The 72,089-nt window shown below is 39.0% G+C and overlaps 5 protein-coding genes across 10 annotated transcripts in view; 3 read left to right on the forward strand and 2 right to left on the reverse strand.

Moving 5' to 3' along the window:
- LOC123758264 (uncharacterized) overlaps window positions 1-1,067 on the forward strand; it is a 13,004-nt gene extending 11,937 nt beyond the window's left edge. Inside the window, exon 5 of the mRNA XM_045742434.2 lies at window positions 1-1,067. This exon is cut by the window's left edge and continues 4,266 nt beyond it. The gene's annotated coding sequence lies outside the window, so the exon portion shown is untranslated.
- A 5,888-nt stretch (window positions 1,068-6,955) lies between these two features.
- On the forward strand, window positions 6,956-17,702 carry LOC123758263 (uncharacterized). Of its 2 annotated transcripts, XM_045742433.2 has the most exons (10): window positions 6,956-7,048; window positions 7,224-7,345; window positions 8,251-8,318; window positions 8,833-9,453; window positions 9,924-10,152; window positions 12,363-12,559; window positions 13,186-13,297; window positions 13,798-13,872; window positions 15,404-15,513; window positions 16,860-17,702. In XM_045742433.2, exons 1-10 carry the CDS (start codon window positions 6,997-6,999, stop codon window positions 16,996-16,998), a joined length of 1,725 nt encoding a protein of 574 aa, XP_045598389.2. In that variant the 5' UTR covers window positions 6,956-6,996; the 3' UTR covers window positions 16,999-17,702. The 2 variants fall into 2 exon arrangements, with proteins under 2 accessions (XP_045598389.2, XP_069178667.1); XM_069322566.1 differs by lacking the exon at window positions 16,860-17,702 and having other exon boundaries at window positions 13,767-13,872.
- LOC123758262 (coiled-coil domain-containing protein 93) lies at window positions 13,901-43,455 on the reverse strand. Of its 3 annotated transcripts, none has more exons than XM_045742431.2 (15): window positions 43,235-43,455; window positions 41,511-41,624; window positions 39,223-39,317; window positions 37,545-37,656; window positions 33,578-33,733; window positions 33,185-33,310; window positions 31,933-31,968; window positions 31,050-31,106; window positions 29,779-29,880; window positions 29,192-29,421; window positions 27,993-28,106; window positions 27,225-27,433; window positions 26,180-26,300; window positions 23,861-23,945; window positions 13,901-21,945 (listed from the first exon to the last, which is right to left on the reverse strand). In XM_045742431.2, exons 1-15 carry the CDS (start codon window positions 43,283-43,285, stop codon window positions 21,775-21,777), a joined length of 1,779 nt encoding a protein of 592 aa, XP_045598387.2. In that variant the 5' UTR covers window positions 43,286-43,455; the 3' UTR covers window positions 13,901-21,774. The 3 variants fall into 3 exon arrangements, with proteins under 3 accessions (XP_045598387.2, XP_045598388.2, XP_069178666.1); XM_045742432.2 differs by having other exon boundaries at window positions 31,050-31,103; window positions 43,235-43,454; XM_069322565.1 differs by lacking the exons at window positions 37,545-37,656; window positions 39,223-39,317; window positions 41,511-41,624; window positions 43,235-43,455 and adding an exon at window positions 33,937-34,084.
- Window positions 43,456-45,274: 1,819 nt separating this feature from the next.
- LOC123758261 (extracellular matrix protein A) lies at window positions 45,275-50,607 on the forward strand. The gene is made up of 2 exons (XM_045742430.2): window positions 45,275-45,432; window positions 45,968-50,607. The coding sequence occupies exons 1-2, from the start codon at window positions 45,351-45,353 to the stop codon at window positions 50,290-50,292; spliced, it is 4,407 nt and encodes a 1,468-aa protein (XP_045598386.2). The 5' UTR covers window positions 45,275-45,350; the 3' UTR covers window positions 50,293-50,607.
- Window positions 50,608-61,703: 11,096 nt separating this feature from the next.
- Window positions 61,704-72,089, reverse strand: part of LOC123758258 (uncharacterized) — a 22,346-nt gene continuing 11,960 nt past the window's right edge. The window contains exons 6-11 of one of the 3 annotated variants that reach the window (XM_069322567.1): window positions 70,304-70,488; window positions 69,066-69,202; window positions 66,191-66,335; window positions 64,665-64,877; window positions 63,844-64,023; window positions 61,704-62,295 (exon numbers count right to left, since the gene is read on the reverse strand). In XM_069322567.1, coding sequence (XP_069178668.1) covers window positions 62,185-62,295; window positions 63,844-64,023; window positions 64,665-64,877; window positions 66,191-66,335; window positions 69,066-69,202; window positions 70,304-70,488 — 971 coding nt within the window. In that variant the 3' untranslated portion in view covers window positions 61,704-62,184. Of the gene's footprint in view, window positions 62,296-63,843; window positions 64,024-64,664; window positions 64,878-66,190; window positions 66,336-69,065; window positions 69,203-70,303; window positions 70,503-72,089 lie in introns of those variants that run through there. The other 2 variants (XM_069322569.1, XM_069322568.1) reach the window with 2 other exon arrangements.

Genomic DNA, 72,089 nt, shown 5'->3' on the forward strand with positions numbered 1-72,089 from the left:
TAGATGTGTTAAGGTAGAAATCTCTGTGAAGACTTTTAACACATGTTTTTTATTGGTGCTAGGCATATAGTTCACTGTTGAAATGAAATCTTTGATGTGAATGAAAGCTCAAATGACTCACATTGACTAGATTTTTCACTTTGACTAAAATATATATATACAGTATACAGATAAAGTATCCATATATGCATTTATAAATAGCTACTAAAGATTTACACTGTAGATGAAAGATTTTTTTTTAATACATTTAATCATATTTACACAATTTGATTGTCTTACTATGTAAACAATATGTATGTAGTTAGGTTACTTTAAGCAAAAGTATGTACATGTGCTTGAGATGACTGATTTCTTATTTTTGTAATTTTTTGCCAATTTATGAATTATTTGCAATTACTATTATTTTGTTACTTTATCCCGCTTTTAATTTTTCTCCTTCCATTTTATTTTATCTCTGGCTTCTCTCTCTTGTTCTTATTTCAGCTTCCTCCTGTTCCTGATTACCTACCTACCTACTTACCTACCTCCTCCTCCTCCCTTTACCTACCTCCTCCTCTTCCTCCCTTAGCCTACCACCACCACCTCCTCCCTTTGCCTACCTCCTGTTCCTCCTCCTTTTTCCCTTTGCCTACCTCCTGTTCCTTCTCCCTTTTCCCTTTGCCTACCTCCTGTTCCTCCTCCCTTTTCCCTTTGTCTACCTCCTGTTCCTCCTCTCTTTGCCTACGTCCTCCCTTTGCCTTGTATTGTTGTACAAGAGTGTGTGTGTGTGTGTGTTCCAGCAAGATGTGCAAGTGATCCATTTTTGCCACGTCACATACATGCAGTCGGGATGTGAGCACACACATCCAAGTTTAATTTGACTAAGAAAGTGTCAGTTTGTTTTATTCGACAAGCACTCTTGTTAGTTTTTTCCCTTATTGTTATGATTTTATATATTTTGCTTGAATATATTATACAATCACAATAAACTCCAGGAATTAATTTATTCCATTAAACCCAAACTTGAGCTATAATTAGTTGCTTGATATAAAAATTGAAGTACTTGATATTAAACTTGTGTTTTATGAGCCTGTTGAACTTTTATTTATACTGTATTTTTCTTTGTTTAAAGTATCCTGAAGAAGGAGATTAATACTCTCTCCAACTAGTCTATTGCCAGGTCCTTACAGAAAGCACATTGTATGCTGGATACAGTTTATAACCATAGAAAGATGGGCATTTTTAGATTTTCTCCAATGGTATACAGTATTTAGATGATTTTAATTATTGCCCTCATGGGAAGGGGTTGCTTTGATGAGGCGAAGTGGCTCTTGTGTGCCGTTTTCAGGCAGTTATGCTCTCTGCTCCCTGCTCTTCTCTGGTGTGTTGGTGTGTAACTAAACACACTTGCTGATTACCTGCTTGATGGGGTTCTGGGAGTTCTTCTACTCCCCAAGCCCGGCCCGAGGCCAGACTTGACTTGTGAGAGTTTGGTCCACCAGGCTGTTGCTTGGAGCGGCCCGCAGGCCCACATATACCTGGTTGATGGGGTTCTGGGAGTTCTTCTACTCCCCAAGCCCGGCCCGAGGCCAGACTTGACTTGTGAGAGTTTGGTCCACCAGGCTGTTGCTTGGAGCGGCCCGCAGGCCCACATATACCTGGTTGATGGGGTTCTGGGAGTTCTTCTACTCCCCAAGCCCGGCCCGAGGCCAGACTTGACTTGTGAGAGTTTGGTCCATCAGCCTGTTGCTTGGAGCGGCCCGCAGGCCCACATATACCTGGTTGATGGGGTTCTGGGAGTTCTTCTACTCCCCAAGCCCGGCCCGAGGCCAGACTTGACTTGTGAGAGTTTGGTCCATCAGCCTGTTGCTTGGAGCGGCCCGCAGGCCCACATATACCTGGTTGATGGGGTTCTGGGAGTTCTTCTACTCCCCAAGCCCGGCCCGAGGCCAGACTTGACTTGTGAGAGTTTGGTCCATCAGCCTGTTGCTTGGAGCGGCCCGCAGACCCACATACCCACCACAGCCCGGTTGGTCTGGCACTCCTTGAAGAAAACAATCTAGTTTCCTTATGTATGAATCCCCACCCAGATGGGGTGCAAGATAGGAATTAATAAAGGGATCTTTGAATCAGCATGGGTGAACTATTCAAAATAGTGGTCTTCTCGGTTGAAAATGGGAAAGTGGTACTTTTGATGAGGTCCTGTCCGGGTCAACTTGCATGTTTCAGTTTCCCTCGTCACCCTCTGAACTGCATGACTGGCAAGCCATAATAGGGAAGAATCCTTGAGACCTGGAACTTAAGAACAAGAGGTTGTAGATTTAAATTAACTAAACATAGCTGCCGAAGAAATATAAGAATTTACTTCTGCAAACGGTGGTAGACAGTTGGAACAAGTTGGGTGAGGTGGTGGTGGAGGCCAAAACCGTCAGTAGTTTCAAAGCATTATATGACAGAGTGCTGGGTAGACAGGACACCACGAGCGTAGTTCTCATCCAGTAACTACACTTCGGTAATTACAATGCAGGACTGAAAAAGGAGATGCTTTTACACCCACAGGGTTGTCAACCCACGGAACTTCCTACCCACTGAAGCCATACATGCCAAGACTTAAATTTTAGAATCTGGCTGGAAAAAATCAGGTCAAATGGGGGGTGCCTTTGACAAGCCGCCGGCTTCTTGTCCTCATTGAGGCCACTAGTGTGTTAGTGGCCCTTCAAATAGAATAAGATCCATCATATCTGCATCTGAAACTATGTATGAAGTGTGTCTCCACCACATCACTTACCAATGAATTGACTACTTTATAATCTTAATCCATATACAGTATTAATCTTAATACATAGATTAATACATCACTTCTTAATCTTAGTCCATGTTTTACCTGTGTTTATCTGAGAGTCACTAACACTAGTGGCCTTGATGAGGACAGGAAGTATTAACTACTGACTGACTACTAATTTTGTATAAACTACTGACACTGAAAAAGTTCTTTCTAATATCTCTGGCTCATATGTACAAAGGTAACATATGTTATCTTTGGGCATACATTTTGATCAATGAGCTTGTGAGTTGGCAGCATACCCAGGAAGGCAATGTGAGGAAGTATGAGGGAGGAGCCAGGGAGGAGGAGGAGGAGGAGGTAGGAGCCAGGGAGGAGGAGGAGGAGGTAGGAGCCAGGGAGGAGGAGGAGGAGGTAGGAGCCAGGGAGGAGGAGGAGGTAGGAGGTAGGAGCCAGGGAGGAGGAGGTAGGAGCCAGGGAGGAGGAGGTGGGAGCCAGGGAGGAGGAGGTGGGAGCCAGGGAGGAGGAGGTAGGAGCCAGGGAGGAGGAGTAGGAGGTAGGAGCCAGGGAGGAGGAGTAGGAGGTAGGAGCCAGGGAGGAGGAGGAGGAGTAGGAGGTAGGAGCCAGGGAGGAGGAGGTAGGAGCCAGGGAGGAGGAGGTAGGAGCCAGGGAGGAGGAGGAGGAGGTAGGAGCCAGGGAGGAGGAGGTAGGAGCCAGGGGGGAGGAGGTGGGAGCCAGGGAGGAGGAGGTAGGAGCCAGGGAGGAGGAGGTAGGAGCCAGGGAGGAGGAGGAAGGAGCCAGGGGGGAGGAGGTGGGAGCCAGGGAGGAGGAGGTAGGAGCCAGGGAGGAGGAGGAGGAGGTAGGAGCCAGGGAGGAGGAGGAAGGAGCCAGGGGGGAGGAGGTGGGAGCCAGGGAGGAGGAGGTAGGAGCCAGGGAGGAGGAGGAGGAGGTAGGAGCCAGGGGGGAGGAGGTGGGAGCCAGGGGGGAGGAGGTGGGAGCCAGGGGGGAGGAGGTAGGAGCCAGGGAGGAGGAGGAGGAGGTAGGAGCCAGGGAGGAGGAGGAAGGAGCCAAGCAGGAGGAGGTAGGAGTCAGGGAGGAGGAGGTAGGAGCCAGGGAGGAGGAGGAGGAGGAGGAGGTAGGAGCCAGGGAGGAGGAGGAGGAGGAGGTAGGAGCCAGGGAGGAGGAGGAGGAGGTAGGAGCCAGGGAGGAGGAGGAAGGAGCCAGGGAGGAGGAGGAGGAGGTAGGAGCCAGAGAGGAGGAGGAGGAGGTAGGAGCCAGGGAGGAGGAGGAGGAGGTAGGAGCCAGGGGGGGAGGAGGAGGCTGCCCAACATGGCGGCCGCCACGTGGGGCCGCCGCCGCCGGCACTCTTCCACGCACCAGGTAAATTATTTGGTTTATTCCCTTATTACTCTCACCATTATTGCATAATGTTTTCATAGGGAAAATTATTTCCTTTTTGTGGTATGCAAATATGAAGCGTGTGTGTGTTGCGTCCTAAATTTGTGAATGGTTAGATGTATAATATTTTCAGTTATCAGTTAATGGTATTTATAAATTATATTGTAAATTAATTAAGTTTATTGCCGTAATGAAGGCAAGAATTTGATGAGTGTAGACAGAACGGGGTGAGTGTGTAGAGGAGAGACAGAGACAGAGAGAGACAGAGACTGACAGAGAGTGAGAGTGAGAGAGTGGAGGAGTCAGTGAAGACTGTGGTGGCGGTGTGAGAGGTCAGTCTAGTCACTGCTCTTAGTCTCCTCTTGTATCCACCATATACTGCTATAGCAAGCTTTATATATATATACCCTATATCCAGCCGTGGGCGGTGGTGCTGGAGGGACTCGGAAGCTGTAGCTATATATTGATCAACGTACTATACATTTCACATGTTCAATTCAATGCAGTTTCCATAACTGCATTATCCGGTTTACAGTCGTGCATCTCTATGTAGAAGATGTCCCGATTTACAGGACGATCGTGTTTTGTTTGTCTAATGTCCCTCGAGGTCACTTGACCCTCGACACAAGCCTCGGTGAATCTGAACAAATCCACAAAGGCCGTGACGAGGATTCGAACCTACGTCCGAGATCATCCCAGAGGATGATCTATCACACTATTGTGATTTCTGTGTGTCTCGGTGAATCTGATAATGATGATAATGATAATTATTACCTCTGATACCACTAGCCTTGAGCCCTTGTTCTCATAGTAACATCCTCAGTGATTGAAGGAGATTAAGCCACCCAAGAGATGGCACGGGCATGAATAGCCCCGTAAATATCCTCAGTTATTTTTTAGCACCTTTTGAGCTCCCCCAGTGGCACTGTTGGTGCCACATTGTCTGGATTTATGGGAATTTAGTTGTTTATGTAAATATTGCTTGCCACTTGTAATGTACGTCCACAGGAAGACTTTCAACCTGCTTCCTGGGACGAGCTTCAAGGGCCAGCCTCAAGGACGAGCCTCAAGGACGAGCTTCAAGGAGCAGCCTCAAGGACGAGCTTCAAGGAGCAGCCTCAAGGACGAGCTTCAAGGAGCAGCCTCAAGGACGAGCTTCAAGGAGCAGCCTCAAGGACGAGCTTCAAGGAGCAGCCTCAAGGACGAGCTTCAAGGAGCAGCCTCAAGGACGAGCTTCAAGGACCAGCCTCAAGGACGAGCTTCAAGGAGCAGCCTCAAGGACGAGCTTCAAGGAGCAGCCTCAAGGACGAGCTTCAAGGACCAGCCTCAAGGACGAGCTTCAAGGAGCAGCCTCAAGGACGAGCTTCAAGGACCAGCCTCAAGGACGAGCTTCAAGGAGCAGCCTCAAGGACCAGCTTCAAGGACCAGCCTCAAGGACGAGCTTCAAGGAGCACCTTGACCCCGTCGCCATGTACAGGCACACACGGGAGGGCTCGAGGCTGTCCTCTCGCTGCACACTTATACTGGTATGTTTATTACTGTTCTGTTAATTATTCACTAATCACTGCTCATTATCTGTTTATTGGGCTGTAATGTTGTTACTCAATATTTTGAAACAGCATTATTAGTGAGCAACTTTGTGCTGTTTTGATCTGTTTTTGATCGATATATATTTATTAGTTGGTGTGTTTAATATATGTTTTATTGATATTAAGCTAATATAATATTTAGCATTTATACATTATTTATAAATTATTTTTATTATTATAAATTATTTTAGATGGCAAATTCCTTGGCGTTCTCATCGACCACAAGCTGAATTTCCAGGGTCACATTCTAAATATATCAAAAAAAGTTTCAAAAACTGTTGGCATCCTTTCTAAGATCAGATATTATGTACCCCGCCCTGCCCTGGTTACTCTCTATTACTCCCTCATCTATCCATACCTCAACTATGGTATTTGTGCTTGGGGTTCTACTACCCAAAATCATTTACGTCCTCTCATTACCCAACACAAAGCTGCTATTAGGACAATAACCAACTCTGGCCCCAGACATCACTCGGTACCCTTACTCAAATCTCTGAATATGTTAGATATTAAGTCACTGCACATTCTCTCTTGTGTATTATACATATATAAAACGCTGAACTGTAATGCCAATCCTGACCTCAAAAGCTTCATTGAAGGTTGTAACAGAACCCATGAGCACCACACCAGGAATAAATACAGTTTTGATATTCCTAGAGTACGACTTAATCAAACTAGAAATGCTCTACAAATCAAGGGACCCAGAATGTGGAATGACCTTCCCAACCATGTTAAAGACTGTACCTCTCTCAACCAGTTTAAGATAAAAACTAAACAATACCTAATAAATTCCCTGTAACCCTCCTCACTCCTTTATTGTCAACCCATGTCTGTTATTTTATATTATTATTATTATTTTTTTTTTTTTTTAATCAACACTGTTTGTCAACCTATTGTATTTGTGCTGCTTTTTCAGTCATGTTCCCCCTTTTTTTTATCTTTATTTGAATTTGTTTTCAACACTTTTTATTCTTTATGCTCAATTAGTATTAAGTTCTAGATATTAATGTTTTTCTTGCCCGAAACGCATTGCGTAATAGTGGCTTTAGGCATTGTATGTACTAGCTCTATCTATATATCAATCCATTAATGTAACATCACTTGTATGTATGTACCTTACCTGAATAAACATATTTATTTATTTATTTATTTAAATTACAGTGTTTGTATCTCTGTTTGGGATTGGAAACAAGATGTTTAGGGCTACCCCTTACCCAATTTTTATTCTTTTCGCCATGATAGGTAGTAATGGTGGCTGGTACTGTGGTTCTGGTGACGTTGCGTCCCAAGACTAATGCAGGTGAGAATTGTCTTGAAAGTTGTCTGTCTGTCTTTCCATATTAAGTGGTATCAACATTTTTAACAATCTGAGCAGTTTAACCTAATTCACGGGGAAAGATAAGCCTTCTCCATTTTTAAAATTCACTTTTGTGAGTACTGTACTGTGTTACACAATGAATTTAACCTTATTGCAGGGGATTCCTATTTATTGGAAGATGACAGTATGCCAGTGTTAAGGCGTCATTACTCTTCTCACGGCCACCACCACGCTCCCCGTCACCCGCCTCCCATATGGGGTCAGTCGCACCTCAATCAGGTACTGAGTCTGCTCTCAAACACTATAATAATAATAATAATTAATAATAATAACTCATGGCCTAGTTGACTAGGGCGTGAGTGGTGGGTATTCGTGGGAACGCCCACCACATAAGTTCGAACCCTCATCACGGCTCTTACGGATTTTCTCAATAATAATAATATGAAATATACATAATATTTGAACCTATTATAGATGAATTCAGTATTTGAATGTTTAGGGATTGCGTATTAAAAATTGCCACTAATGTGCAAAGCATTGCAGGCAAAAGCTTAAAATAATTGTCTTATGCTCCTTATGATTAGAAACTTTAAAACTTGTTCCTCTATACTGTATAAAGTATGGTTGTATAATCCAACTTCAACACCTAATGTATACATGTAGACATTTCTATATTGATGTTCATCAGATTTTTGTTTCAATAGCATTTAAACAAGTAAAAAATTATGGAGGTTGATTTCACTTTATAAAGTAAATATTTGTATTTTTGAAAGTTAAGAGAAATTTGTGTTCCAAATTCACTAAGGCCACTTCTTAAATGTCATCCTATAGTTATCAGTTTTAGTGAAATATACAACATATTACAAAGTTATATAAACAGTTATTGTGTGTGTAGTGGTTATTAGACAAATAAATCCTTGATATTTTGTTCTATAGCTCTGAATGAGTTGTATGATGCCGCCCTCGTCAGAGAGAAGGAGTCCAGCCACTTGGGCTGGACGGTAGAGCAAAGGTCTCACTTCATGCAGGTCGGCGTTCAATCCCCGACTGTCCAAGTGGTTGGGCATCATTCCTTTCTTCCCCGTCCCATCCCAAATCCTTATCCTGAGCCCTTCCAAGTGCTTATATTGTCGTGATGGCTTGGCACTTCCCCTGATATTTCTCTTCCCTTCCCTCCTAATTAGTCAGGTCCCCTGGCAGGAGTCCCCATGCTGGTCCTCGTCACCACACGTGACATCTCCATAATAAGCAGGTCAGTGTATGTTACATTTACGTATATGATTGGAGTGCTTTTAGCATAAAGGTAAGTACAGTAGTCTCATTATTCTGCTTAGAGCTTGAAATTGTATATGCCGCGTATATATACTGTATATATAATTATCATTTTTATTTTTTATTTTAGTGAGCATCCTGGTATGGTTGCAAGAGTGACAATCTCCAATTTTTATTTTTTTTTGTTAGTCTTGAATCCTTGAGGTTCCAGTTGGATGGCACACTGGTAAAATGTCATAAAAACTTACATAAAACAAGGATGAAACCCTGAATATTTTGGTCTCTAGCTGAAATGGAGTGTTAGAAAGAGTTGGAAAATTATTTACTTAATTTCTGCTAAATTCAACACCTGTGTTTATCTGCATTTGTTCTCAATATCTATTATAAGTAGTAAGTGAGAGGATATCATAGTCTTATCACGCAAGAATATTCAAGACCTAGAATGGGATGCAACCAGTATTTTCCTGTATTTATATAATGATTGCTTATTGCAGATCTATTGAAAGTGTTCTGCAAGAAACTGCAGGGAGTGGAATTCACCTCGTTGTATCAGTCCCCAACCCATCTCAAGAAGTATTGGATCTTTTACAGGGGTATCCACTGAAGATTCATATTGCTAATAATCCTCAGAAGCTTTCTGACAGAAATGGTGGTGATCATTTCTGGAGCAAACTCATTCCCAGCTTTTCAGCTGTGAATAATTTCAAGAATATTATCGAGGCATTTTCTGGCACTAATGTATGTATGAGAGACATATTAAATCCATTAATTAATATTTTAAGCACTGGAGAGAACATCACAGAGACATCAACGTATGCCCTAACTCTAGAGGAGTTACGAGGAAAAGGAGTTCCATATGAGCAACATCCATATAATCCTTTATATCGAAAAGCTGTAAGTAACTCAAGAGATGAAATTTGGAAAGACACCTTAGGTGAAGGTGTAAGTAAAGACAGACTGTTACAGGCTGGAAAGAGAATGCACAGAGAAAGTTCACAATGTCAACATAGCAAATATTTCAAAGAAGCTCTTCAATTTGTCAAGACTGCCTTCACAAAGTTTGAGTACCTTATGCTCCTGGAGACTGGCTATGCTCTTTCCCCAAACTTTGTCAGGTAAATATCATGGATTTGAGTTCTATTTATTTATTTTATTTAGTTATATACAAGAAGGTACATTGGGTTTATGAGAGTACAAAGATTTGACATTTTACAAAGCCACTAGCATGCATAGCGTTTCGAGCAGATTACTTTTAATCACTTTTATCACTTTCATTTTATATCACTTTTTAATCACTTTTATATTTACAGTACTGTTACAGGGAGCAGTTGTATACATAATAAAGACCATCATCTTTCTAAAAAACTAATAATAATAGTAAATCTTCATTAGTATTCCCAATGACATTTACTATCATGAAGTGTAACATTTGGCACTGTGTTTTATTTCCTGTATTCATTTGGAAGTGTTTGCAGGCAGCACTATATCAAAATATGATGAGCTCTTGCAAAAATGATGACATTAAATTAGGTATTGTACAGTACTTAAGTAATATGAATACATTGTACTCTCTTTTGGTTCTCAGTTACTTCAGTCAAACACTTGCAGCCATGAAGGAAGATCCATCCATCTATTGTATTTCTGCTCACAATCCTCTCGCTTCACCTTTGACCTCTGGCAACATTACGAGTGTTTATCGTTTTGATCACTTTGTTGCTAAAGCAACTTTAATTCCTTCAAAACTAGTGACTGAAATTTTGGAAGACTTTGTGATCTATGAAGAAACTAAATCACTGGAAGACAAATCTGCCTTGGTAAGTGTGAAGAACTGGACTTTTTTTTTTTTATTATTATTTTCTACCACAGACGTGGCCACACATTTACAATGCTAACCAGCATATATACATTTTCTTCTGTCCTCCATGGACAGGGTTAGAGATGTGTTAAACATATAGTTCAGGGGTTTATTGAACAATCAACCACAGAAGGTGATTCGGTGCTGCGTGACACCTACATTACCGACAACATCTATGTACACCAAACCACAAACCCTCAGAAATATTTACCACTTTCTCCAGCATACAATAAATGGATGGTTGGAGTGACATAAATAACAGAGTAATTATTTTCTAAGATCATAGTTAATTCTTCTGGCGCATCAGAGTGAATGAGGATCTCTGAAGAAAATTGAATAACAAAACTTTGGAGAACATTAAACTATTTTGGAAAGAGAGAAATTATATGCTATTGTTATTTATAAAAAATAAGCGTGGTTATGGTTACAGAGTTTGCATATTACATACTGACGTGTTATTTTTGTAAAGTCACTAAGTATGGAAAGTCATTGGAAATATTCTATATATGTGGGAGAATTAAATGTAGAAATTCAAAGTAGGTGGAAAATCTATCATAATGGGCATTGTTGCAAGACTACAAGATAGGATGTCAGAAGTTATTGCCATGGAATAATAATAATAATAATAATGTTGTTCAGGAAATATGCATACATAAGAATATAATACAGAGATATACAGTATTTGAAGATTCAGGGGGTTACATATTAAATAAAGCCACTAATACTCAGTGTTTCAGGTAAAACTTTGAATAATTCAGTTAAATTTGTTTATATACAGTATAATGGGGTAAACTAAATAAAAAGTTAGTTAACACATGTAAGATGTTAAAGAAATTTAGTAATGATATACAATATAAAGGTGATACCTAGTGATGATAGGTAGAGACTACTACATTATAGAATCTGTAGTTTTAGCAACAGCACAGATAGTGTTGAATTGTTCATTACATTAGTAATGACAGAAAAATATACAAAGGTGCATTTTTGGTAAAGCACTAGAACGCTAAGCGTTTCGGCCATAACAGAATATACGTACCAGTATCGGCAAAAATTGAATGGTTTAATGGGGGTAAACTTAATAAACAGGAAGTAAGCTAACATACGACTCGAATAAATAATTTAGCAAATGATATAAAATGATTAGGTGACTGATAAAAGCAAAGGACTACTGTGTATCAATTCTGAAATGCAATAATAGCAAATTACAAAAATATATTTTATTGGATAAGGAAAGGAGTTAAATTTGTTATATGATGTTAAGTAAATATTTCTTAGTTTCTTAGTTTTTATTTTTTTAAACTGGTTAAGAGATGTAGAGCTTTTGATCACATTTGGGAGGTCATTCTACAATATGGGTCCCTTGATTTGCATGGCATTTCTGCTTTGGTTGAGTCTCACTCTAGTAATATCAAAAAGATACTTGTTTCTAGTGTGGCTACCATGAGTTCTGTTACAGCACTCTAGGAAGTGCTTAAGGTCAGAATTGCAGTTCAGTTTTATAGATATAGAGGACACTTTAAAGGATGTGCAGACTTGATATTTAACATAGTCAAAGATTTCAGTAAGGGAACAAAATGCTGTCTGGGGCTGGATTTGTTGTTATTCAAATTGCTGATTTATGTTGAGTAATTAGTGGTTGTAGATAATATTTATGGTTGTAGATCGCCAGGCACAGAGACCATGGGTAAGATATGGATAGATGAGCAAATAATAGTGTTACAAGGTATGGCAAGGTATGTCGTATCTGATTCTGAAGAGAATATCCTCTGTTTTAGAAACTTTTTTTGTTATTATTTTGTATATGGCAGTGGAAATTCAGCTTCTTTATGTGAACACCAAGGAATTTCCCATCTACTCTGCTCATAACTTAGGTATTGTTAATTCTTAGGTTTATGTGATTGCTGGACTTGTTACCAAACAATATGTAAAATATTTTGTCAATGTTTAGGGTACATTTGTTAGCAGATAGCTACAGATGGATTTTTTTTTTAGTTCGGTATTCATCATGTCAATTAGAATAAGTGAGTTAGCATGGGAGAAAATGAAGGTGATGTCATCAGCAAATAATTTGCAGAAATATTGACAACCAGAGTGAAAATTTGGTCTAAATAGGGAAATTTTAGTTACTAAGTGATGCTGAAGAATGTTTTAAATGCCTTCAACCTACAGGAGTCTTTGGAAATCTGGCTGTCCTGGTGGAGCAGACGGAGAAGACGTGGCTGTGTTGTGCCAGATGTACCAAGGATATGTCGCCTGCAGGAGCCAGGTGTTACTGACAAGTTTGAAGAGATTAAGGCAACATACAAGGATAACCATAACCTCAAATGTCTTCAGGAAGCTCAAGTAATTCTCACCAACACTTCTAGGTTAGTTTATAATTAATATTAAATATTCAAAACATTTAGGATTAAAATATCAACCAAATTTTCTGTTTAGCAGATTTGTTTTTATAAAGGTAGTATCTGCATCTATTCATTCCTTTGATAATGAATAATAAGAGGACCCTTAACAAAGTTTTATGGCCCAATCGAGGCAACTAGAAATGTTACCAAAGTTTACCTAAAGGTAAATCATGCTACGTATCTCACGTGGCCTTGAAGGGGGACAAAAAGCCAACAGTTTATTATATCTGGGATTTTTTTACAGCAGAATTTTAACCTTAAGTACTGTCTTGGCATTTACAGCTAAAGCACGTAGGTGAGTTAATGGGTTTGTTATACGGTATTACCCTATAGGTGAAAAAGCATCTGTTGTATATCCGTGCAGGCTTGTTGAGTGTGCACGGCTGCTTCTTGTATGAGCTAAATAGATATTTTTAATGAAGTAGTCTAGATTAATATAATTAATAACTCATTGTGTCGGGCCAAAATTTACTGTACATAATTTTGTTTGAGGCCCCTATTAAGCTCCACATTTCAGGCAACAATAAAGCTAGTAGATTAAACACATTTTTGTCTGCTATAAGAATTAAATTAATGTACTCTATCACCAGACTTCTCCACTACCAGTATAGTCAAGATCTCTATGAAAGCATCACTGCTGCGGAACCCCTTGGTGGGAGCGTTGTCAACTGCAACGATGCACAGTTCTTTCCACATATAATGGTATTCTCTAATGTTTTATAATATCCAGTTATATTACTTTCACCCTTGTAATAATAGGAATGTAGTTTGTATTCACAAATACATCTAGTTTAAGTTTAGTATTAAAAATAAATTTCTATTACACGGCTGCAAATTAAAAAAAGCATTGCAAACAATAATAGTGAAGTTATTAGTCATTATAGTACTGTACAATATAAAATGAGAAAAAATATTTAGAATAAAGACTATAATTAAAGTTAGTGTAATGATGATCCCACCAGTGACATCTCGCTCCAACACAAGTACTCTAAGCAATTACCAAAAAGTGCCAAGTCCAGAAAGCTATGCAGGTTTCTGGACTTGGTTGTAATGTAACTGGTATTTCACACTTTAAATGAATCCATAATAAAAGAAAATTGGATATTTTTTAAATTCTTAACTTTAATGTTACAGTAATTTGTATGTAATATTTCTTCGTGAACATTCTCAGACTGCTTTGCTGTCATCCTTGTTCATTCTAGAATGCTTCAGCCTACATCATCTACATGAAGATGGAAAACTATGATGATGATTTCACCTTTCATCATGTAATGAAGGTTAGTATGCAAGTGAAAAGTACTGAAGTACTAGTAGCTTTTATTTTATTCATTGATTGGTTTAATCACATGTATAGTATTACAGTACAGTATTAATTAATGAATAATATCCTGAATCATATCATATAGAGCTTTAGTAGGTCTTTGATGACAGCCAAAACATATTGGTAAGAAAAGCACACATTAATCCAATTAAACTCTGAACTCGTTAAACTCATACTCTGAATGGCTTAAAGCTGGTAAAAGAAAGTGAGTAACTGTAGCCAGATGTAAGACTGGGGTGAGAGGTGAGGTAGTGTGGTAGCACAGGGTCCAAATATTGGCAAAAATCAGTGTCAGCTGGGTATGGTAGTGGCTCTAGTAGGTGGGGACCCCTGTGCCGCTGATGACAATCAGGTCCAGGCACAGGGTACGAGCTATGGGGTGACAACAAAAGCAGACAGCAGTTTCTGGTTTGATAAACAGGGTTTTGAAACAGTACTCAGACATACAGGGAAATCCTGTTTAGCAAGATGTGATTAATAGCCATTGCAGGCTTCACTGGAAGGGTTTTCCAACCATGAACATGGTAGGTGACAGTTCCTGGCCTGAGTACTGTAATGCCTGCGGTAGAAACAGAGTTCCCGTCTAGTGTGTATTTATTTAGAAGTTGGTGTGATAGTACCAGATAGCACAAAGTTAGGGAACTCTGGTGCTCATGAACTGGCAAAAGTAGCAACCTATAATTCATTAGGGATCGGATAAATTTTATCAGCCTTTTCAGCCAGGTCATCTAGTATCATGTTTGGGAGTACTGCCAAGAGGCCCTGGTGAGTATAGAGAGGCAGGTACTGATAGAAACAGTGCCTGGATCATGTTGTATGTACTGAAGGGGCAAAGTCGGTATCTATTCATTGCAAAAAAAACAAAAAAACAAAACAAAAAAAAGTGAACACATTCCATTGTAGAAAAGGGCAGCCTTGAGAGCATTGTACTTCCTACTAATCAGTGGATTTCTGAAAACAATGTTGACTCTGTGGATTCTATTTTTCTCTTACAGGTGGATACAGGAGTTCACAATAGCCAACTCCTGCTAGTAGGCTTAGAGCTTTCCCTTCCCATAGCTCATGTTAAACCTCACCTTACTAGTTTACCCTGGAACATGACCCACCAATTGGTTAACAACCCGGTCACAATTATTGCCGGATTAACGGGTGAACAATTAAGGATTGGTACCCCAGTCAATCCTCCCTAGCCAAGATTCAAATTCGCACAAAATCGCTAATAGGAAAGTCGTTACCATGTTCAAGTATTATTCCTCTTGTTACTGTGTGCTTTACTTATCCTTCCATCTGGCTATTAATGGTGACATACTGTTAAAGAATAATGGTATTGATCTATTAAATGTGTTGTAGTGGTTACTAGAACCATTAAGGGAAACTGGGTATCCCACAATGCAATTTCAATATTGTGATTGAAAGAAATGCATATTATTATGTACCTTATTCTTAAATAATCTGGATATGTGATCAATCATTGTACACATTTCTAGTGTTTTGGACTCGACTTGCCATTAGCAGTGGGATACTTTGAAGGCATCTTTCAGTTCACATTCCGCCACTCAAGATTACTGCTAATGGGCATCCCATATTCGCGATTCTCGTGAGCATAATTTATTTGTTTTGTTGCATGCTAAAATACATGATTAAATCATATAAGTATCACAAATTAAAAATTATTATAGCTTCACTAATCAAGATGTAGGACTTACCAGTTTTTGGAGGATATACTGTATAGCACATGAGAAATTTTAATTATGAGTTGATAGTGATCTTTGATCAAGTATAGTAATTACGACAAATACAACTTCAGTGACATGTGGGATACAGCCTAATGTAAGGAGTGTCTGTGTAAGAATACCAAACAAGTTTGTGTTGTTGCACAAACTGATAGTACTATGAGAATTCCTTTGGCAGATGAGAAAATAGCAATGATTAAAAAGTGGTCACAGAATGAGAGGAAGGCAGTAAAAGAAAATAGTATGATAGTCAAAAGTATATTTAACAATAACAGAAAAAACGAAAATGAGCATCAAGGAAAAGTCATTGGAAAGAGATTGTATCGCTGCATAAGAGTAAGGTAAACATTACAAGTAAAAATTATAAAGGACTTGGTAGATTTAAGTGATATAGGCAGCGTGGTCGGATAATGGTTGAAAAAGTACTGCATGGGAAATTGGTCAGTGATGGACAAGGTAGGGGTGAAACAGGTTATGTGGATGAGATATAATAGTTGCATGGAGATGAAGATATGTGAGGAAGATTGCAATGTACATAACCTGTATGTAATTGGAGAGAGATTGTATGTTGATAGAAGACCAGAGAGTGACGAGCATATGTGGAGATAAAAATTCATAGTATTGAATATGTGAGAAAGTGTGTTAAGAGTTAATACATCATAGAGCAACTAGTTTGATTAATATTAATGTAGATGACTGCTAGGATTTTTGTATTTACAGTGAATAGTGTGTAGAAGGAGCAAGCAACAAACATGGTACTGAGATGGTTGTACGAAATGATAGTGTCTTTGTGATAATGATAGTGATCCCTTATGTCTGAGATTGGTGTGGCATGAAGATGAAAAATCAAGAATTAGAGCAGTACAAACTGAAAATCTGAAAAGCTGTGTGATCAGTTTTTACTCTTCTTCCAACACAATGTTATAGAAATATATGGAGGGGAATAGGTAGTTTGTAAACAGCAGTTTCTCCATGAGGATGTCATCGAACTAACTTTTCATTCATTCTCCTAACAAATATTGTTTTCTTTCTTATTAGCATTTCACCCTTGTTGTTGTTTAAGATTTGCTACTTGGAACAAAAAGTTCCAAGTAGCACAGGCTATGGTGAGCCCGTAGTTTTCCATTTCACCCATTTTGTTCTTAGTTATGAGTAAATACACTATAATGCATGTTTATCTGTAATTAAAATTCTGTACTTTATATTTCAGGCCGTCTATAAAGAATGCAGATGCCTTAATTGTAGCAGATATTCCCCAGCTGTTTGTTAAGGGTATCAAAAACTATCTTGTATATAAGAATCATAACTTCACTTTTAACACAGTTTTGGTGAAACAAAATATTTTATAAAGATAGTGCTACAAAATTCACCAAAATGAGATATATATATATATATATATATATATATATATATATATATATATATATATATATATATATATATATATATATAAAAATTTGTTCATGAGAAATGGATGATGGAACAATTTACGTGAAAGCACAGATGCCCGAGCTATGCAGTGTAGAATAAATCTCTGGCAAATGTGATTGTTGAACTTGGAAAAATAAAAAATGCACGGTTTTTATAGACAATCATCAAAGTTTATTTGATCTGTTCAAAATTAGTTTAATTGTAGACATCTTGGAAGACAACAGTATCTTTTGACAATTACAGTACTCTACTACTATAACTATCAAGTGTAAAAATCAAATATGAATTTAACTTTCTGAACTTTTATTCTATTAGCTGTGAACTAAAAACAGACCTGTGCAATTAAGGTATACACGAGTGTTTTATATTTAAAGACCTAGTTTTATACTTTGTTACATCACACAAGTGCTTTATATACCTGTAACTTGGGAATGTCACGTACAGTGGTTGTTTATATTGCACAGTAATTCAAGACCAATGAGGTCAAATCTGGATTTTTAACACAGGCAAAAATTACAATTAAGAGCGTGTGCAAATAGGGTTATTGTTCACCTCTTGGTGAATTTGCCAAATAGTAAACTCTGGTAAACCATGTTATGACCTCTTGATTACACTTGTCCATCACTTTCTAAAAATTGCATTGCATAGACAGGTTCTGGATAACCCTCGAGTTTTGTTCATCGATTATTAAAATCTGGTATTATTTAACCGAGGTATAAGTACAGAATTCAATTGATACTGTCTTGAGTATTTAATTTACATGATTCTGTACAGGCATCAAGTTCCATACTCTTGTAGCCTTAATTAAAATGTTTTCATATATAAATGGAATTAGAGTATTTATTGATTTATGGGTCATTAATGGGGTGAGAGATGTTCAAACATGACTTGTGTCAGAGGCAGGCAAACAGGAATTTGATGGGTATGATTTCCTGCCATTTCTTGTGTAGCTGGCTGGTCAGTATTGCCAGTCATAGATGTCACTATGTAAGGATATTCTTGATACATGTGTAATTGACTAGTTTGGAGTATTTAGATCCGATTCCTGTATTTAGTGAATTACTTTGTCTATGGGGTAATTGTTTGACCACTTATGTATTGTGTAAATAATCAGTCTTGTTTGCTGATTATGTAGTGTAAACTGGTGTAAACTAGAGGCAGCTGCCTCCACTTTTTTGTTCAATGGGCTCGTGGACATAGAGAAAAAGAGGAAGGCTGCTCTGTTAAGTTTTAGTTGTGGATTTTTGTTAGGTCATTGTAGGTAATTCTTGTCTGGCATTTAGTAGTATTATATAATTAAATATATATATATTATATATATACTGTGTATATATATATATATTATATATATACTGTGTATATATATATATATATATATATATTATATATATATATATATATATATATATATATATATATTATATATATATATATATATATATATATATATATATATATATATATATATAGTAAAGGAATGTGCTGAGCTATTGATGTTACTTATGAGCAAGTATAAAGAATTAAAGTGCACTGTACCTAGGCTCATAGCCTGTTCAAGATTTATTGATGCAAGGTTCTTCACAATATACTGAACCTTTTTCATTACCTGCAGTGTGTTAGGTGTTTATAGTTATTACTTTTGTTTAATACAGTATACTGTACTGAGACAATTAGCTGTCATGAAGAGGATTTAAGTCTGCACACTGGGTACCCCTAAGCACATACTGTAAACCACAAGACTATAATATGCAAAAGTAATCTAATCTGGGATTTAAACAAATCATCTAGGGGGGGGGGGGGGGGGTGCCGAGGCATCCATCAATACAAGTAAAGGTTCACACATTACCCGCATACACACTAGTGTGGTATAGGAGTTCCGTCCCCACAATGCTTTTTAAATGCACAAAGAAATCACATTAATGTGATGTATCAAGTGACAAAACCAGTAACAACCATGAAGATTCAAACCTGTAAACTAAGTACTCCCAAGCACATGCCTTAACAACCCGTTCTCGCAAATTTAATAAGTCAATATTGACTTATTTAATATGTGCATAGGTGACATACTTAAAAGAATAGATACCCTTAAAAAGATTCATAGAAAACACCGACCTTACCTTACTTAGCATGTTAAGATAAGCATCTTATTGCTTCGTAATTACAATTATTACCTAACTTATAATAGGTATAGGTTAAGTAATAATTGTAATTACGAAGCAATAAGATGCTTATCTTAAGATACTAACAAGGTTAGGTAAGGTCGGTGTTTTCTATGAATATTTTAAAGGGTATCTATTATGTTAAGTATATCACCTATGCACGTAGTTAACACTTTCGCGCTTTCCGCAAAGGTCACTCAGCCAACCGAATGTGCGCGCAGCGTTTTTATCGCTTAAGCGTAAAAACAAAAATGTGTATACTCTTTTTACTCTTCTGACCTTAGTTCTCATGCTACGTATTTCATTTTGGTACCAACGTGTTCGCAATAAAATTCTCTAGAAGAACATCAGTAAAAAAAGTCACGAAACGTATAGGGATACCAGCACCAAATAAATAACTACGAAGATGACTCGCCGTGAGCGCCCATCAGCAACAAAATGTTTTTACTCTTGGGATTGTAATCACCTCCACACTTATTCTACAGCGTTAATTTTGGTATCAATGGACTCGCAATGAAATTCCCAACACGGTGATATGAATATAAGCGTAGAATAATGATGCGGCCCGCCCGCAAGAGTGTGGGAAGTGGTGAAATTGTTACCCGGTATCGGTGACGGGACGACGCACGGCGCTTTGAAAGATTATACTTATTTCACTCTCATGACATTAATTTTCTATGTACGTCATTCATTTTTGTGTCAATGTGTTCGCAATAGAATGTTCTATGTGCCCATAGGTAAAAAATATCAACAAAGCGTAAGTTAGAATAGCGCCAAATATAAAACAACGCTGGAACATATCAGTGAGCGTCAAACACACACGAAATGTTTTTACTTTTGTTATGTTTGTCAAGTTTATACTTGTTGCACACAGTTATTTTTGGTTGTATATTGATCGGAATAAAATTCCCTAAACAGACATATGCATATAATACATGATATGGGGGAAGCATTACCAGTATAAACGGCTAAAGTCACCCACCTGCAACCCGTTTGGGACAAAATACCATTTGATCGAAGTTATCCACACCTTTCATGAACTTATTGTACCATGCAGCCTAGTGGTGAGAAAGAGAGCCTCATAGCGCGCAGTTTGAAACAAACCCAAAGTAAATCGGATAAAAATTGAATTTTATACAAATATTTTAAAAGAGGACTCAACTTTATGTCCACTATGCGTTAGCGTTAGACGAAACGGGACGCGCCGGCGCGTCCAGATAGCGCGAAAGTGTAAGTCAATATTGACTTTACGAATTTGCGAGAACGGGTTGTGCCTTAAACACCTAGACTACAGTTACATTAATGTGATCTTTGTGCTTTTGAAAAGGAGCATTGGGCCACACCAGTGTATGCAGATGATGCATGAAACCCTGATTTGTTATCGGTGGATGCCTTGTGACACTAAGAGGATTTGGTTGAAACCCAGGTTGCATTACTTTTCCATATCGTGGTTCAATGCTATAAGGAGAGTGCGGGTTCAAATTCTCATGGCTCTTATCGATTTTCTCAATAATCACAGCTGTGTAGATCCAGGAAGCTTAGTGGACACCTGACATGTACCTGGTGCACACTCTTGTCTCAAATATTTCACACACAACTCTTCTTTGTCACGAGCCAGGAGAGGCTCACTTTTGACGAGTACTGTATGTGGGTAGCTTGTTAAAACTCTGATTTGTTATCAATGGATGCCACATGACCTGAATAAAATTCAGTAGAATCCAAGGTCCCATTGTGGTTCAGTGGTTTACGGCATGTGCTTGGGAGTACCCAGTGTGCAGGTTCGAATCTTCATGGCTCTTTATTTTCTTATTTGATACATCACAATGTGATTTCCTTGTTCAATAATTATACTGGCATTTTTTTTAATTATTGCACAAAAAATCACATTGTGATGTATCAATGAGAAAATCAGTTAGGAGCCATGAGGATTCGAACATGCACACTGGATGCACCTAAGCCCATGCCTTAAAGCACTGGGCCACTATATGCAAAAGTAATGTAACCTGTGGTTCCAATGGATCTAGGGGTCCTGACACATCCACTGATAACAAATCAGGGTTTCACTTGTCACCCCGCATACACTCTATGGGGTAGAACTACACCACACTAATGCTTCTATTTAAATACATGATACAACTAATGAAGCATCTGGTTTATGTGTAACACACCCCAGTAGCTAACAAATGTGTCATTCATTTTCACTCACTAATTGGTGGCCATGGTTGGTCGTCACTAAATAACATTAGGTCAACCAGACAGTGATCTACACAATGTCCTGTTGCATAACCTGTGTACACCAAAACTGTTCCAAAATATACCACAGCATTTTATTCAACATGTGTTTTAATCAAATGATTTTCACCATAATATGTAACCTATTTGACTCTTATCAAATGATGAAAATTAACAAGAATTTAGTAAATATTATGTTACTGAATAATCTTATATACAAGATGAAAACATTGTACTGTACTTGTATGGTTATCAATAGTTCAAGCAGTGGTTGCACCTTGGTCCCAAGGCATAATATTTGACCTACTTAGAACCACGAGCAGTAACTTTCTGATGCAGGAGTTCATTCTTATTAATTTCCTGCCCAAGTAAATGCACAATCTTGGCATACTGTCGGTTTAGTTCCTGTAAGCGACTCAGTTCATCGCTAAGAGCATTCCGGTGAGCTCTCTCTTCTGCATGTCTACGCTCAAGCTGAAAATAAGAATTACATAGGTAAACCAAATGGTCTAGGGCAGGGGTGGCAAACCATTTTGAGAGCATTTGGCCAAAATGGCAATAATCTTAAAAAAAAAAAAAAAGGGAACTTGTGTCCATGGAAATTATAATTTGTGGCATAAAATTTATTATTTTTATATTATCTTAAATCGTATTAGATACTGAATTGTCTTGAAATTTCACTAGTAACAGGAATACCTGGCCATGCCCGGGTCTCCCTCCTCCCCCTTTCCCCTCTCCTAATCTCCCTTATGTCTGTGTATCCCTCTGTCTGTTTTTCAGTATGTACCATATTCCTCTCTCTACCCTGGTCAACCTGGTCTCTCTGCAGGCCTAGCTCTGTCTCTGATACAGAGACAGCATATATATACACTGGTGTATATCCTCTGGTCATTCATAGTAAAAGCCCTGGGGCCAGATTCACAAAAGCACTTACGAACCTGTACATCTTTTCTAAATCTTTGGCAGCTTTGTTTCCAATTATTAAACAGTTAATGAGCTCCGAAGCACCAGGAGGCTGTTTATAACAATACCAACAGTTAAATGGGAAGTTTTCATGCTCGTAAACTATTTAATAAATGTAACCAAAGCCGTCAAAGATTGAGGAAAGACATAAACGTTCATAAGTGCTTGCGTAAGTGCTTTCGTGAATCTGGCCCCTGGACAGCTGCACATGGAGCTACTATTTGCCCACATCCGAGTGAAGCACAAGAAGTGCCACAAAAGACCACCAGAAAGACACAACACCTCTCCCACCAATCAAGTGTGAGGGTCCAACAGAACCCTTGCCCAGCCTCCAAGGAAAAAGAGGGAGATAGCCAACCAGGAGGAATCTCATCGCAGATAATAAGCCCAAAAAATAATAAATTAAGTGTTTAGAAGTGGCTAATAGTAATGCTGAGGATGGAAGTTCTAGTAGATCGAATAAGCCCCTTTGTTACGAGGTAAGGCTGGGATAACTGAAAGAATTTAATAAAAAATGTATAATTGTATTATCAAATATAAATTTGGCAGTTTTGTATTTGTTGTTGGCAGAATTGGAATTTGATTTATTTTGGGAACCTCCCAAGCATGAAGTGAATAATTAGCATCTTGATAAATTACTTTATATAATGAATGTGGTAATCTTTCAATGAATAATGACAGCACCATCATCAAAAGAAAAATTTAATCCCTGCATGGCACATAGGACCTTAAAGCACTCAACTGGTGGTACACACACAACACCAAATGCCGTTTTTAGGTATGAAGAACAATTCAAACTCCCGTGGGGGTATATAGGGGCTTACATCCTGTGCCCCAGGACTCCAATAAACTGATGCCCTCTTGAAAAAAATAATCTGCATCCCTCATGGTTGTGAGAGCTTCAGTATTGAGTGAGCAACCAAGGCTGGTGCACGCAGCAGGAGCTCACAACACAGCTGTGCAGGTTGGGGCCACACCACCACCACTTTATAATGAAAATAAGTAACTGCAATTATTTTATGATGACAGTGTCACAGATGATAAAGGTTACAATAAAAAACTATGTACAAGGTTCAGATACTGGTGAACACAATGCTAGTTATGATGTTCACAGCAGGAGGCAGATAGACCTTTCAGAGACAATGAAATAATTATGTAAAAATATCATTGCGGCAACTCCCGCCACACGGCAGGGATGGAGCAGACTGATTGTAACAACTGTTCTGTCAACACCTATTTATTGCCAGACTTCCTTGGCCCATCACTGCCAAAGTATGTCACATACAATATTTTTGGTTTCCCCGTGATCAGGGAATACAGTTTAACAATATCAGTAAGAAAAAAATTGGAGGAGGTGGGGGATTTTTTTTATGTGCACCATGGGATTGTCATATTAAACTAACATGCAGTGTACGAGTTAACTTACCTTTTGTTTATTTTGTCTAATGCCTTCGACTATGGTATCCAACTGTTGGAGATATTCGTCCATGTTAGCGGTGTTGCCCAGAGCCCTGAGGAGCATAGTATCACAGCTTATTGCTCAAGTCAAAGTCAAATCAAGTTACATTTAATCAAATTTACCTAATACTATACATAAAATTTGAAATGCAAATAACCATTCATTCTACATTTCTTAAGATTAGAAGCTTGAATGCCTTAACAGAAGCAGGCGTCTAGGCTTTGTTGCCTGAAATGTAGAAGGCCTTCCTTGGAATGCTTCAATAGCATTCTAATTGTATATTTGGAAACAAATATTGCATAATGTGATTTAAACAGCTGTGTCTAGAATGAAAAACAATAATGTTGCAAACTGGGGTCAGGTTTGCCAAGCTAAGTATCTGTAACTGCCACATGATTTGCATACCAAAATAGCATTTATAACAGCAAAAATTTATGTAGAAATTAGGAAATAATTAATTTTCAGGTACAGTACTATAAAAATGTAGTATTGTACATTTATTTTTGTGAAGCCGACTATTGTAAGCTGTCTCCTAGCAGTGACAGTTTGTAATAATAATAATAATTTATTATACTCGCCTAATTGTGCTTGCAGTTGTTGAGCTTCAGCTCTTTGACAGGCGGGACCAATCACCTGGCAAGCTTAGAATTATGTCGGGGGACAGGCAGCCAAAGTGTATTTGTACATGCTAGGCTTATATTGAGGCCCCCTCCCCTCCCAGGATGCAACCCCACAACAAGCTGACTAACTTACGGTAACCTACTTACTGCTAGGTGAACAGGTGTATTAGGCGATTGGAAATATACCCAACCATTTCTCTGTCGCCCGGGATTTGAACCTGGAAAACTCGCCTGCAATTTGAGAACAAACTCGACTGTACCGGGACTCTTTACCTGGTACACTGTTCTCCTTTTTCTCTGTTCTTATGTTTCCCCCCCCGCCCCCCCCCCCCCCCCATGAAAGTCAGCAAGTGCAGGAATGTCATGTTGACCAGACCGCACACACTAGAATGTGAAGGGACGACGACGTTTCGGTCCGTCCTGGACCATTCTCAAGTCGATCGACTTGAGAATAATAATAATAATAATAATAATAATAATTTTTATTTAGGTAAGGTACATACATAAAGAGATTTTACAAAGTTTGTTGGGTTAATAGATAGAGCTAGTACATACAATGCCTAAAGCCACTATTACGCAAAGCGTTTCGGGCAGAATGGTCCAGGACGGACCGAAACGTCGTCGTCCCTTCACATTCTAGTGTGTGCGGTCTGGTCAACATACTTTAACCACGTTATTGTGACTCATCGCCTGCACAGGAATGTCATCATATGTTGACATTCCCCACAACTTCCATTGTCAACACGTTACTTTTAAATATTTTTCTTGTTCTGCCTATTGCTTCACATGAATATATAAAAGCTTATACTCTTACTTGAAAAATATTTACAGACAAGTGCAAAAAAGGTCAATACATCAAATCCATTTATACAATTTTCCTTCATCCCCCAATGTACAAATTATAATGACCAGATTCACCTTCCAATTTTGTTTACTCTACTAATATTTTCAGCTAAATTGCAAGGAGAGAAATTTTAAAACATTAAATTCTCTATTTTAGTAAATTATCAGACAATTTAATTCACTATTTTAGTAAATTTTCAAAGCTGTCAAATTATTGAACGGATTAAAGAAAAAAAATAGTTTAATATTTGTTGTTGGTCTTGACACCTGGAGCCAGGCACGGGAACCAGTTAGGTTATTTAATGCCAAATGGGAAGACCAAATGCCACATTAGGTTGAACCAATTAGGGCAGTTTAATGTTTCTCATTTAGCCATGATGAGTGATGGGGTCTTACACTTCAACAAGCCTGATGGGAAACAAAATTTACCAGGCACAGCTGTCACTTTGCCCTTAATACTGTATGTGTAAAGTTTTACTGAACTGTTCCTAAACCAAATAGAAATCCAAATCTGATAAAAGTGTGCAGCAAACCCCCACAAAAACTGTATTAATAACAATAACAAATAACCTAAGGCAAGAGTTAATAACAATACATTACTTACACACAGAAATCACAATAGCGTGATGCATCAAATGAACTAATCCACAAGGGCCGTGACGAGGGTTCGAAACTACGTCCGAGAGGATCCCAGATGATTTCCCGGTTGCAATTCTTATACCATGTCGTAGCTCAGTTGATTAAGGCAGCGTCTGGGATCCTCTCTGACATAGGTTTGAACCCTCATCACGGCCCTTGTGGATTTGTTCAATATATTACTTACATTGCCATGTTATCAAGTATTGAATTAAGAAGGGAGAGTTCCTTCTCCATGTACGTGCGAGTGTCTGCGAGTGTGTTGTACATGTTATAGAACTGCTGTGTCTCCCGATGGGTGGCAGCAACTACAACACAAGAATGCAAATATAAAAAATCATTCATTAAGCCGACAGACAACTGGATGCAGTAAGTGTATTGTATTATAAAGTAAGTAAAGTAAAGATGCAGTAAGATGTATAGTATTACAGTACATTAAACATGAATCACTGTAAATATTAAGTAGCAGCTGAAGACGTAAAAGAATTCTCACATTAAGCGCTTAGGATGTTAAGACACTGGTGCAATAGTCTAATTCAACCAAATATAAATGAAGGTCAAAATAAATTATTAGCATCCATTTTTGTAAACTGCATTTACCATACCTATACCTCAAGCTTACACAAGATACAATTATTGATAATTTGATTATCTTTGATTATCCTTAATATGCCATTTAAACAGCTTAAGACCAGTGTACCCCATGATTATTTCTGAAGCCAACCACAGGTGTACTATACTGTACATGTATTCTTTACAAAGAGGGGATTAAAAATCAAACTTGTGTATTCCCTCTCATACAGTCTCAAACAACATACTGTAAGCGTGTTTACCTTGTTAAACTTTCATTACATAATGAGGATAAATGTGGTTTCAGGTCGTAAGACAGCACCTTAATGTTTTGAACTGCATTAGAAATGTACAGCTTTTACACTGCACACGTGTCTTTCAATCTACAATGATATACAGTATTATCCTTTGCTCCCAGCATGTGTGTGCGCACACATGTGCTTCCAGCATGCATGCATGCACACCTGCTCCCATCACACGTGTGCACACCTGCATAGTCCCATTAATATTCACATCACCTACAACAATGATTCTAAACTTTCTTGATATAATACCAATATCTCTAAACTATCCAAAAAACTGCTTGTTTTTTGTAGTAGTAGGAGGCAAATTACAAGTCTCATTCATCCTAAGACTGTGCATCAAAAGACTAAATCACCCACCCTGGTTGTACAATTCTATAAATCTTCGTTGATATTGTGAAAGCTCAGCTCTGCCAGGTACATCATCAATATATCTCTTTAAAGCTTCAACTTGTCTGGTCTTCTTGGCTAACTGACGTCTCATCTTAGCATACTTCTCCTTCTCCACATTGTAGCGTTCTGTCACTTCATCTCCAACATCTATCTCCTTGAGTTGTGTCTGGAGATTACTGAAAATGTGTCAAATATTAACTAGGTAAAACTGGCAGAAAGCACAAAGTAATTCATTGGTTATTAGCATTAAAAAAAGTCATCTTTTGTGAACAACAAGCAAAGAAACGGCATTTATCCTTAACCATAATGAGTTGACTATGCTTCTATCCTCAAATGTACATACCTAAATTGATTCAGTAAAAATATAAAAAAAATTAGTATATAAAGCTGTTGATCTCTATGTTAAAGTAAGGAAAATACCCAAAAACATGGCATCATATACAGTACAGTATATACTCCACCTTTGTGCTGGCCTGGGGATATCTGTGCTACCAATTAACATCATATAATATTCATTAAAATTTATTCAACAAATTATATATGCCATACTGTATACATATGTGTGAAGTTAAAGCTCTTGTATGTGAAAACAAATATAATATAAAAAACAAATATCTTCTTTTGTTGGCCTGGAAAGTGTGTACTATAAATCAAGAGTTAACTTACAGAGCAAGCCAACAATTAAGGGTAAATGCTCATATTCTCATCTCATCACATCTAAAAGCTATACTGTACCTGATTTCCTTCTTCATCTTTTCAGACTCCCTGCGGCATCCATCTTTAAATTCGGTTTCTTTCTTCCTGGCTTTTTCATTTTCTTCAACTAGGTGTGATAATCTTTTCACAACTCTGAAGGAAAACAAAAATCACTTATGTTTGTTGATAATCTAAGCTACACATTATATATAATTGTTTACATACATCAATATATTTTGAAACTACAGTACTGTAGTACAAATGTACGAACACACAGGAGTTGTCGCCTGAGGTAAGGTGCCACCCTGGGCGAGGTGATGTCACACCGCCTCGACCTCGGTACACTCAACCCGCATGATTATGACTAACTTCTTTGTCATGGCTCTTAGGATCATACAAGATAGTACCATCACAGTATGCAGGCAATGAGTCACAATAATGTGGCTAAAGTATGTTGACCAGACCACACACTAGAAGGTGAAGGGACGATGACGTTTCGGTCCGTCCTGGACCACTCGCACTCCTGGACCTGGACCACATTCACAATCGACTTGAGAATGGTCCAGGACGGACCGAAACGTTGTCGTCCCTTCACCTTCTAGTGTGTGGTCTGGTCAACACCATCACAGTATCATCAAAGTAGCATCATCATCATCATACTTAATTTTCAATTTTGAAGCAGTGAGGTAGCAACACCTCAGAAGAAAACAGAGGAGCAACACAGCACTGGGAAAGAAAGGTACTTTAAGAGAGACATCTCATTCATCATATATTCTACACAAACCAGTATCACACATTAGCAAAACATCCACATCAGTACACTACCACTTCATACAGCTATACTGCTTCCTGTGATTTATTACAAATGTTAAATAATCATTTATGTATATTATGGGGGTGCATCCTGGGCAGGGTCAGTAATTCGACCTTGGTGGTGGGGAGAGGGGGTGCTCAATATAAGCCTAACGTGTATGAACACACACTGGTTTCCTGACCCATGACACAATGAATTATGAATTATTATTATTCAACATTTTGTCTTATGCTTCCTTCACGCCCTTAAATGCCATATACACTTCCTAATCTTTCACATTCCTAATATTCATTAGCTCTCGCCCAAGGAAATACCTGATCAACACAACCTCCTCCACTATGTGCCCACTTCAGTACAGGATTGCCATTTGATTACAGCAAATATAATACAGTACTGTGCTGTGTTCTAATAAATCTCAACCTACTGTTTATTTTCACTCGAGTCCACAATGCCCAGTTCAACATTTTTTGCTTCAAGTTCTTTTCTTTCTTGTATAATTTCTTGTAATCTTAATTTCATTGCTTCAACCTTGGCTACTTGAGCAGCTTGCGTAGCTTCCACTTCTGACAACTGTGAGGATAAAGATGCACGCTGCTTCTCAAGTGAGGCCACCATACGAGCCTGAGAGGAAGCACTATCTCCAAGGATTTCCTCCTGAAAGCAAAAAGGCATAATGACAGTATCCAGTCAGTGCAATATCAATACATAGCATGTTCAATACTCACGAGTTTATACAAGTATAGTTCATTCTCAATCCTACATGGTAATTGGTTCTTAGAAAACGTCCATATAAAAAAACGGTATTTTGTTTAAGGATCTTATGGACTACTTGTATCTCTCTTCTAATAATACTTTAATCACATTTTCTAATATTTTCATAGTATGCAACATATTTAACAGCAGTTAGTTCAATGGCAAATTTTTATCAAATTTGATGTGAATTCACTTGCTCACCATAAGTTACCTATCTGAACTAACTTTGCGGAGTAACTGGAAATAAGAAAAACTTACCGTTATTTGTTGTTGAAGGTGTGAATAGTGTTGAGAGGTGGCAGCAATCTCCTGTACCCTGGCACTGACAATGTTGCCCACATGTTGAGCACTTAGCTTGCCCTGTAAATGTATAATCATTACAATCAATCAAGTCTTGAAAGTCACAGGAGGCCTGGTCAACGACCGGGCCGCGGGGACGCTAAGCCCCGGAAGCACCTCAAGGTAACCTCAAGGTAAGGTAACCACACCAATCATTTTAGTGCCAAACTAACAGTGACCTAAAAGTTCTATGCTGGAGTATACAGTGTGTGTGATCACAATATATAACAGAATATGCTGCACTTCACTGCAAGGTGATTTTTGTCTAAATTAAAAAGACAGCTTTTTAATGTATATTATGTTCCATCAATACTATTTAAATGGATTTTAAGTATTACATGAGGTAATTATTTTTGTTTTAAACTTTGCCTTTTGTAAATATATGTACAGCAACGTGTTGGATTTGTACACTAATCATAAAATTAGATCAAATGTTTCTAGACCAATAGTTTTCAAACTTTATAGATAATATTCCTTTGTTTGTCTTTGTAGATGATATGAAGGAGGCTCAGAAAAATATTTAACATGCAATAGAAAACTTCACCAAATATGTGCCACTCAATTGAACCCAGAGGAAATCTGTTGTGGAATGTCAAATATAGTGTCATCTCCTCACACCGATGGTATGGAATAATATTTTTGGCTCGGGGTTAAGCCCTGGAACCAGTAGATCATTCAGTGCTCTAACACTGATGGATTCCTACTTATCTATGGCCAAACACATTAATTTGTGGTTTGATATTCTCACATTCTACAAACTTTCAGTGATTATATGTAAATTTTAAAATATATTTAACTTCTTTCTATCATTTAGGCCTCCATTTTATCTTTCAATCTGGGCTTGTATTACTGCTATAAAAAGATCATTGTGTACTATGGCATCTTTAGCGACCATCACACTTTTACCACCAATTGTGTTAGAAACTACCAATTATACTCGTCTTCCTAAATCTATCTTCCCTTTTAAAAGGTTCTCTCTATTATCTGTGAAATATTCATACATCTTACCCCCCTTGGCAATTCTTATGTTTTCAAAAATATATATATATATTTTTTAACACCTTGTAATGAGGTTAAAAAGCAACAGCATTTATCCCACTTTCATTAACATTTTAATAAAGTTACATAAACAAGCATTTTGCAAGAACAAAATTATGGAAAAACTTAGTAGGGACACAAGATGCACTCACCTCCACGGCCTCGGCAACATCCATGCTTTGCATCAGCTCCTCCACTTCTGCCATCTGCTATTAGTCAACACATTCAATAAGAATACTATACAACAACAAGGTAGTAGTCTATTGTTATCCAAAATTCTCTAAATGGTGTAATCGAGATTAATCACTACAAAACACACCGAGTTTCTTCTTATGAGCGTAAGGTGTTATAATTGGTTTATCATTTTCGAGGCCACGGAGACTTATCAACATTTTCCTACCCGATGGAAAGGTCGACTACTTGGTCACCCAACCACTCACTGGCTAGCATTTCGGGCAGTATACTTTGATATTATTCATCAGTAAATAAAATAAAAGCTATATAATTTTTATGATATACTGTACCTTAATATATTAAGCATGATAATTCTAAAACATACTTCGCTTCTATAAAACAAGTCTAATAAAATACTGTATGTCAGTGGGAACCCTAGAGTAAAAGCATGATAGTGTAAAATATAACAAATGAAGTCAACATTAATGAAATTGTGTGTAAAGAAATAAAAGTGAGAACAGGAGATGTTGTGTAATCAAGGTACACACAGGAAGGATGGCTAAATAAGCAAATGGAGTCAAAATGCTTACACGACAGCAGCAGCTAATGCAGGAAGGATGCACTACACTTAAAAAATAAATATACTTCACATATTCTTTAGTTCCAAAATGATTCTCATGTATTAGAAAAAACACCAACAAATATTAATAATGTAACCAACTAAAATTTGCAATAAATCTGGACAATATAGTCCAGGATAACTGGTTTTATTATAAATACAAAAACAGAGGGACAGAAGCATAGCATCAAAGGTAAACTATAAATCACTACTCAGCACTAAAACCAGAAGGTATACAGCACCTCACTCCTGCCAGTATCAGCTTCATCTTCGTCTCTCTGCGTGCAAGGGAGAAAAATATCTTTTACGAGGTCCAGTAATTAAACAATGTATCTGACACTATATAGGGTCGATACAATGTTTATGTATGTATATGCTTATGTGTATGCCTGTGCATGTATAAGTGCATATTTATAAAATGCAGCTGAAATTTTTTTTTTTACAACCCCATTAAAATTCTCAGTCCAGACATCTCTTGAGCATTTAATCCAACTTAGAACATGCTAATATTGTACAAGTTTAACTACTTTTTTTTTTTTTTTTACATAAATTTTCTTGAGAAAATCAGGAGGATCTGAACCTATGCTTTTGGTACTCTCATGCAAACAATGAAGACCACTACAACACGACATTGTCAAAAGCAGTACAACCCGAGACTCGACTAAATCTAGGGTTCCCGAGGCTTACACTGAAGCCTAACCAGGGTATCACACACTGCGCCCCATGCACTCCGGCTTGTAGTCTAGGAATTGTACCTCCTACGCTTCTCTTCAAATACACAAAGAAATCAGGAAGCTTCAGTAACCTTAGAGGATTCAGTTGAATCCCAGGTTGTATTGCTTTTGACCATGTCATGGTGTAGTGGTTTAACGTGTTTGCTTGGGAATAGTCAGAGAGCACAGGTTCAAATCCTCCTAATGGTTCCTAACAATTTTCTCACCGATACGTCATATTAATGTGATTTCTTTGTGCATTTCTTGACAAATTTATGACAATTTATGACATTTATTTATGATATTATTTATGACAAATTTATATATATATAGCTATAGCTAATAAGAAATACAAATTTGATAATTGCCAAGACGGACATGATAAATCAATCAAGTGGCAAGGTGAGTGATACATACGGTACCAGGAAGCAGATATATTATTGTGATCAACCTTATCTGCAGACATCTCTAACATATATAAAATGTCTATGATTGATTGATTGATGAAGATTAAGCCACCACAAGAGGTGGCACAGACATGAGTAACCCGTAGGTGGTAGATGTATGGAGTGAATGTGGTCTTTGGTCGTGTAGCATTTTGAAACGTGTCTGGGCATGAAAATGTCAATAGATTTCAATGCAAATAATGTTTATCAATGCATCATATTAGTATATTCTTTGTAAGTTAAAGAGCTTTATATCATCCTTATCAGCAATTAATATAAATATTTACCCTAAAAATATATATTGAATTCTTTGAAAACCTGAATTGTATATTTACCTTGCTCCCAAATCCTGCATTATTCAGCTGTCCATACTCCAATAGCGTAGTCTGTACACGCATGCTTGGTGATTCCAGTGGGGTTGATGCTTTCCTTCGCCACCTCCGCTTTGGACCATATGCCGACTAAAACGAACAGTGAAATCACAAGAACTTTATTTATATGTCAGAAAACATTAGGACTACATGATGGTGTTTAACTAGAATCTTCAACTAGAATGTTAGCGTTATAACCAATGTTTTATGTAGAATGAATATTCATGAACTGGCTACTTCATTCTTACTTTTTGCATTATAATCAACCAATATATAATTACAGTCCTGTACTGTTAATTACACATCAAAATGCAGTGTTGTACATGGCACACAGAACTAGTCCCCCCAAATACAAACTTGAACTGCAGATAATGTCTGGGTAGCTTTGACTAAGGACTCCTTTAACTTTTCTTCTCGAGGAGTAGAGTAGTAATGACGAAACTGGAGAAGAGAAAAGTTCCGAGTCTCGTCGCCAAATTCTTCCCTCGTTTCAAGTGCCTTTTTCACGAGCCACTGAGAAAGAGAGAATTGCTCATACATAAAGCAAAACAGAATTATGAAAAATATAGAAAACATGAATATATTTACGAACATATTTATTATATTTACGAATTTACGAGCAACAGGGTAAGACTTGAGAATGTGGCAAGACCTAAAAATTATGCTGAATTAGTAACATCACAAGCCAGAGACCTTTATTTGATATCATTACATACCTTTACTGTAGTTACATTGTACAACATTCATTAAATCTTTAGCCTTCTTTCACTATATCATTCACTTTTTTCTCTGGTTTGATGACTTTCCGGCCAATGAGTGAGAAATGCAGTACAGGTATTGATAAGAACATTAAAGAATGAGAACTTTGCAAATAGTGTGTATGTCATTCTGAAAGATGGAAATGTTGCAAAAATGTTAATGTTTTTCATATACTATAAACATATCTGAAGAGCCTTCCTAAATAATAAGCATAAATTTTCCTTACAAAGGTTTTACTGCACTGCTGCTTTACAATAATATGAATACATATACAATTGCATTTGCATTATACACACAACTTAACTAATAGGACACAGCAGTAAAAGTATATGGCCACAAATGCCTCATATATGCTTATGGTTAAATCAAATTTTAAGTTTTCAATTGCTATATACACAAGAAAGGTATGCTATATACCTTTCTCAGAGCCTAACCTCAAACAGCACTTTTTTTTTTTTTTTACCTCACAATTAACCCACTTTCTACTCTCATAGGGAAGGCAAGCATTGGCCTGGAATAAATAAGAGCAATGCAGTTAAAGGAGATTAAGATATTCCAAAGACACCCCCCATCTACACACTACATAGAGAAGCAACACATACACTCTGCACCATCACACACCAGTAAAACATTAACAGCAACCCCACTTCCCTCACCTGGTGCTTCACACAGCTATATTTCAAGTACAAACCATAAACTGTCTTTTAAAAATGTCAAACATTCACTCGCTTGGACACATTCCGTTTAGACTCATTCCCGACCACTCTTGTGCGCTGTTCACATGCCACATTACCTCACTCTCTCACTCATTGTCTATATCATCTTTTCTCCTACATACAAGTTACCCCTGAACTCATTGTCATTCTATTATGTACACCCATTCATTAAGTATGACAAAACAAACACTAAACTCTCCATACTCTAGATGTTCACAATTTCTGCATGCCACCATTCCACATTTTCATTTCTATCACTTCTAACACTCCAAATGTATTCAACTCTCTTTAATGCTACAATAATTGTGTTTGGTACTGTAGTGTTAATAAACACTAAAATAATGAGGAAGAAACATTATATTCATTAAACTGCATTATGAAACCTTAACAGCCATGTCTATACACGCATACTATTTATTTTTTAAAACGATATGATTACTGTATTCTTGGTTCTAAAATTCCTGCATGAAATCAGGAGTTAACCCTTCCACTGCGCAACACGGCTGGGGTTGATCTCACTAATTATCTGTAACCTGTGCAACATGGCTGGGAAAGTTTTAAAAGTACTAAATCAAATTTAAAAGTTCCACTGGTACATGGGACTCACGTACGCATCCTCTCACCTCCAGTAAGCAGAGGCCATCATGGGGGATAAAACTGTGGGCCATATTTGTGTGAAACTGTGTGCGACTCTCCTGGGTACGAGAGTCTCAGTACTAAAAGGGCAACCATGAATATCACAAGCAGCAGCAGCAGCAGCTCACCACTGACACACAGTATGTGCCCACAACACCACTTAATAATGATGAAATAAGGACAGTAACTGCGAATTGCTTAATGACGATAGTGTCACAGAAGATCCTGATTGTAATAAAAACAATGCACAAGGTTCAGATGTCAGTAAGCCCAAATGCAGGTTATGATGTTCACAGCATGAGGCAAGACATCCACAGCACAAGAATTGACAGAGCAGATAAGGATAAATTATGTAACACGGGTTGGTACTCTCACAAGGAGACAGGTGAAAACTGAGTACCTAAATGAGTCAGAGACATTAAAAAACCTTTTCATTGTCAGTAGTTAATAGATAGAACGTATTAGGAAGTGATGTGGTAGAGACAGACTCCATACACAGTTTCACATGTAGATGTGATATAAGAGCTCGATAAGCTAAGGAACTTGTACACCAGTAGACTGATAGTCGAGAGGCAGGACCAAAGAGCTAAAGCTCAATCCCCACAAGCACAACTAGACAAATACAACTACGCGAGCACACAGCTATAGTTTGACACATCTACACATCATGAAATGGGACTTCAATGTTTCTTTAGAAAATAAACTTGTGGAAAATAAATCATATTAAGGATTCAGTGACCAGGATTCTGATAATAGCAGTATTGTGGCTAGAGTTAGCAAAGTACCTCATAATATATTGAGAGGTATTTTCGCTGTTGGGTGGCATCAGTAACCGACTAGCATGTGCTCATTGAGAAAAGAAAGAACTTTTTTAGTGTCAGAGTGGTTGACAAATGGAATGCAATAGGGAGTGATGTGGTGGAAGCTGACTCCATACACAGTTTCAAGTGTAGATATGATAGAGCCCAATAGGCTCAGGAACCTGTACATGGTAGACGGTTGGAACAAGTTAGGGGAGAAGGTGGTGGAGGCCAAGACCGTCAGTAGTTTCAAAGCGTTATATGACAAAGAGTGCTGGGAAGACGGGACACCACGAGCGTAGCTCTCATCCTGTAACTACACTTAGGTAATTACCTGTTGATCGACGGTTGAGAGGCGGGAGCAAAGAGCTAAAGCTCAACCCCCCGCAAGCACAACTAGGTGAGTACATGTTAGTTGCTTAGTATCACAAGATTACCAAACCCACCAGAACTGCTTGCATAAAAATGCAGTTGTTATATATAACATGTGCATAAAATGTAATAACAGTAAAAATAGTACGTTTCATTGTTCAAAGAAAATAATATTGTGTGCATATAATATAATATTGTGACATGAATATATCTGTGTATTTTACAAGTTCTGTGATCCAAACAACATTAACAACCCAATGCATCATTGCACTAGAAAAACCAAGATAAAAGCATTAAAAATACCAAGAAAACATAATATATTTAATGAGTGCAGTTACAACTTCATGCAAAAGATTGAATGAAGATTGAAAGAAGTTGCTAGGTTGAACTCTGAGAACTGGGTATGAGATTATTACACCTACCCGAACTACTTAGTGGTTTGCACAAGTGCATGAAAATGTAGTTATATACATAAAGTGTGCTTACAGCATAATAACAGGAATACAGTATGTTTTACTGTTCCAAGAATATAAAATGAGGTGCATATTTGTGAATTCTAATGTTCTATACATTTCATCATGTAAATTTCTCAAATGATACACTAAATGCAACTACTAGAAAAAAAAAATTAAATCACACACACATTGAAATAAATATGAAATAATATCTCTGAGGCAATTCCCACTCCACACCTGGCCCTAGGTGACCTTCATGGAACGATCGCTTTATGAATGCTCACGAATCATGGAATCATGACATCGAAGAGATTTCTTTGCATCCCCCATGGTCAAAATAGTAAAAATCAAATTTCTTACTTTTCCCAGTGATCAGCGAATGCATTTTAACAATATTAGAGAGAAAAAATGTATTAATTATTTCTCACTCACTAGTCATAATCTCATAAATAGGGATGCAGCCCCACTTAAGGCACTACGGGCTCACCATAGCCCGTGTTGCCTGGAACTTTTTGCTCCGGGTAGCCAATCTTTAACAACAACAAGAAGCAGCCCCACGGGTTAAACAAAGTGACATTTTATGTACCTGAATTACTGGAAAAATGTGTATAGCATCAAGTCCCTGGATCTGGTGAGGCTCTAACTGATGTGGACACTTCATGGACCGCAAGACCCGCACAATTCTCTCCGTTAATGCTCTGCAAAGTGGATTGGCCTTATACTTCAAATGGCGCTCTTCAGTATAAGCATATACAATAGATACAAAATGTAACAAAATTGTTAAAATTACTTGTACATTATATTTATGGCACAGTATTTACATACCCATTAACAGAACATTTCATAACATTTATGAAAAATATCACAGGACCTACACATTCAAGATTTATGAGGGTTATTTATTAAAAAAAGTCAACAAACAATATGTTCTAATGGACCTAAAACTGCTTACCAGGAGGGAACCTGAAAAACAATTGTTTCAAAAGTAAAATAATGACGCTTTCTATTTGGTTATTTCATTACCAAACTTTTGCTAGCATTCTGCTGAACGTACATATAGTCCTTAGTTTTAACCATACACCACTTACCATAATTCGTAAGTACAGTATATCTCAAGAAGTACAGTAATGGGAGTGAAAATTAACAGATATTCACCGACTGATTATCCACAATTAGAGGGCTTGATGAAGAAAGTGGTAGCGAGTACCATGCTGTCAAGAGGAATACTGATGTATTCAGACACTATTACATTTTGCTCAGATGAATCTTACATCTTTGAATGAAATCTTACATCTATACATTACAAATGAATATTACATCTTTTGGGTAAATGAAGGATTGCCGACCCATTCTACAAACGCTGGAAATTTTAGAAGTCTATTTAGAAGCCAGTTCACCAGTGTGAACTGACAATTCTGCTTCTAGGTCTGATAGGATGTGAAGGTTTTCATCAACCTCATTTTTTGGGGACGGATATTCGACATCATTTGTCTCTGGTAGTACAAATTTTTCATCCTCAGATTCCAAAGAGACATTGCACATGTGTGGTGCAGTGATATTTAAATTTAGCATCGGTAGTGTTGTCGAGTGCTCCCTGTGTGACGTGCTGCTTTTTTAAGAAGGTATGAAACCTTCTATTTACGGTTTTGTGCTACATGTTGTATTGCATATGTGGTATAAACATTCTTGTTCAACAATATCATACAATATATAATTGGTTTTATTTGAATACGTCATGGAGCACTACAAGGCGAGGTAAGGAGAGATTCTGCAGATGGAGATCTGAGGTCTACTGTTATATGATGGTTGCCTATAGTATTTTATAGGGCAGTAGCCAGGATAGGTGTCAAGACGAGACACTGAGGGGAAGAAATTAACAGGGGAAAGCGCCAAGCCATTACGTCTATGTAGCACTTGGAAGGGGTCAGGATAAGGATTTGGGATGGGACAGGAAGAAAGAATGGTGCCTAACCACTTAGACGGTCAGGGATTGAACGCTGACCCGAATGAACCGAGACCGTCGCCCTACCATCCAGTCCAAGACAAGACTCACTAAGCATAGTGCTATTCATGTAGCCATAAATAGGTACAGTAATAACATATTGGTAATAATACACAGTGCACAATATTGTTTACTAATACTTATGTTGTACCTAACACTGTATGTATCTATACAATAATATATTTATAATGTTGTATAATGATACTAATGATATATCTTCTAGATAAGTAACAACCATTGTGAATATGTATCTCTCACTTACATTTTCTGACCAATGGTAAGGTTTTCATGAAAAAGCAAATCTATGTCAACATCAAAGTTACATGTCTCTATACACCACGTCATTCCACCAACTATCTGAAAGGAAAAGTAGAATATTTAAATTAGATATCACCATCATGTAGATTATTTCTAAACATTCCAGTGACTATCTTTACTACATTTTGTTTAAACATATAATAGGAGATATTTTTTCAAGCACTTATAAAGATTGGGTATAAAGTAGTTTACTTTTTTAAAATTAATGTCTATTTCTACCAGCCTTATACAGAACCATTTAACTATTATTGGACCAAACATTACTATGAATAACATACAGTCCTCATATGGAAATGGTATCGTCTAAACACCCTTTATTTTCAAGTTCAGTATCAAGTATACACATTAACATACATTGGTTCTTGACCTCTGGTGTAATTTACCTTCACCGGCCCTCAATAATTCTGCTTTGACAAGATGAATCATGTAAAAAAAAATAGGTAGAGAATACATATGTATAATATTTTATGCACTTATTTACTGCCCAAAGTTTATTTGATTTACTTTTTTTTTTTTAATATATATATACAAGAGTTCTTACATTCTTGTACAGCCACTAGTATGCGTAGCGTTTCAGACAAGTTCTTAATCCTATGTTCTCTGGAATATGACCCCAGGAAAAATAGGTTAACAACCAAGTACCCATTTTATTGTCGAGTTAAACAGAGGCTACAGTTAAGTATTTGTGCCCAGTTAATCCTCCCCGGCCAGGATATGAAATCAGGAGAAAGCGCTCGCGAAACGCCAGGCGAGTGTCTTAACCACTACACGATGGGGGACGGCAAATTTGCATGTAATTTACAATTACATACAATAACCCCACATATCACCAATGACCCCATACTATTTATGTTCACTGCATCCCTCATAAATTGCAATATCTGTTCCTCTGAATAACCTTAGGAGCAATAACAACATTTCTGCCTCACAGATGCTTCTCTCATTACTCTCATACATGGAGTGTGATATACGCGTCATCATTTCATAATCAACATAATCCGCCTGTGCTCCTAAACCATCATACTATACAAGTTCACATTAAGCCAACTCAACTTCATGAAACCACACGTCTTGCCTAACCAACAGGCAAGAAGTGCCGCCCATCAACAGAAGTCACCAAAACTATACAAGAAGTAAAGGAGGTATTATAGTCAGTAGTTTTAGTAGGCCTGGCAGGGCAGGTGAGCGTGCAGGTGAGCGCTCGGCGACACTAAATGTGTATACTCGTTTCAGTTTTCTCACCTTAATTCTCGTGCTACATCGCTCATTTTGGTATCAGTGTTCACAATAGAATTCCCTACAGGTATATATACACATATAAGGTCCAAAAGCCAAGCTTGACTCCTCACAGCAAAGCCTAAATTCGGGAAAAGTTACCCGTGAGCGCACAAAATCGGTAAAATGTGCATACTCGTTTCAGGTTTCTAACCTTTATTCTCGTGCTACGTCGTTCGTTTTGGTATCAATGTGTTCGCAATTAAATTCCCTGCAGGTGTATATGCATATATTGTCTAAAAGCCCAGCGTGACTCCCTTAGCAAAGCCTAAAGTTACCCATGAACGAGCACCAATTATCACACCCGCAACCTAATGTGTATACTCGTTCAGTTTGATAACATCAATTTTCGTGTTACATTGCTCGTTTTGTATCAAATTGTTCATAATATATTGGCTTGTATTTTAAAACTAGTCCCATAATAAGAGAGCAATAACTGGAATTTTAACATATTTTAATTTTGGACGCTCATCATCACAAAATTATTTATATCTTTCCAGTGTTCTGGCATAAAATTTCGTGTTACATCTTTAATTTTAGTATCAAATTGTCTGCAATGTAAAGGTGTGCATTTTAAAACTAGTCCCTTAATAATAGCACAATAAATAGAATTTTAACAAATATTTTAAAATTTTGACCAAAAACATATTTATAATCTTTCAAGTGTTCTGACATCAAGTTTTGTGTTACATCTTTCATGTTTATGTCAAATTGTGCGCACTCTAAAGGCGCTCATTTTGAAACTATGCAGAAGTCGATCGGATAGAAAATGAATTTTATACAAATATTTTTTTGTATTGGATGCAAGCAGTGTCCAAAGCTAGGACACAAGAGAAAAAAAGTGGACACGAGGGGTGTTCAAAGAGAGCGATAGTGTTAAATAATGATATGCCATTGAACTTGTATACCATAGTGAAAAAAGTAAGCTTCAGTTATTGCAAATAATAAGCTACCAACCTTGTCAAAGGGCGACAGCCCCTTGATACGAGCTCGGAAGTAGCCGGCAGCTACAAGAAGCTCAATAATCTCAGAAAGTTTAACTCCCTGGTCCTCATCCTCCCGGACATCCACCTAGCGGGTGCACGAGACCAATGTCCATGAAAGAGTGAATTCAGTGAACAGCTTTGAAACACAATTTTCATAATTTTCTTACTAATTATTTTCATTATATAATGAACCAGTAATGGGAACACGTCCTAAATAATTTAGGGATATATTTAAATCATACATAAGCATACTGCACATAGCTCATTTTCCAAGTGTTAAAACTTTACTTTGTATCAAGATGGATTATATTATGCTAGGTCCCATTAGATAGGGTTCAAATGGATAGGTTTTGTAATCAAAATCAATTAGTAAACTGCATTATGTACAGAAGAAGAACCATGTACAGTGCAGTGGGAAGGAATATGTACACTGTAGCAATAATAACAGACTATAGTCAGAGTACACTTATACAATAACACACAATAGTACTTAATTCTCTCACAAAGTACCCCAGGGGGCACCACCACCTGAAGTTGTCCAGTACCCCAGGGCACCACCACCTGAAGCTGTCAAATACCCCAGGGCATCACCACCTGATGCTGTCGAATACCCAAGGACACCACCACCTGAAGCTGTCCAGTACTCCAGACCACCACCACCTGAAGCTGTCAAGTACCCCAGGGGACCACCACCACCACCTGAAGCTGTCAAGTACCCCAGGGGACCACCACCACCAGAAGCTGTTCAGCACCCCAGGGCACCACCACCTGAAGCTGTCCAGTACCCCCAGGGCACCACAACCACCACCTGAAGCTGTCCAGTACCCCAGGGCACCACCACCACCTGAAGCTGTCCAGTACCTCAGGGCATATCACCACCACCACCTGAAGCTGTCAAATACCCCAGGGCACCACCACCTGAAGCTGTCCAGTACCCCAGGGCATCACCACCACCACCTGAAGCTGTCCAGTACCCCAGGGCATATCACCACCCCCACCTGAAGCTGTCAAATACCCCAGGGCACCACCATCACCTGAAGCTGTCCAGTACCCCAGGACACCACCACCACCTGAAGCTGTCCAGTACCCCAGGGGACCACCACCACCTGAAGCTGTCCAGTACCCCAAGGCACCACCACCACCTGAAGCTGTCCAGTACCCCAGGACACCACCACCACCTGAAGCTGTCCAGTACCCCCAGGGCACCACCACCACCTGAAGCTGTCCAGTACCCCAGGTCACCACCACCACCTGAAGCTGTCCAGTACCCCAGGACACCACCACCACCTGAAGCTGTCCAGTACCCCAGGTCACCACCACCACCTGAAGCTGTCCAGTACCCCAGGTCACCACCACCACCTGAAGCTGTCCAGTACCCCAGGGCACCACCACCACCTGAAGCTGTCCAGTACCCCAGGGCACCACCACCACCTAAAGCTGTCCAGTACCCCAGGGCACCACCACCACCTGAAGCTGTCCAGTACCCTAGGGCACCACCACCACCTGAAGCTGTCCAGTATCCCAGGACACCACCACCACCTGAAGCTGTCCAGTACCCTAGGGCACCACCACCACCTGAAGCTGTCCAGTATCCCAGGACACCACCACCACCTGAAGCTGTTCAGTATCCCAGGTCACCACCACCACCTGAAGCTGTCAAGTACCCCCAGGGCACCCAGGGCGCCCAGGACGCACCTGTCCTTCCCTGGCGCCGTGTGCCCGAGGCGGGTCTTCAGTGGAGAGCATCCTGGTGTTACTCTCCCACCTGGCCGCACCACCTTCCCTGTGGTGGCTTGAGGTGGTCGTCAGCGGTGGTGCCTCCCCCCAGCTGGTGGTGTTGTTGTTGTGAGGAGGGGGGCGGGCCAGCTGGTGGGCCGCCGCCAGGAGCCGCCACTCGCCCCCATCAGCCCCTCACGGCTGGGGTTGCCAGTGAACCTTAACACTCAACTTGCCCTGCCATCTACCGGTTGAAAGCTAGACATCTGCCAACGTAAATAATAGTCAATAACGCTCGATTTTCTTGATTGAATATATATGTTTTGTTGTATATCATAATTCATAATTTAATAATTTATTGTGTCGGGGACAGACAGGCAGTATATATACATGTTAGGTGCATATAGAGACTCTCTCCCATTCAGGATAAAGCCCCCCCCCCACAACAAATTAAGTCGGGCATATGTATCTATATTTACTACTATAGGTGAACAGAGGCAGTAGGTGACAAGAAACGCGGCAAGCAAATTATGTCATGCCCGGGATTCAAATCTGGAATTCCCGATTGTGAAGCGAGAAATAACCCGACTGTACTCCCAGGTTAGTGGCTTTGCAAGAATGAAAGAACATCAATATTATGTACTCTTACAACCCAATATGGTTTTTTTTGCATGTAAATAAATAACAAATAAATAAGTAAATTAAATAGTTAAAAAAGATTAACTTATTTAGCTAAGCTAAGAAAATCCTTGCATAAAAATTGAAGACATATTTTTAAGTAAAATTATAAGAATATATATAAGTATAAAGTATGAAGATTTTAAGTCCCAATAATTTAGTTAAAGTATCATAACCAGACCACACGCTAGAAGGTGAAGGGACGACGACATTTCAGTCCGTCCTAGTCCATTTTCAAGTCGATGGACTTGAAAATAGTCCAGGACGGACCGAAACGTCGTCGTCCCTTCACCTTCTAGTGTGTGGTCTGGTCATTACATAAATGTTTTTCAACACGGGAGACATCTCCTGTCACGCAGGGTGCAGTCGCACCTCCACAGATCATCTATTTATACTGGTAATGGCTCAAAAGGGCCTCTTACTGGCTATTCATGCCCGTGCCACCTTTTGGGTGGCTTAATCTTCATCAATCAATGTTTTTCAAAACACATGATAAATAAAATATAGTAAACAATTTGATATATTTATGTACATAAGCTGCCTGTTCCTGATAAAACGCATTATATAGTGAACATATTTGATAAACAAATTCACAAGGGCCATAATAAGGAGTTGAACGATCCCAGACGCGTCGATTCGACAGTGCCACTACATGGTAAACCCTCATCACGGCCCTTATGGATTTGTTCATTTGATGCATCACGCTATTGTGATTTCTGTGTTTATCTGATTTATGACTTATTTGTGAAGTGACTTACTCAATATCTAACATATGCAAGGTTAGCAGAAAGGGTAATGTCTGAATTTGAACTTTGTTATTGTTTTGATTGCTGATTTATGTTTTTACGTTGCAGATTAACGCTACGACACAGTCTCAAATAATTATCCAGAAATGATAATATTACTGATATACATATTGTATTATATCATATGATGTAGAGCGGTGCATGTATAAATACTCCGCCACGGGTGTTGGGAACGTTCGTGTTGTGAACACACAACATGCGGTTCACACGATTGGTGGCGACTCAAACATGCACTTTTCAATCCAGTTTAATTATGGTATTACAAGAAACGTGCGTTATACCACTATCACAATATTGCTAACAAAAAGTTCCTCCGTGAGTTCTTCAAGTGGTCTCCATGAAATGGCAAAACACATTTCGCAATATATGAAGTCTCAGACGCAACAATGTCCCCACAATCAAGCAATGTGTGAAACAAGTGAGGTCGTCGTTATCATCCGGGACGTGAAGAGGCACGCGCGCGGGCTTCAACATGAAGGCATGATGAAAGCTGACCTTGGCTCTCTGAAAGACAAATGGCGCCCTTACTGTCTCTCCACAAACAAGCTTCGCTTGACACCCATCAGTGCTTAGACGGTGCTTGGGAAGGTAGGACGTAGCGCTCCTTCATCATGCGGTCCAGGACTCTTCTACTGCTCCTTTACGCGCTTGCGCGTCTGACTGGCCTCTGCGAAGCTGACCGCACTGACCCAAGTATGTTATAACCCCAGCACCGTCGCCTTGGCTTCACATAGTCTTGGGGGTGTTCTGTAGCACAGTTGTCTACGTTCTAGACTAACAATCGAGGGGCACTGATTCAGTTTCTCGAGCAAGCAGGAAAAAAAACCGGTTGGGTACGTTTTCTTTCACCTGCTGCGCCTTTCACCTAGCAGTAAAATATGTATCCGGGAGTTAGACAATTGTTGTGACTTGCATCCTGAAGAAGACAAGAATATGGGCCTAGGGAGGACCACGATAAGCCTAACTACAGGCTTCCTGTCCTCAACAACTGCCCCTTATGTGGTCAGCGCACCACAACTACCAATTATATTGCCAGGTGCGCCATAACCAGTTATTTGGTCAGGTACCCATATTAACATCACCTTGATAAAGTTGTTTCTGGGTCCATTAACCATTACGCTGATAATTAATTTATGGGTGTTTATACTGTAGAGTTTAGTAAATTTATCCTTCTAGACTTTCCTTATTAAGTGAACATGTTTGTAATTAACTTTCCTGTTCCTTCCAGAGTGTGAAGAGATTAAATGCCCCGAGTCGTGCACAGTTGTGATGGGAGACCGCGGATGTCCTCTATGTAAATGTCCAGAAAAACTGTGTCCTGAGCTCGTCGACTGTGATTCTCCCTGCACGGTCGAGTACGATGAAGATGGGTGTAAACAATGCAACTGCACTTCCAAGTGTCCGTCTATGGAGACGTGTAACGACACATGCGTCATCAGGAGAGTTCCTGGAGGTTGTGACGAGTGCCAGTGTCCCCCGTGCATGGAAACGGAAATAGAATGTCAATTCCCGTGTTTCTCAAGGAAGGACGAAGCCGACTGTTATATATGTGACTGCCCGTTTCCCTGTCAACGACTGAACTGTGTACCTCCGTGTTCCTTTAAGTCCCTGAGTGGTATATGCGATATCTGTGAATGCCCCGAGTGTCCCGTGGTAGAAAAATGTGAATTTCCATGTGAGTTAAAGAAGGATGACTCCGGATGTGAAGTCTGCCAGTGCTCGTGTCCGGTGATAGACTGTGAACCGCCCTGCAAGCTGGAGCCCGGCGATGATGGATGTAATGTCTGTAACTGTTGTGTGCAAGTAGAGTGTAATCACCCTTGTGAAATTATGATAGGACCCAACGGTTGTGAGAAGTGCGTGTGCTCGGAGTGTCCCCCCGTTCATTGTGAGGCTGGCTGTACCCGACTCCTGGACGCCGACGGCTGCTTCTTCTGTGAATGTCCGCAATATTGCCCGGTGATGCTCTCGTGTGAAGCACCGTGTTGCGTTACAAAAGATGAATTCGACTGCGATGTGTGTGACTGCCCTCATTGTAAACCTTTAGACCACTGTCCATCATTATGTCGAATTGAATCAGGCATGGACGGCTGTGACGTGTGCGTATGCCCACAGTGCATGCCCCTGACGAACTGCCCGCCAGCCTGCCCTCTGGTGAAGGACTGCTATGGGTGCGCCGTGTGCGAGTGCCCACCGTGCGTCCGTGTAACTGATTGCCCTGCTGGGTGTTGTCTCAAAAAAGATATGTACGGATGTGACTATTGCGACTGTCCTGAATCTCTACCTGAGCCGGAACGAGTGTGTGAACTTATACCCGAGTGCCTAGAGCCTTGCTCTCTTATCCAGAGTTATGGCTCATGTGACTTCTGTTATTGTCCGACGTGCCCCGCATTTGACGCGTGTCCAGAATATTGCAATATACTTATGAACCAAGATGGCTGCGAAGTGTGTGATTGTCCTATTTGCAAACCATTGGTTTACTGTCCTCCAGAATGTTTAGTGATTCCAGACGAGAACCAATGTAATATATGTGACTGTCCTAATTGTGAGTCACCTCTTAATTGTCCACCAGAATGTGGAATTGTTAACGGCACGAATGGTTGCGATGTCTGTGACTGTAATGTTTGCCTGCCAGTCATTGACTGTCCTCCTGGGTGTGGGATAGTTGCAGGGATCGATGGTTGTGATTTCTGTGACTGTAATGTTTGTCTGCCAGTCATTGACTGTCCTCCTGGGTGTGGGATAGTTGCAGGGATCAATGGTTGTGATGTCTGTGACTGTAATGTCTGCCTGCCAGTCACTGACTGTCCTCCAGAGTGTGGGATAGTTGAAGGGATCGATGGTTGTAATTTCTGTGACTGTAATGTTTGTCTTCCAGTCATTGACTGTCCTCCTGGGTGTGGGATAGTTGCAGGGATCGATGGTTGTGATGTCTGTGACTGTAATGTCTGCCAGCCAGTCACTGACTGTCCTCCAGAGTGTGGGATAGTTGAAGGGATCGATGGTTGTGATTTCTGTGACTGTAATGTTTGCCAGCCAGTCATTGACTGTCCCCCAGAGTGTGGGATAGTTGAAGGGATCGATGGTTGTGATTTCTGTGACTGTAATGTTTGCCAGCCAGTCATTGACTGTCCTCCAGAGTGTGGGATAGTTGAAGGGGTCGATGGTTGTGATGTCTGTGACTGTAATGTCTGCCTGCCAGTTACTGACTGTCCCCCAGAGTGTGGGATAGTTGAAGGGATCGATGGTTGTGATTTCTGTGACTGTAATGTTTGCCAGCCAGTCACTGACTGTCCCCCAGAGTGTGGGATAGTTGAAGGGATCGATGGTTGTGATGTCTGTGACTGTAATGTCTGCCTGCCAGTTACTGACTGTCCCCCAGAGTGTGAGATAGTTGAAGGGATCGATGGTTGTGATTTCTGTGACTGTAATGTCTGCGTGGCAGTCACTGACTGTCCTCCAGGGTGTGGGATAGTTGAAGGGGTCGATGGTTGTGATGTCTGTGACTGTAATGTCTGCCTGCCAGTCACTGACTGTCCCCCAGAGTGTGGGATAGTTGAAGGGATCGATGGTTGTGATTTCTGTGACTGTAATGTTTGCCTGCCAGTCACTGACTGTCCTCCAGGGTGTGGGATAGTTGAAGGGGTCGATGGTTGTGATGTCTGTGACTGTAATGTCTGCCTGCCAGTCACTGACTGTCCCCCAGAGTGTGGGATAGTTGAAGGGATCGATGGTTGTGATTTCTGTGACTGTAATGTTTGCCTGCCAGTCACTGACTGTCCTCCAGGGTGTGGGATTGTTGAAGGGATCGATGGTTGTGATGTCTGTGATTGTAATGTCTGCCTGCCAGTCACTGACTGTCCCCCAGGGTGTGGGATAGTTGCAGGGATCAATGGTTGTGATGTCTGTGACTGTAATGTCTGCCTGCCAGTCACTGACTGTCCTCCAGAGTGTGGGATAGTTGAAGGGATCGATGGTTGTGATTTCTGTGACTGTAATGTTTGCCTGCCAGTCATTGACTGTCCTCCAGGGTGTGGGATAGTTGCAGGGATCAATGGTTGTGATGTCTGTGACTGTAATGTCTGCCTGCCAGTTACTGACTGTCCCCCAGAGTGTGGGATAGTTGAAGGGATCGATGGTTGTGATTTCTGTGACTGTAATGTCTGCGTGCCAGTCACTGACTGTCCTCCAGGGTGTGGGATAGTTGAAGGGGTCGATGGTTGTGATGTCTGTGACTGTAATGTCTGCCTGCCAGTCACTGACTGTCCCCCAGAGTGTGGGATAGTTGAAGGGATCGATGGTTGTGATTTCTGTGACTGTAATGTTTGCCTGCCAGTCACTGACTGTCCTCCAGGGTGTGGGATAGTTGAAGGGGTCGATGGTTGTGATTTCTGTGACTGTAATGTTTGCCAGCCAGTCATTGACTGTCCTCCAGGGTGTGGGATAGTTGAAGGGATCGATGGTTGTGATTTCTGTGACTGTAATGTTTGCCAGCCAGTCATTGACTGTCCCCCAGAGTGTGGGATAGTTGAAGGGATCGATAGTTGTGATGTCTGTGATTGTAATGTCTGCCTGCCAGTCACTGACTGTCCCCCAGGGTGTGGGATAGTTGCAGGGATCAATGGTTGTGATGTCTGTGACTGTAATGTCTGCGTGCCAGTCATTGACTGTCCTCCAGGGTGTGGGATAGTTGAAGGGATCGATGGTTGTGATGTCTGTGACTGTAATGTCTGCCTGCCAGTCACTGACTGTCCCCCAGAGTGTGGGATAGTTGAAGGGATCGATGGTTGTGATTTCTGTGACTGTAATGTCTGCGTGCCAGTCATTGACTGTCCTCCAGGGTGTGGGATAGTTGAAGGGATCGATGGTTGTGATGTCTGTGACTGTAATGTCTGCCTGCCAGTCACTGACTGTCCCCCAGAGTGTGGGATAGTTGAAGGGATCGATGGTTGTGATTTCTGCGACTGTAATGTTTGCCAGCCAGTCATTGACTGTCCTCCAGAGTGTGGGATAGTTGCAGGGATCAATGGTTGTGAAGTCTGTGACTGTAATGTTTGCCTGCCAGTCACTGACTGTCCTCCAGAGTGTGGGATAGTTGAAGGGATCGATGGTTGTGATTTCTGCGACTGTAATGTTTGCCAGCCAGTCATTGACTGTCCTCCAGAGTGTGGGATAGTTGCAGGGATCAATGGTTGTGAAGTCTGTGACTGTAATGTCTGCCTGCCAGTCACTGACTGTCCCCCAGAGTGTGGGATAGTTGCAGGGATCAATGGTTGTGATGTCTGTGATTGCGACATTTGTACTCCTGTGGATAACTGCCCAACACACTGTCATATTATTAAGGATGAGAATAGGTGTGACTTTTGTAACTGTCCCAAGTGTAGGCAGATACTTAAATGTCCAAATAACTGTCTGTTACGGAAAGATAAACAGAACTGTGACACTTGCTTTTGTCCAAGATGTCCCAAAGTTGTTAATTGCTCCGATTCTTGTTTTATCACCAAAGACAACAAAGACTGTGAAATATGCCTGTGTCCCCGAGAAGACGAATAGTTACAAGGTGTACTTAACGTGAAAACAAATATAAACTGTGCAAACTTGGGGTTTACGCTAGAGACTTGTCTGTGTGTCATAAAAATCCACTATCCGAAAAATACAAATACGAATAAACGTAATATTTGAGTGTTTCATCTCCTGTGTTCTTCAGATCTATGGGTATTTTATCCCAGACCAGTGCATCATTGTTCTGTCTGTCTGTCTGTCTGTCTGTCTGTCTGTCTGTCTGTCTCTCTCTCTCTCTCTCTCTCTCTCTCTCTCTCTCTCTCTCTCTCTCTCTCTCTCTCTCTCTCTCTCTCTCTCTGTGAAAAATGCATATGATAAAATTTAACGTAAAGAAAATAGTTACATATTAGACAAAACAAAATATATAATTTTGTTTTCTGGCCATGTTACTTATATAACATAAGCACAATGAATAAAACAATATTTAATTCATACAATTGGTTGCATACACAAATGCTTCTGTATAAAAAAAGAGGGGATGAGTCACACACTATACGTTAAATAACCATTAAAATTATATATTACACTATACATAATATTGTATTATTACCCAAACCTGCACAACATACACTATATAAAAAGATATAAGAACAGAAAATCGCGGCCTGATATGGCGTCAAGCATTAGGCTTGCGCGTGAGGCAGCTAATTCAGTACGACGGCATATAGGGACATAAGGTGGGACCAGATTCACAAAGCAATTACGTACGTACTTACGAATGTTTTCCGTCTTAGCGTCTTCGTAGCGGCTACTCCGGTATTCAGGTAGGCATCTAAGTATCAAAATCTTCGTAAGTATACGCCGTCACGCTAAAGTCGCTCTCGACCACTCGTAGCATTACGTAAACTGGCTATAACTCAATTTTTCTCTACTACACAACACGCAGGATCGATTTTATCGTAAACAAACATTTTGACATTTTCGCTGGCAAGTCTCATTCAAGGAATTCTTCGTGTTAGCTATATATGCTTAAAATATGTAGTAAATATGTCTATTTTTAATTTTTTTATGATATTAGAATTAGTTTTATAATAGGAAAATATTATACCAGTAGTTATTAAGGAAATAAACACGGGTGAACATGAAATATGAGAGAAGGTGATGATCCGGAGCTGGTGGAAGCATTTTATATCACCAAATGCCCCTGTTCACCTAGCAATAAGTATAGCTAGGGGTGTACTTTAGCCAATTTTAGTACCAACATAGCCAATTTTAATTTACTTGTTTGGTTTTATTTTGAAATTAAATCTGGGTGAGACATAAATGAAAAATATGTTGCACAAATGATGTTAGGTAAGGGTAAAAACTTAATAAATAAATAAATAAATAAATAAATAAATTTTATGCAAGAAAAGTACATACATAGTTGATTTACAAACATAATGTACTTTTGTCATTGAATAATTAGGCCTATAATTATGACTATATGGACTATTATGGCCCGTTAAAAAAGAGAGGGGAAAGCAGGGGTCGAAGACCTCTTCCTGTTACACAATTTGGCTGTGTGTAACAATAAGTAATTATCAAAAGAAGGCACCAAGGCCGGAAGGCTATGCATTATTAGCATTGTGTGTAACAATAAACTTAATTTTTGTTAACAGATAATGCACTTGTGACTAAAACAAATCCTGTCAGCTGTAAAAATATTGATCCAGTTATTTAAATAAAAAATATATAATGCAACAAATATTTATGGGTTGTTTAAACTATCATCTATACCCTATATCCAAAGAAGTGAAAAATTGAGACATAATGAACAATCTAATGAATGATACAAAAGAAATATGACTATTACATATCAACAAGAGATCTTAATGATCCATGGTTAACATAATTTAATAAGGATAATACTGGTAATAATACAAACTGTAATTTAAAACCTTTATTACTGATTTTTTTATTAAGAAGCTTAGGTATACACAGCAATGTGCTGCTACCCTATTCTATATGAAAGATTACACAATGTAGATAAAAAACTAGCAATAAGTTCATGTAATACTGTACTCCCATCTCACAGGATGCTTAGTCATACATGGAATCATGGGAGAAAATACCAGCCTCAATACAAAAAACAAATCAACTCTGACTAAACAACAACTTCACAATTTTCACAAGATGTAAACACTGAATCATGTAACATTATATTATAATTACTCTTACCAATTTCTACAAGACTCCTCTCAAACAATGTATTTTTTAACAAGCTTAGGTATACACAGCAATGTGCTGCTTCCCTATTCTGTATGAAGGATCACACAGCTAAACCCAAAAACCCAGCTACAAGTTCATCCAACATCCCCATCTCACAGGACGGCCAGTCATACATGGAATCAGAAGAGAACAAGAAATGTAAGACTGATCTATTAGCCCCCACTAGCAAAATCTGGGTACAGCACAAGAATATTCCTGAGTGTATGAAGTAATTACAGAGCTCAAAGTACCTCATACCATTTGGTCTGAAGCCACTGATAACAGGGCAGTCACAGATATAGTGTTGGAGAGTATTTTCTCTCAAGTAAGACTGAAAACTGATGTTTTTTTTCACCCAGAGGGTTATAAACCCATGGAACCGCCTACCCGCTGAAGCCGTAAATGCCAAAATCCAGCTAGAAAACATCATTAGGACAATTGGCGGGACTTTTAACATGCCCCCGGCTTTTGGTCCTCGTCGAGGCCACTAGATAGTTAGTGGCCCTTGGGTAAATTTAGGTAAATATATACGTAAATAAATACCATCTCAAATCTTGGGAGCGACAAGGAAAGCCACACACTATCTCTTAGAATTACATAGGTAAACACAAAATGTAACATTTGTACATTTACTGGGCCTCTACCCTTCAGACCGAACTATTTGCCTTGCTCCTTGCACTGAAATGTGTACAAGTCTCCAAACTTGATACATTAATTGTAAGTGACTCTTTATCGTCCTTAAATGCTCTCAACTCTTTAAGACATAACTGTAACATGCTCGTGTCCGAAGTTAGACACAAATACAACAAAATTATTAAAGATGGTAACAGAGTCCATTTCATGTGGTCTCCATCTCATGTTGGCCTCCGAATGCATGATAGAGCTGATGAGTTAGCCAAAGAATCTGCCTTTAAAGGAGACGTTGAGTGTAACCTTGGATTGTCAATGAGCAATCTGAGAGCAGCAGTACACCGAGAACTTCAACATGATCTTGTAGATCTGAGGCAAAGTGAAATTGACACCAGTAATTCCATTTATCATCATACTATCATGCAAGAGGAGCCACACATCTATGGATCATCCAATAAAATCAGCAGACTTCTAGATGTTACTACTGCTCGGCTTAGACTCTGTTACAAGTATCTCTGGGAATTCTCATTATCTGCCGATGTAGACCTAACCAAATGTAAACTGTGTCAACAAAATTATTCGCACACCCTCCGTCACTATGTGATGGAGTGCGAAAAGATACGTGAATTCAGAGACAATTCTATAGCCAATGTTCCAGCGATGTGTAAATATTTCATTCAAAATGATCTGCTACCAGAAATCTTAGCCAAATATCCCCAGTTTGCAAACTATAGGTAGTAACTAAGTGATTGTAACCTATCCACCGCTGCCCACTGGATGTTGGGGCGGTGTGCAGGACAAACATATAAATTCTGACACTAGCTCTCCACATATGTCAGTTGCTTAATTTAGAAATTGTACTTGTGGTCGATCTCGAACTCATTGTTGATGTGACGACTTATATTGAATTTTGTAACTAGCTCATCAAGATTGTAACTTGCTTAGCTAAATGAATTGTGGGGTTCAGTCCCTGAGCCCATTATGTGCCTCTGTAACCCTTTCCACTACCGCCCACAAGATGGGTATGGGGTGCATAATAAATGAACTAAACTAAACTAGGTAGAAGGGTAGATAAGTAGAAGTAGAAAGTGCTGCCACCATACATTCTAACTCAGTTCATACAAGACAAGGAATGGAACTTGTTTGTATCACAAAATTATCCAAGGAGTTCATGTATCAACTCTACACGTGTACTCATTAAAATCATCAAATTAGTAACCGCAGAGGCTCTCTCGCCTCAACTCACAAAGCTCTAGGGAACAAAGTTAAAGACAATTTAAACCATAAATTCATCAATTATATTTCACATGATAAGTATCATAGTTTAAGCAATTTAACTTAATGTTCAAGATTAATATACAAAGCGAGTCATTACACAAGAATTTGAGAACCCTACGGCTGTCTGCCCCTGATAATCATACATGATGTTAGTAAACATGACTAAGTCACCTTCACGTTCACTCACTAAGGACTGCTCAAGTTGAATAGAAGAGGGGGGGGGGGGAGGTCTCTAGTTGACAGGCAGTCATCCCCCGTCCGGCCGACAGCCTATCTCGCCTGCTGTCTCCTGCCTTGCTCTGTTGTGCTGTGTCCTCTCCTCTCGAATCTACAGACCCCTGGGTATTTATTGGGAACCTAGTAGCAAACTCCGCCCATAAGTAGATAGCCCCAGGCCCTCTATCAAGCCACACCTTAAAAGGCGCCTTGTTTGATGGAACGACACTACCAACCGTCGGCTATTATCGGCTTAGCAGAAGCAAGGTGAAATCGCACGACCTGAACCTAGGTCGACTTGTGGTCATTACCACTTCTAGGTGTGACTTTCTTAATTACTAGGGTCAGACACCCTGATGCCTCATGACACCTTGATGTAAGAAAGTATAAAAATACATTGTATAAGAAATTTGACAGGATTAGTAGGTACATTAAATTAAATTTAAGGGTTATCCACAGTTACATTGTAGCATAATTTAAGGAGTATTGCAAGATATAATTCAGTAAACTATGTGTTCAGTATAACAACCATGATATAAGATAACAGCTATAATTTATATATATTAAACCGTACCTTCTCCATCTTCAACACAGGAAATGTGGCTGGTCTTTGTGTATTATACATACATGCAAACATCATTACAGCTTTTCCCGCTTTCATACCACACACTGAGCTCCAATACACCGCTTAATTCTGGTGTATATATGTACTCAGTTTACTGTAGTCCTGGACTATATTCATTACTAGAGTAAACTTACTGGGGGTTGGTTGGTACACTATTGTCGTGGCCTTAATAATCCTCCAACGGTTGATAGGCTTATGTAACACCTGACTCAACCATAAGTAAACTATCTCAGTAAAACATTATTCGCACACCCTGCATCACTATGTGATGAAATGATAAACTAAATAATAATAAACAATTAAATGATAACACCACTAATATTAGGCCAATTTTCAAATGATTCAAAAATATATTTTTGAAAATCTGAGTGAAGTATACAAAGTTTGCCTACTCCAGACAGTACAAGCACATGGCTACACCCCCCCCCCCCACCCAATGGATAGGTGGGGGATACAGGACAAGCAAATTAAAATTGAACACAACTATAATATGGGGGGTTTAGTTCCTGAGTCCGTTACAATAACCTTCCCGCCACCTTCTAAGGATGATGATGATGGAGCTTATAATAATGTAAACTAAAAACATATACCAATCATGTAACATTATTACATTCACTGTCTTTTATAGAGGGTCATTATATCTTTCACATAAAAGAGGCAACAGCTTCATGTTCAACAAGCCACAAATGTGTCACAGAGGGGGTTAGAAATAGCCTAAGCTACTCTATCCCTTTCAGATGTATTTTTTTCTTGTCTCAATAAACATACTTGAACTTGAAATGCGTCACGTACAAGAGGCAACATCTTCATGCTCAACAAGCCACAAATGAAGGACACAAAACTAAACAAAATAAAGATGCTTCATCATCCATAGGAGTTATAAACCCATGGAACCATCTAAAAATTCCTAGAAACAATGGTGGGACCTACGGCAAGACGCTGGCTTCCTGTCTCCGTCGAGGCTACTAGAGATATGGGAGCCCTCGGTTAACAAAAATCACACAAAATGCGGTGAAATTGGAAAAACTAATATTCTGACTATGAATAATAATGTTGAAATTGCTCACCACTAAAAATATTATACATATATAACAAGGTGTAGTTCCCAGAGATCAATATTGTGATTTTAATCATGCAGCAAATGTAAATATTGATTATAGACTTGAATTGACACGAGAGCCAGTCTCTCTAATAGCCTCAATAGGGACAGGAAGGCTGGGGCTTGTCAATCTAGATAGATTTAGATTTTTTACTCGGATAAAGGTACATACATTGAAGAAGAGTTACAAGACATAATGTTGGATTTAAAGATAGAGCTAGTACATACAATACCTAAAATCACTAATATTTTTTTTATTAATACATGAGATATATCTGCATTTGTGCAGCTACTCTAGACTATATGAAGTGGAGTACAGTGTGTCAAAAAAGCTAACTAGGTGATGCTAAAAAATCTCCATCACACGGAATGGTTAGTCATACAGAGGCATGTGATGGGCAGTCTGCACTGGCAGACTCCGGATGCATTTTGAGGATATCATCAACACAAGAGTGAATAAGGCAGCAGTGGTAATACAAGTCCCCATCTCCAAGGATGGTTAGTCATACAGGGCCATGTGTTTAGTAGCCTGCACTGGCAAATTTTGGGACACTAGTATGCATATATAGCGTTTCGGGCAAAGTGGGGGAGTATGGGAGAGAGTGGGGGAGTATGGGAGACAGTGAGGGCGGGTGGGGGAGAGTGGCAGAGTATGGGGGAGAGTGGTGGAGTATGGGGGAGAGTGGCAGAGTATGGGGGAGAGTGGTGGAGTATGGGGGAGAGTGGTGGAGTATGGGGGAGAGTGGTGGAGTATGGGGGAGAGTGGTGGAGTATAGGGGAGAGTGGTGGAGTATGGGGGAGAGTGGTGGAGTATGGGGGAGAGTGGTGGAGTATAGGGGAGAGTGGTGGAGTATGGGGGAGAGTGGTGGAGTATGGGGGAGAGTGGTGGAGTATAGGGGAGAGTGGTGGAGTATGGGGGAGAGTGGTGGAGTATGGGGGAGAGTGGTGGAGTATAGGGGAGAGTGGTGGAGTATGGGGGAGAGTGGTGGAGTATGGGGGAGAGTGGTGGAGTATGGGGGAGAGTGGTGGAGTATGGGGGAGAGTGGTGGAGTATGGGGGAGAGTGGTGGAGTATGGGGGAGAGTGGTGGAGTATGGGGGAGAGTGGTGGAGTATGGGGGAGAGTGGTGGAGTATGGGGGAGAGTGGTGGAGTATGGGGGAGAGTGGTGGAGTATGGGGGAGAGTGGTGGAGTATGGGGGAGAGTGGTGGAGTATGGGGGAGAGTGGTGGAGTATGGGGGAGAGTGGTGGAGTATGGGGGAGAGTGGTGGAGTATGGGGGATAGTGGGAGAGTGGGAGAGTGAGGGAGTATGGGGGAGAGTGGGGGATAGTGGGAGAGTGAGGGAGTATGGGGGAGAGTGGGGGAGTACTCTCCCCAGTACTGGGGAGTACTAATAACTAATAATAATAACAATACTAATAACACACACAACACAGTTTTGGGAGCCGGCCGGCCGACTAGACAGCACGCTGAACACGTGATCTTGTGGTCCCGGGTTCTATCCCGGGCGCTGGCGAGAAACGATGGGCAGAGTTTCTTTCAACCTATACCCCCTGTTACCTAGCAGTAAATAGGTACCTGGGAGTTAGTCAGCTGTCACGGGCTGCTTCCTAGGGTGTGTGTGTGGTGTGGAAAAAAATAGTATTAGAAACAGTTGAGAGGCGGGACCAAAGAGCCAGAGCTCAACCCCCGCAAGCACAACTAGGTGAATACAACAAGTGTTCACTATAGTCGCCCCAAAGAAATAAACATTTGGAACTCAAAATAAGTGACTAGGACAGACACAATTACACTTAGAACATCGAGTGGCACGTTACAATAATGGTATATATTACTTAACCTGATTCAATAAAGATTAAGAAGAGAAAAGAGTGGAAAGAGAAGAAAAGAGCGCCACACAGCACTACGACTGACGTCCCACCTGGAGTTTAGTTAAGAGATGACTGAATTTTTCCCACGCGGCTTGCTGCCTGTGTAAACAACTAACTGATCGTACAGTAACATTTTCTTTATCATCCAATACAATATTAAATTGCCACTATGCAGTTCTAAATTTAATTAACATCCTAGCTTTACAATACGTTAACAGAATATTAACACATTGTACTTACACTCTGATCATCTAAAATGCTCTTACGTCTGGCAAGATCGACCCCCATTTGCCATAATGAGGGAATCTAGTTAGATTCAGTGCTAGTAGGTATAGGTGCTGGTAGGTGGTGCTGGTAGGTGGTGGAGGACCCCTGGTGATGAGATACTGTGGTGGGGGACCATGGTGATGGCGGTGGCAGGTGGAGTTCATCCACTCCAGAGACCGGGCCTCTGTGGTTATGGATCCCTGATTGTGATACCTGTAGGTATTTGACTAGAGGCAAACACATATATCCTCTAAGGTTATCCTAATCATATAACTGCGAATCCTTACACTAGGGAAAAAATAGGAGTTTACTACGTACAACATACGACTATTTAAACTAGTAAGACGGGTCCAATAGCTAGAGTCTCTAGAATACATTAGTTAACCTTAACATTATCATGCATCAAGTGGGGGAGGGGGAAGAGTAACCGGAAACTGCACCCGGGTCCGCGCGATTAATCACCCTCATTCATCAGTCATCCATCTGTTATCCAGCTGCCGCATTTTCTGTATAAAAAGTCGTAATTTAAAACTTTAAATATGTGCAATCACCCTGAATTCCGCTAAAAAAATAATGCTCAAAAGTCCTATTTCCGACAGGCGTCGTATTTTGAAAACTGCAGGTCAATTTGGGCAAAAGCTGACCAATTGTCGTTTTCACTAATTAGCATATTTTCGATATATAAAGACGTAATTAAAAACTCCAAATATGTGCAATCACCCTGAATTCCGCTCTAAAATGATCAAGTCACCTTTCAAATAGGCATAGTAATGGTATTCTGAAAACTGCAGGTCAAGTTGGGCAAAATATTACCACTAATAAACAAATCCACAAGGGCCGTGACGAGGATTCTAACCTACGTCCGAGATCATCCCAGACGCTGCCTTAATCGACTGAGCTACGACATGGTTAAAAAAGAGTTGAAACCGAAGTTCTACTGAACTTACTGGATCCTGTAGCCTCTCCCAGATACAAACCAGGGTTTTACACAACTCCCCCATGCACTCGAGCTATGTCAATAGGCTGTTCTACCTCTTCGCCCTTACTTCATTACACACAGAAATCACAATAACGTGATGCATCATCAATGAACAATGAACATCAATGTCAGCATCAATGAACAAATCCACAAGGGCAGTGACAAGGATTCGAACCTACATCCGAGATCATCCCAGACGCTGCCTTAATCGACTGAGCTATGACATGGTCAAAAAGAGTTGAAACCGAAGTTCTACTGAACTTACTGGATCCTGTAGCCTCTCCGTGACACAAACCAGGGTTTTACACAACTCCCCCCTGCACCCGAGCTATGGCAATAGGCTGTTCTACCTCTTCGCCCTTACTTCATTACACACAAAAATCACAATAACCTGATGCATCAATGAACAAATCCACAAGGGCCGTGACGAGGATTCGAACCTATGTCCAAGATCATCCCAGACGCTGCCTTAATCGACTGAGCTACGACATGGTCAAAAACTATTTTGTACATTGATGCATCAATGTTATTGTGATTTCTGTGTGTAATGAAGTAAGGGCGAAGAGGTAGAACAGCCTATTGACATAGCTCGAGTGCATGGGGAAGTTGTGTAAAACCCTGGTTTGTGTCTCGGAGATGCTACAGGATCCAGTTCAGTAGAACTTCGGTTTCAACTCTTTTGACCATGTCGTTGCTCAGTCAATTAAGGCAGCGTCTGGGATGATCTCGGATGTAGGTTCAAATCCTTGTCACGGCCCTTGTGGATTTGTTCATTGATGCATCACGTTATTGTGATTTCTGTGTGTAACCACTCTAATATTTCATATTAATATTTCCAATAAAATATTTAACATATTCATAATTTGCATATTTTCGGTATAAAAAATCCGATACAAATAAAGTCCAAAGATACCAAGTCCAGTATAAAAGACACAGAAGCATTTTAGTTCAATTTACGGGCTATTCATGTCCATGCCACCTCCTGGGTGGCTTAACCTTTATCAATCATTCAATCGCTTCTGTCTCCACATAGTCTTCCTTATTGTTCTCGGGATTGTGTGTGAAGCCCTTGAGTAGTTACTGTATTTTATTTTGTTTTTCTTCACCTAGAGAGAGCAAGACATTCTCATTCTGATTAACATATATTTTTTGGTGTGATGAATATTTGCTTTGAGCAACTTTGCCTATTCTCTGGAGGCAATGACTTAGGTCTGCATACCGCAGCTTTTCTTCCCAACTTATTTATTTTAAGTTGTGGTTTATTTGTCCTAGTTAACATGATTATTAAAATAAAATTTGCTGAATTCTCCTCTTGAATTTGAGATTGGCATAGACCTGGCCTGCACAGATTGTCCAAACTCCATATAGGTTATGATCTGGACAATGTGTGTTTGTAATCAATATGTTATCAATTAACATATTGATTACAAACCGTAATTACAAAATTACAGTAAATTTTGGAAATACTGTAAAGTCTAGGTCATGGTTATGTAAAATCTGGCAGATCAATAACAGGTCAATTTTTGTGACTACTGTATTCATCAAGACTATTTCCTTGGATTCTCTTCAATGTAACTTATTTATTTATTTATTTATTTATTTATTTATATATATACAAGAAGGTACATTGGAGGGTAACAGCGAACATAGAGTTTAAGTTGAAATTACATTCTTGTAAAGCCACAAACACGCATAGCGTTTTGGGCCACTTTTTTTTTTTTTTTAAGATATATACAAGAGTTGTTACATTCTTGTACAGCCACTAGTACGTCTAGCGTTTCGGGCAGGTCCCTATAATACGACCCCCACGAAGAATCGTTTTTACAACCAAGTACACATTTTACTGTTGAGTTAAACAGAGGCTACAGTTAAGGATTTGCGCCCAGTAAATCCTCCCCGGCCATGATACGAACCCATGACAAAGCGCTCGCGGAATGCCAGGCGAGTGTCTTACCACTACACCACGGAGACTGGTATTTGTATTTTGGGAACTGTATTTGACATTGCTGTAATTTCTATTTTAAATGCTGTAAATATAAATTACAATACAGTAAACTATTACAGAACACTTGCCTTTAATGGCCCCAAAACAGCACATTATTATGAACAATGAATATATCATATAGGCTAGGTTAAGCAATGCTCACCCTGGACAGTAACTGGATGGGCAACCATATAAGACAATCTTAACCTTAGTAAGCCAATTAGGGGCTTCCTATCTGAGAAAGCATAAATAAAAACCATGGTATGATTTTGCAAGCATTTTATTGAATTAGCTTAAATCACATGAGAGTATAAACAATTACAATATATGATACAGTAAGTCCAATACTATACCGTTCAAGTGCAGCATATAACTAACAATGTAATTAGCAGAATTATAATAAAAAAATATTACAAATGTTGTTCCATGTATGCATACAATGAATGCTAATATAATCAATGCAGCATACATATTTTTTAAATTAACATTATTATTCAAATAATTTTTATAGCAAGTTATCTTTTATCAAAGGGCCAAGTAGTTCATAGCAAGACTACTCTTACCTTAAGTAAGATAGTGCATTTCTACAAAACACATATAAAAGGGCAAATACAAAAGTGGAGTGCCTAAAAGATACATTTTGCCTGCGAACAATCAAGAATATAACCAGTATAGCAACCTCAAAAGTAGGATATTTGGTCTGCATGCAGAACAGCGTGTTCTGCTGTAGCACTGCAGTGCTCTATTACTGGGTGAGTAGCTGCGCCTTTTTGGTTACGTCTTCAATGTCTCCAACCATGTAGAAAGCTGCTTCTGGAATGTGGTCATAATTTCCAGACAAAATATCTTTGAAGCTCTGGAAATCAATAAAAGATTGTTATGTTTGGTGATATATAATCTCCTCATTCAAAGCTCTCTACCATAATTAATATGCCTGAAATACTATGTGGATTGGTTGTTTTGTGTGTTGTACATTTCTTACCAATGAATTTTCCATTGCAACATTTTCAAATGTATGCAATTTTACATAAATAAATTATATATATATATATAATGCATGACATTTCCTGCTGATTCCAAACCAGCAATGCCATGGTCAAAGTTTTCAGGGTTTTCGAATATTAACTCTCTTACCTTCAGATGTTCTTTCACCACCATACCCACTCCTCCTCCTCCCTTCCTAGTTTTCCTGTCATGTCTCCAAACTGAGTAGCCCCTTGGGAATACGATCTCATTTAAAATATTTTCTTAAAGTTTTGTCTCTGTTAGTGCATCAAAACCTGGGATCTTAAGCTGAATTATATCTTTTAGCTCCAGTATTTTTTTATTTCACTCCATCTATGTTGGTATATACAATTTTCAGGAACATGTTCCCCTTTTCTTTGTCCTCTAATTCCCCTTTCTCTAATGATTTCATTAGCTTTCCAGTCCCTAACACTTTGTTGAAAAAATAATTTTTCTTCTTCATTTCTATCCCCATTTAGATGTTTTGCTTCATTGGGGTTTATTTTCAACTTTTCTGTCTTTCTTTGAGAGGGCTTGTCTTATTGATCAAAGTTTGCCATCCTCATCACTCTGCAATTTCCTGACATTTCTAAGCATTTCCATCATTTGTTTCACTCCCTTAAATGTCATCTTTAAGGGGGCAATTTTTTTTTTTCTCATATTTTCCTATCCTCCTAAAATCACTGACATTTTCCTTTGAATTGAGGCCGTCTCCTAAACCTACAATTTTCTTACTGATTTTCATCTCTTATGCTGGTCTGTCCACTCTAAATGATATTTCCTTTTCTAAACACCCAAAAATTATTATATTATTTATTTATTTATTTATTTATTTATATATATACAAGAAGGTACATTGGGTTTGTGAGAATACATTGGATAGTACAGTATTTACATTCTTGTAAAGCCACTAGTACGCGCAGCGTTTCGGGCAGGTCCTTAATATGTTCTTATATATGTCTATGAGCAAATTATTGGAGCAAGAAAGAGAATTAATCAGCATCCTGGTTAACCAAAGATGAATGCCTTAACCCATGAACCATGGCATGACAAAAATGATGTAACCTGGGATCCACCAGGATCTATTACGAGTTTGAAGGCACAGACCTGGTAGCCAACCTAGTTTTACATACAACTCACATGCACTCTGGAGTAGGCAATGGAGTTCTCAAGCTTGAAAGTTTTTCATACAGTATTTTATCCTCTGTTGTTACTAAAATATTTTGTGATGCAGTAGGCTTATAATATAGTTATAATCATTTTGCTGTATTATTATTATTGATGAGTAACACACAGTTCATTGTAATTATATCAAACTAGTTTCTTGCAAATAAATTTTGTAATATGCTTGAAATATGTTCAATCTCTTCCATAACCCAGTGAATACTTGTTTACTCACCTTAATTGTCTTTTCTAGAGGGACAAACTTTCCTTCATAGCCAGTGAAAACTTCTGCAACCTGGAATGGCTGCGACATAAACTTCTGGACTTTCCGCGCTCTTGATACAGTTAATTTATCTTCTTCAGAGAGCTCATCCATGCCCAAAATAGCAATAATATCTTGTAGTGATTTATAGTCCTGTAATAAAGCACAGTAATACAAAGATTTAATTAAGATCAGAATTAGTAAAACAAATCTACATAATGTATTTGTTCTAAGTAACCAAATTGTACAAAATATATTTTCCATGCTGTTGACAAAAAAAAGGCAAAAATGAAAAAAAAGACCCTGTACATTTTTATTACAGTTGGTCAAGATAGGTAGTCTTGGTTGCCTATTCATATTATCAAGATAATACTGTATGGTACTATATTTCTAAAGAAATACTTTGTGATATTTTTCAGATTATTTATTTACTTGGCTTAACACCAAGCCCGAAACGCTATGCGTGCTAGTGGCTTTACAAGAATGTAAATTCAACTTAATTTCTACGTTCTCTGTTAACCCCCCAATGTACCCTCTTGTATATAAATAAATAAATAAATAAATAAATAAATAAATAAATAAAACCTCAACTGTGTATGAAGTATGAGGAATAATAAGTATTTTTTTATCAGTAGTGTTGTGGATGGTTAGAATTAACTTGAAAACTACTTGGTACCTATGACAAGTATAAAAGAAAGACATTATATCACATGTAGAGACAGCTAAATTTAACTACAAAATACTTATAACTACACTGGCAATTTATCTTTATTCAGATGATAAAATCACAATACCTGAAGAATCTTTTGAACACCTCGAGCAGTATTATAATGCTCGATGCCAATGATATTTGGGTCCATAATTCTAGAAGTAGAATCCAAAGGGTCAACAGCAGGATAGATCCCCAATTCTGCTATACCTCGAGAGAGTACAGTAGTAGCGTCAAGATGAGCAAATGTGGTTGCTGGTGCAGGATCCGTCAAGTCGTCAGCTGGCACATAAATAGCCTGAAACATGAACAATAAGGCTTTGAGTTAAACAGAGACAGAAAACACATTTCTTAGCCAAATCTACTGGCCGTAACCATTAAATGGCTCAGCTAATTAAGTCCTATACATTGTGGTGGATATAATAAAAACTAGTTTCCAAAACTAATGTAACAAAACTTGCATTTGGTGATACAAGCACAGGTGGTGATCGAATATAGTGATTGGAACTGTTTACGGGGTTAAAACAATATGTGATTTGTCCATAGGACAGGGGTCATTCAGAGTCCTATGTCTGTCTGGTGACATTTTGACATCAATATGAACTCTCTACCTTCAAGCACGATGCTCTTTCCCTTCTCTCTTCCAATTTGGTGTAAAAACATTCTATATTATATTATATAATATTATATACAGATATTATATTATATTATAGAATATTATATTATAATCTATGAGAATAAAGACGTAATAATGAAGGAACTGCTTGAAGGTCACAAGGCAATGAAAAGTTGCAGGAAGAAAAAGTTTTGACAAAACAATTTACAGACTTTAAAAAATCAATACAAAATACACTTTATAGGCATGCTCCCTGGGGCCAACCAGGTGAGCCCGCGGAAAAATCAGACACCTGAAGGAAACACATTGAAAATAGGCATAGTTCAGGATAGGTATGCAGGTGCTCAGGAGAGGGATGCAAAACCCATGGATAGGCAAAGACGAAAAAAATAACCTCATTATATGAAACCTTGCGAAAGAAGAGGACAAGAATGACCAGGGATTCATTGAGGCAATGATAAAGAAACTGATAGGCAACTATGAGGAATTAAGTATATAAAATGTTGGGAGGTTAGGCAGGCCTGAAGCAAATATGGTACACAACACCACGAGCCACCACGAGTCACGGGACACCACGAGTCACGGGACACCATGAGCGTAGCTCTCATCCTGTAACTACACTTAGGTAATTACATCACTGCTAAATTTGAACACAGGAGGAGGATACTCAACAGTGACTACAAACTAATTCTCGTAGAGTATAATTAAGTACTGTACTGTACTAAATAACTACTGTAACATGTTCCTTAGTATACAGTATTTTTATGAATAAAATATTATCATTATTATTTTTATTATTATTATTATTATTATTATTATTATTATTATTATTATTTTTATTTTATTATTTTTTATTATTATTATAGTTGAAATATGGTATCAAAGTTTATTACATTTAGAAGTAAACAGAATAAGGCAAACTGAAGTACGTCAGTGAAGGACGTCAAATCCTGCCTTGCTGAACCAAGAGTCAACTGTACTAAATAGTGTCTCACCTGAACTGAGGTAATGGATCCCTTCTTTGTGGTAGTAATTCGTTCCTGCATGTTGCCCATGTCAGTGGCTAGCGTTGGTTGGTAACCCACAGCTGAAGGTATGCGTCCTAGTAGTGCAGACACTTCCGACCCGGCTTGAGTAAATCTGATGAATAATGTCGTTTTGATTAGCTGCCTTTGCTTTTTTATGAACATTTTTTCTTAATACATTTCTTAATTAAAAATGTTCTTCACTTATAATAATTTCAATTATTTTTTAATACTGCACATCCAGAGGTAATTGGTATCTCAATTATACCGTCTATTCAGTAGTAATTTCCCTACCATGTACAACTCATGACAATTTTGTATTAACAGGTACTGTACTGTACAGTACTTCAATTGTACAAATTTTATACCTAGTGCCACTGCTTTGTATCACAGTGCCTATCACAGTCGATTCACAACCTACTGAATCTGATTTTGTTTTCCTGACAAGGTGAAACATAAACATAATAATATGGGCATGTTTCCTCTATACCAGTTGCCTCTCTTTTACTTAGCAGCAAATTAGTCCCCAGGAACTAGATTATTGTGTGTTGCGTCCTGTGAAAGATTTACCTCATTTACCTGAGGGGGCCACTAACTGTAGTGGCCTCAATGAGGGCAGGAAGCTGGCAGCTCGTCGAAGGTCACCTCATGTGTCTTCATCTTTTCAGGTAGATTTTAAAACTCAACACAGCTTTGACATTTACGACTTCGGGGGGTTGGCAGTTCTATGGGTTTATAACCCTGTGGGTGAAAAAGCATCTCCTGTTCTCAGTCCAACATTGTAACTGGTTGAGCTTGAAACCATTGCTCCTTGTTTGTGTTACATCTGACCTTTTGAAGAAATTGTCCAGATCAACATCCCCTAACTTGTTCAGTATTTTCAAAGTTTCAGTGAGATCTGCCCTGTCATGCCTGGTTAACAGTGTTATTAGCTCTGTGGCCTTCAACCGTTCCTGATACAAGAGATGATTTAGCTCTGGAATGACTTTTGTTGCCTGGTGTTGCACTTTCTCTAGAGCAGCTATGTCCTTCTGAAAATGAGGACACCATGCTTGGATACAGTAATTCAAATGTGGGAGGGGGGCAGTGCACCAGATATTTATATAGGTGAATCATTACCTTCTTTTCCTTAAAGTCAAAAGAATGCTTGATTATTCCAAGGGTTTGGTTAGCTTTTCTGACTGCTGCTCCTACCTGTTGTGCAACTTTTGGTGAGTGGTGGATTTTGACTCCAAGGTCCTTTTCTTAATCAATCTGTTGTAATGTAATGTTATTAACTTGGTAGTTGTGGTGTGGGTTGTTATGCCCCATATGCATGGTCTTGCATTTGACGATAGGTCAGCCACTGGCCCAGAGTGATCTTGATAAGGCATTAGGAAAAACTTCACGTCCACCATTGTGAGCACTTCACTTCCATCATCAACTATCATGTACAACAAACCCTTCAACCAATATTCAACATTCTTAATTTTGTCTTCCTGTAATGGATTCTTCTCTTTCATGATCCATCCACATCACTATTAACATTTAATATGATTGCCATTCTTCACCTGTCTTTTGCCACTTTAGTACACAGTGCAGCAGTGTAGGTGCATCATCTTCCTATTACAAAGGTGATGACATGATCACTACATACAAATTTTTTAATTTTTTTTATTGATTTATTTATATCCAAGAAGGCACATTCGGTTGAGAAAATACATACACTGGGGTTTGAGTGTTACATTCTTGCAGAGCCACTAATATGCATAGCATTTCACACAGGTCCTTAAGCTAAACAATAAAAGTAATAACCGGTACATTGTAACAGAATTTGAGTTTAACATAATAACTACATTACAACTTGATAGAACAAATTATACCGATGAAGTTGCATGTCTTAAGCACTGAATTAGGTGAGTGGGTAGCACAAGGTCGGCAACTCTGAGGACAAAACTAGCCAACTATAAATGGACTGTTGCTCCAAAATGAAAATGTTGGGATGCCATTGATCTTGCACAAATTACATCCATATGCCACCCACCAGTAATTGAAGCAACTAAGCCAACAACAAATGGACTGTTGCTACAGAATGGTAATGTTGGGATGTACTTTTTAGTTTTACTTTTGAATAAAGTATAGGGTAAACAATTCGTTAATTCATTAGGGAGTGAGTTCCATACACTGGGTCCTTTTATTTGCATGGAGTATATCGACAAAACTGACAAAGGATTTTTGAAAACGGCAACTTCAAGAACAAGAGGATATAGGTTCAAACTAGGGAACAATGCTGCCCCCCAAAAATTAGAAAGTTCACTTTTGCAAATAAAGTGGTAGATGGTTGGAATACGTGAAAAGGTGGTGGAGGCCAAAACCATTAGTAGTTTCAATGCATCATATGACAAAGAGTATTGGGAAGATGGGACACCATAGGCATAGTTCTCATCCTGTAACTACACTTTGGTAATTACAACCAATTTATCAATCATATCCACATCATTAAGTGTTGAACATGCTCTAGCAGCATCTCTTGCCCGAAACGCATTGCGTAATAGTGGCTTTAGGCATTGTATGTACTAGCTCTATCTATATATCAATCCATTAATGTAACATCACTTGTATGTATATACCTTACCTGAATAAACATCTGAATCTGAATCTGAATCTATAATTTTGTTTAAAGATTTTCACAATATCATTTACTGGAAGGTAGACAAAATATAGGAAAATGGTACAATAACTAGGGTTATAAAAAAGCACCAATGAGGGAGCACTTAGAAACAATAGGAAGACAATTACCTCCGAAACGATAACTACAGACTTAACACATTGCCTCACCTAAAGATATTATCAATAAATGCCTCACCTAAAGATATTATCAATAAAGAAGAGCACATCTTGACCTTCTTTGTCTCTGAAATACTCGGCAACTGTAAGTCCTGTGAGAGCCACACGAGCGCGAGCACCTGGTGGTTCGTTCATCTGCCCATACACCAGAGCTACCTGGAAGGTATGTATCATAGTCAATGTCATTTCTAAAATTATTTTGTTAAGTAGAATTAAGAAATCTAATTTGTATACCAGTTTCTAGATACTCTATTTTAACTGTATTGTATTGTAGGTGATAGCATTGACACATACTGTACTGCACAGTGAAATATCAACAAATAAAACTTTAATTTAATGAAACTTAAAAATTTTGAAAAGAATGGTTACCAAAAAAATGTCTCAGTCCAGACCTGGGGACACAAACTGCATAACAAATTCAGGTCGTCTTTGCATCAGAAAACTCGGTGATCATATTTTTCACAATTATTTGCACAATTGTTATGCCTTTAGTGGTAAATACTGATGAAAAAAAATAAAACCTGAGTGAATATGAAAACCACCTTTTCTGGTGGCATAGCAGCACTGACACCACTGAGCAGGATGGCATAGCAGCACTGACACCACAGAAAACTTTCGAAATGGTCCCTCTAAGGTTATTGTAGGCACAATACTAGTTTTTCTATAGAATCCTCAACCCAGACCAAAATGAACGACAGAGTTAATAAAAATTTAAAGCTCTTCTGACATTGCTCTCCTTGTCATGGGGCTGAGGCCTCCCCAACCCCACACAAGCAAGAATGGGGTAATGATAATATATTTATTATTATTTTAATATATTTTACCATATGGCAAATGACAAAATTTAAACAGTTGCTTCTTGCTGTGACTAAACAAGAGGTGAACATGTAAAAGTAAAAGTTAAGAATGCTCAATACAGTAATCAAAGTGATTATTAAGAGAAAGTACTAATACCAATACAACTACTGTATACTAACTTGTAAAGGATACAAGGGCAGAGCAAAGGAATAATGCCCACCTACTTAGACTATCAGGGATCAAACACTGACCTTAAAAGAAGTCTGGTCATCATTGTACAAATTAGTCTGAAGTAAATAGACGAGAACTCCAGGAAAGAAGCACATTAAGACAATTAAAATGCAAATGCACTTCTGGCATAAATATCAAACATAACAAATGAACTGCATTTGTATTTTGAATGCATGAACAGTATTGCTATTTATCCCTGTAATATTTTTTTTACAATTTATTTCTTACCTTGGAAGTCTCATCTGTGAGAGAAATTACACCAGACTCGATCATTTCATGATAAAGATCATTGCCCTCTCGAGTTCTTTCACCAACACCAGCAAACACCGAGTAGCCACCATGAGCCTTGGCCACGTTATTGATAAGTTCCATAATAAGTACAGTCTTACCCACACCAGCACCACCAAACAATCCTGAAAGTCATAAACTGCAAAATACTGAAACTGGCAAGCTCATTTCCCAATAAACTACCATATTTTCAAGTGAATACAATGCAAGTTTTAGGTCCGTCACCAACCAAATTGTATACAGTATTTACATGCACACTATCACATTTTCCCCTACAAATCCACTTGAAAATCAGTTTCAATAAATGTTTGATGAAACATATAAGGAACCTTTGATTAGCTGCCAGCTTCCTGTCCCCATCAAGGTCACTAGAGAGTGGCCTTTAGTAAATTCAGGTAAATACTGTACTAAAAAAAAAAATCCAAAAAATAACCTCGTAAACTAGGATGCCAGAAAATATGGTCACTTTCCTGCCAATGGACATCACATCATAATTTTCTTCACGTGTCATATAGCATTCAACAAGTACAGATCAAACAAAGGAGGAAAATATATGAAACAGAAACAGCTTTAACCCTTAGACAGCGGCTATGGAGAAATGGTCATACCATGCACAATTTAAAAAAAAAAAAATCCAAAATATAATTTCATCATAGAATTATTAATTTGTATGCAGAATATATAAGAAAACACAAAAATAAAGGAATGTTTATCGTTTCACTGGGTGGAAACGCTGTGTAAGTCTGCGTCTGACACTTGTCAACACCTGGTGCTCAATTCAACTGGCGCTTCCTGATTTATTCTCTCATGTTTCACTGATTGTTTTATCACTTGTTGTTCTTTATTTAAATCCAGAGAGAACTCTTATATCCATATTTGCATCCCACATGTAAAATCCAAACAATAATTGTTTACATCATCATCAGATGACCACATTCCCCAAGTAACATTCTTGAAGATAACCACATTTGTACAATGAAATAGTAGCAGGATTTGTTCATGGGGTCAAGGTAAATTCCATTGCACCCACATAGATCTATTACAGTATACCCATATTTGCAAAATACATGAAACTCGAAACAATCATTTTTCAAATCTTCATATGATGATAACCGCATTACCCTGTGAATCAACAATTGATGATAACTGCTGTCTAAGGATTAAATAATACTGTATTTGGGCGATAATGCAGTAAGGCATTGGGTAAATTATCCTAACAGTAATCATTGTTTTTAATCGTTACTAATCAAGCGTACCTCTGACTTTAAGAAAAAGGAGGTAGTGATTCAACTGTATCACTGGTGCATCCATTTGGATTATTGTATAAAAGCATGGAGACCTCATTTTCAGAAAGACAGCTATTCTGCAGAAAGTGCAATACCAGGCAATAAAAGTCATTCCAGAACCAAGTCATCTCTCATATCAGGAACGGTTGATGGCCACAGGGCTAACAACACTGCAAACCAGGCATGACAGGGCAGATCTCACTGAAACTTAAAATGATGAACAAGTCAGATGACCCTGATGTTGATCTGGACAATTTCTTCAAAAGGTCAGATGTAACACAAACAAGGAGCAATGGTTTCAAGTTCAACAAGCCTCATTGTAGGACAGAGAACCGGAGATGTGTTTTCACCCATAGTGGTGGAAGAATCATGACACCTTACAGGTGGGTGGTGATAGGTGGAAAAATTATGACACCTCACAGATAATAACTTTTTCACTG

Source organism: Procambarus clarkii, chromosome 11 (assembly GCF_040958095.1).
Source record: "Procambarus clarkii isolate CNS0578487 chromosome 11, FALCON_Pclarkii_2.0, whole genome shotgun sequence".
Classification (NCBI taxonomy): domain Eukaryota; kingdom Metazoa; phylum Arthropoda; class Malacostraca; order Decapoda; family Cambaridae; genus Procambarus; species Procambarus clarkii.

What these genes read in the sequence shown, in the direction of transcription:
- LOC123758263 (XM_045742433.2), top strand. Translation starts at nt 6,997, where the DNA reads ATGGTGGCTGGTACTGTGGTTCTGGTGACGTTGCGTCCCAAGACTAAT. An exon ending in GACATCTCCATAATAAGCAG is followed by an intron (nt 8,319 to 8,832) that starts GTCAGTGTATGT and finishes TGCTTATTGCAG; the next exon opens with ATCTATTGAAAGTGTTCTGC. An exon ending in CTTTCCCCAAACTTTGTCAG is followed by an intron (nt 9,454 to 9,923) that starts GTAAATATCATG and finishes TTTGGTTCTCAG; the next exon opens with TTACTTCAGTCAAACACTTG.
- LOC123758262 (XM_045742431.2), bottom strand. Translation starts at nt 43,285, where the DNA reads ATGCTCTCCACTGAAGACCCGCCTCGGGCACACGGCGCCAGGGAAGGA. An exon ending in ACGGCGCCAGGGAAGGACAG is followed by an intron (nt 41,625 to 43,234) that starts GTGCGTCCTGGG and finishes TGCACCCGCTAG; the next exon opens with GTGGATGTCCGGGAGGATGA. An exon ending in ACATTTTTCCAGTAATTCAG is followed by an intron (nt 33,734 to 37,544) that starts GTACATAAAATG and finishes TCTCTTTCTCAG; the next exon opens with TGGCTCGTGAAAAAGGCACT.
- LOC123758261 (XM_045742430.2), top strand. Translation starts at nt 45,351, where the DNA reads ATGCGGTCCAGGACTCTTCTACTGCTCCTTTACGCGCTTGCGCGTCTG. An exon ending in AGCTGACCGCACTGACCCAA is followed by an intron (nt 45,433 to 45,967) that starts GTATGTTATAAC and finishes TGTTCCTTCCAG; the next exon opens with AGTGTGAAGAGATTAAATGC.